This window comes from Oncorhynchus tshawytscha, linkage group LG09 (assembly GCF_018296145.1).
Source record: "Oncorhynchus tshawytscha isolate Ot180627B linkage group LG09, Otsh_v2.0, whole genome shotgun sequence".
Classification (NCBI taxonomy): domain Eukaryota; kingdom Metazoa; phylum Chordata; class Actinopteri; order Salmoniformes; family Salmonidae; genus Oncorhynchus; species Oncorhynchus tshawytscha.
Window position 1 is genome coordinate 68699153 of NC_056437.1, and position 69378 is coordinate 68768530.

At 39.9% G+C, this 69378-nt stretch overlaps 9 protein-coding genes across 9 annotated transcripts in view; 2 read left to right on the top strand and 7 right to left on the bottom strand.

Moving 5' to 3' along the window:
- Positions 1–3547: 3547 nt before the first annotated feature.
- Positions 3548–7771, top strand: gh1 (growth hormone 1). Its single transcript, XM_024432922.2, has 6 exons — positions 3548–3655; positions 4059–4198; positions 4335–4451; positions 5175–5330; positions 6490–6636; positions 7229–7771. The coding sequence occupies exons 1-6, from the start codon at positions 3646–3648 to the stop codon at positions 7289–7291; spliced, it is 633 nt and encodes a 210-aa protein (XP_024288690.1). The 5' UTR covers positions 3548–3645; the 3' UTR covers positions 7292–7771.
- A 5658-nt stretch (positions 7772–13429) lies between these two features.
- rdm1 (RAD52 motif containing 1) lies at positions 13430–19452 on the top strand. Its single transcript, XM_024432923.2, has 7 exons — positions 13430–13756; positions 14264–14443; positions 16535–16660; positions 17237–17402; positions 17815–17913; positions 18676–18755; positions 19103–19452. The coding sequence occupies exons 1-7, from the start codon at positions 13652–13654 to the stop codon at positions 19187–19189; spliced, it is 843 nt and encodes a 280-aa protein (XP_024288691.1). The 5' UTR covers positions 13430–13651; the 3' UTR covers positions 19190–19452.
- A 9341-nt stretch (positions 19453–28793) lies between these two features.
- Positions 28794–29968, bottom strand: LOC112259401 (interferon alpha-1-like). Its single transcript, XM_024434105.2, has 5 exons — positions 29791–29968; positions 29602–29691; positions 29321–29470; positions 29152–29244; positions 28794–29049 (listed from the first exon to the last, which is right to left on the bottom strand). Exons 1-5 carry the CDS (start codon positions 29914–29916, stop codon positions 28942–28944), a joined length of 567 nt encoding a protein of 188 aa, XP_024289873.1. The 5' UTR covers positions 29917–29968; the 3' UTR covers positions 28794–28941.
- A 5214-nt stretch (positions 29969–35182) lies between these two features.
- On the bottom strand, positions 35183–39240 carry LOC112259402 (interferon alpha-13-like). Its single transcript, XM_042327870.1, has 5 exons — positions 39115–39240; positions 38932–39018; positions 38651–38800; positions 38461–38553; positions 35183–35278 (listed from the first exon to the last, which is right to left on the bottom strand). The coding sequence occupies exons 1-5, from the start codon at positions 39238–39240 to the stop codon at positions 35183–35185; spliced, it is 552 nt and encodes a 183-aa protein (XP_042183804.1).
- Positions 39241–42068: 2828 nt separating this feature from the next.
- LOC112259403 (interferon a3-like) lies at positions 42069–43636 on the bottom strand. The gene is made up of 5 exons (XM_024434108.1): positions 43497–43636; positions 43160–43234; positions 42880–43029; positions 42495–42572; positions 42069–42143 (listed from the first exon to the last, which is right to left on the bottom strand). The coding sequence occupies exons 1-5, from the start codon at positions 43629–43631 to the stop codon at positions 42069–42071; spliced, it is 513 nt and encodes a 170-aa protein (XP_024289876.1). The 5' UTR covers positions 43632–43636.
- Positions 43637–48165: 4529 nt separating this feature from the next.
- On the bottom strand, positions 48166–49162 carry LOC112259404 (interferon beta-like). The gene is made up of 5 exons (XM_024434109.2): positions 49037–49162; positions 48846–48932; positions 48565–48714; positions 48376–48468; positions 48166–48273 (listed from the first exon to the last, which is right to left on the bottom strand). Exons 1-5 carry the CDS (start codon positions 49160–49162, stop codon positions 48166–48168), a joined length of 564 nt encoding a protein of 187 aa, XP_024289877.2.
- Positions 49163–55668: 6506 nt separating this feature from the next.
- LOC112259405 (interferon a3-like) lies at positions 55669–57667 on the bottom strand. The gene is made up of 5 exons (XM_024434110.2): positions 57533–57667; positions 57249–57326; positions 56983–57132; positions 56196–56288; positions 55669–55981 (listed from the first exon to the last, which is right to left on the bottom strand). The coding sequence occupies exons 1-5, from the start codon at positions 57665–57667 to the stop codon at positions 55886–55888; spliced, it is 552 nt and encodes a 183-aa protein (XP_024289878.1). The 3' UTR covers positions 55669–55885.
- A 5615-nt stretch (positions 57668–63282) lies between these two features.
- LOC112259406 (interferon a3-like) lies at positions 63283–65024 on the bottom strand. The gene is made up of 5 exons (XM_024434111.1): positions 64890–65024; positions 64606–64683; positions 64331–64480; positions 63593–63685; positions 63283–63378 (listed from the first exon to the last, which is right to left on the bottom strand). The coding sequence occupies exons 1-5, from the start codon at positions 65022–65024 to the stop codon at positions 63283–63285; spliced, it is 552 nt and encodes a 183-aa protein (XP_024289879.1).
- Positions 65025–68924: 3900 nt separating this feature from the next.
- LOC112259172 (interferon a3-like) overlaps positions 68925–69378 on the bottom strand; it is a 148176-nt gene continuing 147722 nt past the window's right edge. Inside the window, exons 8-9 of the mRNA XM_042327871.1 lie at positions 69377–69378; positions 68925–69032 (exon numbers count right to left, since the gene is read on the bottom strand). The exon at positions 69377–69378 is cut by the window's right edge and continues 76 nt beyond it. Coding sequence (XP_042183805.1) covers positions 68925–69032; positions 69377–69378 — 110 coding nt within the window. The remainder of the gene's footprint in view (positions 69033–69376) is intronic.

The window sequence follows — 69378 nt, forward strand, 5'->3', positions numbered from 1 at the left end:
TAAATCGTGTGGGCTCTTAAAGGGGCACACACTCATTTAACATGAACCTCACACACTCAGTCATGATACACGTGTTCAAAGGATTTGGCAGGTTAAGCCAAGGGAGGCCCGATGCAGCTGTAGAGTGTAATACCCCCATATATGTTGTGTTATAGACTTACATTATTAATGTGTGTATTGCTCAAAACAGTGTCACCCAATACCCATGCAGGAAATGTTCTGTAATGTAGAGGATCTTTCTTCTGTAGCGTGATAATAATGTTCAAGAATAATTTTCAGTTAATTTGTAAATTGGCTAATCCAGTTCAGTTGAAACATGCTAAAATAAAAATGGTTATGAGGCCATACATTGAGTAAGATAACATACGGAGAGTGTTGGTGAGACTCCCCATACAGAAAGAACACTTGATTTCACATGTGGAAAATAAATAACATGTTTTTGGAACACTTCACATGTGATAACATGTTCATGTTATTTTTTTTTAAACTAGGCAAGTCAGTTAAGAATAAATTCTTATTTTCAATGACAGCCTAGGAACAGTGGGTTAACTGCCTGTTCAGGGGCAGAACAACAGATTTGTACCTTGTCAGCTCAGGGGTTTGAACTTGCAACCTTCCGGTTACTAGTCCAACGCTCTAACCACTAGGCTACCCTGACGTTATCACAGGTTGCTTTACATGTTGTCACATGTTATCACATTAACTTCACATAAGATCACGTGATCACATGAAATAATGTGTTTTTGAAACACTTCACATGTGAAAGTCATGTGGATTTTCCACAAGGGTCAATAAGGGTCAAAAGGAAAGAGAGGTTTAGGAACCACTGATGCAGTATGTGACTAAACATAAACAACAACTGAACTTTTTGAGTGATTTCTGACATTTTGCTACAGACAATACGTATCCTACAATGGGGCAAGATGATAAGAGGTTGGTTGATGGAATAAAATCTTTATCGATATATGCTGTACATACTTCTGGCCCTTCTTTGGACACTGTGTTAACAACCCTCCAGGCAAGCTTCAATGCCATACAACTCTCCTTCCGTGGCCTCCAATTGCTCTTAAATTACAAGTAAAACTAAATGCATGCTCTTCAACCGATCGCTACCTGCACCTGCCCGCATGTCCAACATCACTACTCTGGATGGCTCTGACTTAGAATACGTGGACAACTACAAATACTTAGGTGTCTGGTTAGACTGTAAACTCTCCTTCCAGACCCATATCAAACATCTCCAATCCAAAGTTAAATCTAGAATTGGCTTCCTATTTCGCAACAAAGCATCCTTCACTCATGCTGCCAAACATACCCTTGTAAAACTGACCATCCTACCAATCCTCGACTTTGGCGATGTCATTTACAAAATAGCCTCCAATACCCTACTCAACAAATTGGATGCAGTCTATCACAGCGCAATCTGTTTTGTCACCAAAGCCCCATATACTACCCACCATTGCGACCTGTACGCTCTCGTTGGCTGGCCCTCTCTTCATACTCGTCGCCAAACCCACTGGCTCCATGTCATCTACAAGACCCTGCTAGGTAAAGTCTCCCCTTATCTCAGCTCGCTGGTCACCATAGCATCTCCCACCTGTAGCACACGCTCCAGCAGGTATATCTCTCTAGTCACCCCCAAAACCAATTCTTTCTTTGGCCGCCTCTCCTTCCAGTTCTCTGCTGCCAATGACTGGAACGAACTACAAAAATCTCTGAAACTGGAAACACTTATCTCCCTCACTAGCTTTAAGCACCAACTGCCAGAGCAGCTCACAGATTACTGCACCTGTACATAGCCCACCTATAATTTAGACCAAACAACTACCTCTTTCCCTACTGTATTTAATTGATTTATTTATTTTGCTCCTTTGCACCCCATTATTTTTATTTCTACTTTGCACATTCTTCCATTGCAAATCTACCATTCCAGTGTTTTACTTGCTATATTGTATTTACTTTGCCACCATGGCCTTTTTTTGCCTTTACCTCCCTTATCTCACCTCATTTGCTCACATCGCATATAGACTTGTTTATACTGTATTATTGACTCTATGTTTGTTTTACTCCATGTGTAACTCTGTGTCGTTGTATGTGTCGAACTGCTTTGCTTTATCTTGGCCAGGTCGCAATTGTAAATGAGAACTTGTTCTCAACTTGCCTACCTGGTTAAATAAAGGTGAAATATTTTTTTTTAAATAAAATAAAATACAGTATTTTTGATTTGCTGTACTCTCAAAACAAGTCATCCCTACATCCAATCTGATAGTGTGGCCGAAACTAACCGTTGTATAGTGCTCTTTTGAAAGCCAGCTACCACATATTCAACGAGGTAATGAGGTCAGTAAATGCACTTGCTGCCGCCCTTCCAAAGTGATGTGGGTTAACAGATCGATTTCTGTTTTTGCCAGGAAAGGATTAGGACAGCGCTGGGCCTGACATTCAGCACGTCTCCGTGTCCTGAACACTGAATATGGATCTAGGTTGAATATGTTCACCCAACTTAGGTTGAACATGTTCACACCGGAACAGTCTACTCCCCCGTATGCCACGCTGACATGATCTCATTACTGTCATGACTATTGACCAGATAACCTTTATAGGTGCCATGACACCTTACACCGACACCTACATGTGTATCGTAAACAATACAGTAAGGTGGTGCGGCACAAACAGAGTGTAGGCTTTGGGCTGGTAACATTGTGTAGTCAAGCACACATGCTGCTAGGCTGAAAGCATTCATGTGTTATCCTCTGAGATGTATACTTTTTTTAACAGCATATACATTTTTCCCCCAAAATCAATCAATCAATCAACGGATGAAGTAGGGCCTGCACACTTGCTCCAATAGATACCGTTATTAGGCTTTCTTGACAATGTTGAGATTACTGAAAGGATCTTCGTCAGGTATGACAAAGGCTCTCACACAAAAAGAAAAAGGATCGGGTATTTCACAGACTGGTATTGATCAAGTGACTCTTTATGTTGTGTGTGTTGATGATAACAAAGACCCTGTCTGAATTTAAACAAAAAACGATACATTCTAACATGTGCCGTCTCGAGTCCTTCTCTGTGTGTCTACTTTGAGGAATTTGACTAAGTGTTAATGCCATAGGACATTCAATTTGACATTAAACAATAACATATTGGGGTTAATAAAGAAGCAATATAATAAATGTCTTGTCATACTGCCTGTTATCTACAGTACCACAGCAGAATGGCAGAATAACCTGTGTGTGTGTGTGTGTGTGTGTGTGTGTGTGTGTGTGTGTGTGTGTGTGTGTGTATCTTATGTCCATTCATTACATCCTAGACAACAGAGGTTTGTGTTGTATGTGTTTTGACCCTAATTCGTTCAGTCATCAAGTAAGTTGTTTTTTTAGGACACCTCCCCTCTTCCCAAACTCATGGAAAAATGTATGATTGATTTGACGTAATATGGTAATTGTTCCGTCATCACATACAAAAACAGGTCCTATCAATGAAAGGTGGCAAATGGATGAAAATGTCATGTTTCCTCCCATTGATACATTAAAACATGGATTCCCCATCTATAAAAACAGTGGCCCCAAACAAACGACAACATACTCAACCGACCACCGCACTTTCAAGTTAAGTAACCATCCTTGGCAATTAAGAGTAAAAATGGGACAAGGTAAGCCTGCTTTTTCTGTCTATTTCTTTTTTCAGTGGGAAGTCAGAGTACCATTTAGTACAATTTAACTACTGCTATGAGGTTATAATCTATTGACACAGAACCACCTGCTTTAACAACCTAACTATGTGATCCATAACATTTACATTTTTGTCATTTAGCAGACACTCTTTTCCAGAGCGACTTACATGAGCAATTGGGGTTACGTGCCTTGCTCAAGGGCACATCAGATTTCTCACCTAGTCAGCTCTGGGGTTGAAACCAGTAACCTTTCAGTTACTGACCCAGCGCTCTTAACCAGCTAGGCTATTGGTGTACGATGGCTGGGAAAATCTTACTAAGGTATCTCACCATAATTCGACTTACTCGTTTTCTACATTTGTTATTTGAATCTCTCTTTTAGTGTTTCTGCTGATGCCAGTCTTACTGGTCAGTTGTTTCCTGAGTCAAGGGGCAGCGATAGAAAACCAACGGCTCTTCAACATCGCGGTCAGCCGGGTGCAACATCTCCACCTATTGGCTCAGAAAATGTTCAATGACTTTGTAAGACAGCTTTTGAATCTTCTTTGGACATATCAAATAGTGTATCAATGATTGTTCTTCTTCTTGTAGACAGTGTCCTCTTCACACAACCCTCGTGGCTAAAAGAATCTCTCTCTCCCTTTGTGATTTTGTGCAGGACGGTACCCTGTTGCCTGATGAACGCAGACAGCTGAACAAGATATTCCTGCTGGACTTCTGTAACTCTGACTCCATCGTGAGCCCAGTCGACAAGCACGAGACTCAGAAGAGTTCAGTAAGTAACCTGGCTGAGACAATTACGCATGTTATGCCCTTTAGAACCATATAAAGTGTCAAATCGTGACAGTTCCACTCTGCTATTCACCTTAAATATGAACTCCTCCATGATGCAAGATTCCAAAAATAAATAATAGGGCATCTCAATTTGAACAATCGATAGAACTTAGTCATTAGTTATTGGGCAAGCAGACCACCAATTATGTAAACTCAAATTTATAATTTTTTATTTAAATTTTATTTGAGCCTTTAATTAACTTGGCAAGTCAGTTAAGAACAAATTCTCATTTACAATGACAAGCAGAGGCAGCATCATGCATGGCTCTCGAGTGGCACAGCAGTCTAAGGCACTACATCTCAGTGCCAGAGGTGTCACTGCAGACCCTAGTTCGATTCCAGACTGTATTTCAAACGGCTGTGATTGTGAGTCCCATAGGGCGGCACACAATTCTCCCAGCGTCGTTAGGGTTTGGCCGGGGTTGCAATACCTCAGTGTCTTCAACTAAGGTAGATAAAACAACCACATATCATTGCAAGTAAAACCATCACTGTCTAATCGGTGGTTTCTCTATGTCTACATTCTCTGTTTTGTGCTTTTCTGTACAGGAAACCCACCCCAAAAGTATTTCACTCAATCATGTAAATAGGGCATCTCAAGCTGTAAATACAACTCAACTTCATTTTCCAATAATCTGTGGTTTCTCTACATCTTCACACACAGGTCCTGAAGCTGCTCCATATTTCTTTCCGTCTGATTGAATCCTGGGAGTACCCTAGCCAGACCCTGATCATCTCCAACAGCCTAATGGTCAGAAACGCCAACCAGATCTCTGAGAAGCTCAGCGACCTCAAAGTGGGCATCAACCTGCTCATCACGGTAAATAATGGAGAGAGAACAATGACCATTTGTGGTCTCACACTTTGTGCACTGTAAACTCCAAGGCATTTTTAACTCAAATACTTCTAGTAAGTTGAACTCAAGGTCAATGAAAAATCCTTATTGCTTAAAATGTTTATGTGGTACTGGCTCAAAACTAAATGAGAAGTCACATCAATGCAATTTTTTAAAGTTATAACAAATTCACTTTTACCAAGCATGCTCTACTGCAGGTAGATTTAAAAAAAAAAAAAAAAAAAAAGAAGTTTTTAATGATCTGTGTTTTTGCATGTACAGAACATTGAGTGATTGATTCATTTTATGCTACACAAAGATATATAACATACATGTTTCAACGTTTTCATAAAGATGAACAAGTTACTAGAATTTTGCAAACTCAACTTGCAGGCCTGATGTGGCCTGTATACCGTGAGTTTCAGGCCACTGTATTAGGGTAAAGCTACGCCTCAAAATAAGGTCTTATGAGATAAGTAATGTATTGTTGTAAAGAGTTGAATTCTAATGATAATATTTGCCTAGGAATTCACTTGAAGGCCACAGGACTGAAAATGAATGACAACAGCCATGTCTCTGTCACTAACACATACAGTCATGGGTGATAACTACACTTTACTCAAAAAGGCCAGGCACACTGGGAAATTATATTTGAGACGTGGCTTAGTGGGGGCATTACTAAAAAATGTCAAGCTGATACAACTCAAATCTGGACTCATCACAGGGTGAATCTATAGGTTTGAGTAATTACTGACTATAATATCACTTTAAGTAACTGCAGTCAGATTCTGTATATTAAGTGCAACGGGTTTCCTAAAAAGTGTTGAGTAATGGCAGCACATTGGGGTTTACAGTGACATGAAAGGGAAATACCTGTATGCTTTCCTAGTTAGAAAGCATAGTGTAAGGACCACGTATGCCTCTTCTCAGCAGATCTTTCAGGGCTTTACATTGTGATGTGGTAACTGACCTTATCTATCATCGTGATTATATCAGTGACACCCCATTCAATGACTGAATATCGCCCCATTCAAGGACATTTATCCATGTGTCTTTTGCTACGTGTGCTTTCAGAAAGGCCCAATAAACAAATATTGATATGCACACATCCACCCCACCATGCATCTCTCTCTGTCTCCCACAGGGGAGCCAGGATGGCCTACTGAGCCTGGATGACAATGACTCTCAGCAACTGCCCCCCTACGGGAACTACTACCAGAACCTGGGGGGTGACGGAAACGTCAGGAGGAACTACGAGTTGTTGGCTTGCTTCAAGAAGGACATGCACAAGGTGCGCAACCATGTTGCCTTCAATTTTATGTGCCTTCCTGTATTTTCTACAGTGCGTTGTTTTTTTGTATTCTCTATTGCAAAGTATTGTTAGTAAATAACTCACGGACACTAGAGAAGCTTTAACCAAGTTTAATTCTTCCCAAAGGTTCTGTACAGCTATAATCAGACAGCAAAACATTTCTCACTCCACAGTCATATATATCCTACTTAAAACACTCCTCCTTCTTCAATCCTTACAGTTTATGGCTCCACAGGAAGCTAATAAAGAGGGTAACAGGACAACAAACCTTTATTACTGCCTTCAGAGAATCTGTCCTCACCTCCTGACCTCGACCCCTCATCTAATCCACAGATGTCCATTGTTTTTTTTTCAGAGAACCATTAAGTTCTGACATAACCCAGTTTCTTTCATTTACTATCTCAATGATCAACGTTTAGCCGATTCCAACAGTATCTTTGGGTCTTTAACCCATGTATTATTACTATTATTGTTCATTGATCAAGACTGTTCTTGAGAAAGGTCTGGTGACCTAGAACACACACATTAAAATGTGTCAACTATAACCCATTCTTCTTTTTTCCCCCCCGAGGTCGAGACCTACCTGACCGTCGCCAAGTGCAGGAAGTCACTGGAGGCCAACTGCACTCTGTAGACGTGGGCTGGAGAGGCAGCCAGCAAGAGCCTATCTCCAGGGTTCGGTTTCCCAGATACAGATTAGGCCTTGCCCTGCACTGAGGTGCATTTTCAATTGAGATTCTCCATTAAACATGCTTTTCAGTCTAGAGTAATTTTATTTTGGATCTGGTAGAGCCTGACTCCAGGGGTTTTCAGGCATTTGCATTTTTTTCTCTGAAATCAATAACAACACTTTCTATATTGACTCTATCACTCTGAGCTACCATTGATTAGTACATTTATATTAAAGGTTATTAAATGTCTTATTTAGATATATGGTTCATGGCGGTGCTACTTATGCATACGTTAATATTTAGGGGTGAAATGGGAACTTGTAGAGCTCCAAGCTTTTGGATAATATATTTTAGAGTAATTTCCTTTAAGTATTTTCATTCCTTAATCTTATTGTTTGAAACTAATAGTGATTCATGTTTCAATAAAGATGTTCTTCTCTGCAGCACATGATCTCTTGGCTTCTATTTAATATCTTTCAAATCAACATTTTTTACAAGTTCCTAGCCACAACATTCCTATGGTGTCTCTCGGACAGCTGGATTCAATCCGTATCGCAGACGCTCCATTGAAATGTAAAGGCAATGTTCCTGCGTTCGCGGAGACTGCATTCACTTCAAACGCTGCATATGTCGGCTCAATCGGAAATTACCTGAAAAACGTTACACGGTTCTTCAGCGATACGGATTGAATCCAGCCCATAGTTACGTACATTTGTATTGGCAAAAACATGAATGTCCACCGTCTGTTGCGAATGTTGAATAAAACTCCATTTGAACTTTGTCTGCCAATTGTCCATAGGGTTGGTTGTTATATACCTCGGAATTTGAGAAAAGATATCCGATGGAACATATTAATAAACAGAATTTCCAAACATGGGTCTGCTGCAGGTGCCTAACACCATGCCCAGACTGGACGCGCGCGTGCGCAAATTGATTTTGTCCCCCCCACACCAAAGGCGATCACAACACGCAGGTTGAAATATCAAAACAATCTCTGAACCAATTATATTAATTTGGGGATAGGTCGAAAAGCATTAAACATTTATGGCAATTTAGTTAGCTAGCTTGCAGTTGCTAGCTAATTTGTCCCATTTAGCTAGCTTGCTGTTGCTAGCTAATTTGGGATATAAATGTTGAGTTGTTATTTTACCTGAAATTCACAAGGTCCTCTACTCTGACAATTAATCCACACATAAAACAGTCAACCGAATTGTTTCCAGTCATCTCTCCTCCTTCCAGGCCTTTTCATCTTTGGACTTTAAATGGCGATTGGCATCTAACATTCATAGTATTGCCACGACGACCGACTGACCTCAGTTCATCTTTCAATAACCCACGTGGGTATAACCAATGAGGTGATGGCACGTGGGTATCTGCTTCTATTAACCAATGAGGAGATGTGAGAGGCATGACTTGCACCGTGTTCAATGTCACAAATAGAACTGACTTCTATTATAGGGCTTGGCAACGCAGATGCTCATTGACGAGCGTGAGCAGTGTGGGTGCAATATTTGAATAACATGTATGTGTACATTTATTTTCCAATGCTCGCGCACGCGACATGAGCGGTGTGGTCAGCATGTAACATGTCAAACACCTCATGCCAAAACAAAAGTCCTGCAAGTGCGCCATATGTTGGCAAGCAAGCCATAACTTGTGCCAGACTTTTATTTTGACAGAGAGGAAGAGGGTATGCAGCTGACCTGTTTATTGATATGTTCCTTCAGATATTTTGTCTCAAATTCCACGCTATGTATAAACCAACCCCATGGACAATCGTCAGAGTAAGTTCAAATTTAATTATATATTCAACATTCGTGACACACAGTGGATGTGAAGCTCGCTTTCAGGTTTTTGGCAATGGATTTTTGCGGCGCTGATGATGTCAGAGCGACAGCATCGGTGCATCATGACTAACAAGTTCCATCCATGAAGTATAATGAACATTTTAATTTTAGATGAATGTGAGTTGAGAGACACAGGCATACCAGAATCGTAGATTTACAAAAGCACCACGCCACCCCACATCAACTCCCACCATATCTCAATCTATGGACTTACCTTCAGTACTTGTAGCTGTGTTATAACTTATCATTCATCAGTAAGGTCAATGCCATGACCAGTGGTGTACCACAGATTCGTGAGGCTCCCCTGCAAGGCACGAGCAAGTCCAATTGTAAAGCCAGGGGACGGGAAATAGAATGTGATGGTAATATTCCATTTTTAACCTCAGGAACATTTGACCTTGATTGCCAAAAGACAATTATCCTACCAACCTCTCTGAAAATGGTTCTAGTGAAGGGACTTCAATGGTGAGGTAAAACAATTTGATTATTTTACTTTTCTCAGGTCTTCGATCATGGGCGACTCCAAACCCTTTGGTGGCCTCAACCAACTTTAACCAGATGAAGGTGTGTCCCAGCACTTGCAATTTCATTGGTTACAGAACTCCAAATCACATACACATGGTTAGCAGATGTTAATGCGAGTGTAGCAAAATGCTTGTGCTTCGAGTTCCGACGATGCAGTAATAACCAACAAGTAATCTAACTAACAATTCCAAAACTACTGTCTTATACACAGTGTAAGGGGATAAAGAATATGTACATAAGGATATATGAATGAGTGATGGTACAGAGCAGCATAGGCAAGATACAGTAGATGGTATCGAGTACAGTATATACATATGAGATGAGTATGTAAACAAAGTGGCATAGTTAAAGTGGCTAGTGATACATGTATTACATAAGGATGCAGTCGATGATATAGAGTACAGTATATACGTATGCATATGAGATGAATAATGTAGGGTAAGTAACATTATATAAGGTAGCATTGTTTAAAGTGGCTAGTGATATATTTACATCATTTCCCATCAATTCCCATTATTAAAGTGGCTGGAGTTGAGTCAGTGTCAGTGTCAGTGTTGGCAGCAGCCACTCAATGTTAGTGGTGGCTGTTTAACAGTCTGATGGCCTTGAGATAGAAGCTGTTTTTCAGTCTCTCGGTCCCAGCTTTGAGGCACCTGTACTGACCTCGCCTTCTGGATGATAGCGGGGTGAACAGGCAGTGGCTCGGGTGGTTGATGTCCTTGATGATCTTTATGGCCTTCCTGTAACATTGGGTGGTGTAGGTGTCCTGGAGGGCAGGTAGTTTGCCCCCGGTGATGCGTTGTGCAGACCTCACTACCCTCTGGAGAGCCTTACGGTTGAGGGCGGAGCAGTTGCCATACCAGGCGGTGATACAGCCCGCCAGGATGCTCTCGATTGTGCATCTGTAGAAGTATGTGAGTGCTTTTGGTGACAAGCCGAATTTCTTCAGCCTCCTGAGGTTGAAGAGGCGCTGCTGCGCCTTCTTCACGATGCTGTCTGTGTGAGTGGACCAATTCAGTTTGTCTGTGATGTGTATGCCGAGGAACTTAAAACTTGCTACCCTCTCCACTACTGTTCCATCGATGTGGATAGGGGGGTGTTCCCTCTGCTGTTTCCTGAAGTCCACAGTCATCTCCTTAGTTTTGTTGACGTTGAGTGTGAGGTTATTTTCCTGACACCACACTCCGAGGGCCCTCACCCCCTCCCTGTAGGCCGTCTCGTCGTTGTTGGTAATCAAGCCTACCAGTGTTGTGTCGTCCGCAAACTTGATGATTGAGTTGGAGGCGTGCGTGGCCACGCAGTCGTGGGTGAACAGGGAGTACAGGAGAGGGCTCAGAACGCACCCTTGTGGGGCCCTAGTGTTGAGGATCAGCGGGGAGGAGATGTTGTTGCCTACCCTCACCACCTGGGGGCGGCCCGTCAGGAAGTCCAGTACCCAGTTGCACAGGGCGGGGTCTCGAGCTTGATGACGAGCTTGGAGGGTACTATGGTGTTGAATGCCGAGCTGTAGTCGATGAACAGCATTCTCACATAGGTATTCCTCTTGTCCAGATGGGTTAGGGCAGTGTGCAGTGTGGTTGAGATTGCATCGTCTGTGGACCTGTTTGGGCGGTAAGCAAATTGGAGTGGGTCTAGGGTGTCAGGTAGGGTGGAGGTGATATGGCCCTTGACTAGTCTCTCAAAGCACTTCATGATGACGGAAGTGAGTGCTACGGGGCGGTAGTCGTTTAGCTCAGTTACCTTAGCTTTCTTGGGAACAGGAACAATGGTGGCCCTCTTGAAGCATGTGGGAACAGCAGACTGGTATAGGGATTGATTGAATATGTCCGTAAACACACCGGCCAGCTGGTCTGCGCATGCTCTGAAGGCGCGGCTGGGGATGCCGTCTGGGCCTGCAGCCTTGCGAGGGTTAACACGTTTAAATGTCTTACTCACCTCGGCTGCAGTGAAGGAGAGACCGCATGTTTTCGTTGCAGGCCGTGTCAGTGGCACTGTATTGTCCTCAAAGCGGGCAAAAAAGTTATTTCGTCTGCCTGGGACCAAGACATCCTGGTCCGTGACTGGGCTGGATTTCTTCCTGTAGTCCGTGATTGACTGTAGACCCTGCCACATGCCTCTTGTGTCTGAGCCGTTGAACTGTAAGCACTGCCCCGTGCTCAAGCTCATTGGTCGTGTTACGTACAGAAAATCTACTGTAGGAGTAAAGTCAGAGCTTTCTCAAATTCTTTCATTAGTAAACTGTTGTTTATCGTTGACATTTACAGCTATCTCAACTGTTCGGTGGTCGAACTATCTTGTTGGTTTTGCCAAGTGAGGACAATATTTGATGGAATGGAGACGCTAGATAGATACAACGAGATTACAAGAAGGATGATGGTTTCTGGAGAAGAGGAAATGGGAGGTGGATGGACAAACTTGAATCTGGCCCGGTGGTGGCAGGTCATGCAATGGCGGAAGCTGACACGGTGTTTGATTCTGTTGGCGAGAGTAAAGTTGGTAAGAATGACTGAACCATGGTAATTAAGAAGAATTGAGCTAAAAGAGCTAAAGCTGGAAATGAACAGCAGTTTCTGGTTGGTGTACCATTCATGAATAAGGATGTTTATTTGAGAGACCTTTGCGATTACGAAGATGGTGAAGGACAAATTGAGGAAAGTGGAGTCAGTCAGAGTGACCAGGAGCGGTATGATGGTGATTTCATGGTCATCAAAAGAGCAGAAGGAGAAAGCTCTGTGGCTCTACAAACTGTCAATATACGAAGTGGAGAGTTGTGATTTTCAGAGTAGGGCACCGAAGAAAGGTGTCATCTCGCTGGATATCGAGGCTTTATGGTATAGGGACAATATTCCGGGAATAGTTGGGGCACGTCGCTTTACCTTTATTGTGAATGGAAAGAAGGAGGAAAACCTGTCTGTTCGATGAAGAGTCTCTCCTGACCCACGCAAAGCTGTGATATATGAGATATGCAGTGCGAGTGTAAGTACAAAAGTCCACTGCAATGTCATGCATGTAAAAAGTTTGGCCACGTGTCAAGTATTTGCAGATGGAATATAAGTGTTGAAGAGTCGGAGGATGCACAATGCTGCAATTGTGATGGGAAGCATTTTCCAGCGTTCCCCGAGTGCCCTGTTAGGGTGAATGAGGTCAAAGTAGCGATGCACAGGGCTGTCAAGCAGGTCTCCTATGTGGAGACAGTGAAATTGTTGAAGGAGAGAGTAGAGATGATGAAGCTTTGGCAATGGATGACAAGCAAGCAGCCTGTTGATGTCGATCATCAAATAAAAGATGCTGAAATACTAATGATGAAGAAGGTGGATATTTTTGCATTCATTGTGCAGGTGATTAATTGTACAGGACAAACTAATAAAACATAGAAGAAACTGGATATCATTGTGAAAGCGGCAAAAAGGTTATTGGATCTTCAGAACTTTTACGGCAGAAACATTGCAGGGAATACTGTCGGAAGATACTCCTCCCTCTCAGGCCCCAGAGCCTGTGTTTGGGGATCTGAGTAGACATTTGAAACTGACTGAAGTAGTATGTTGATGTTTGTTTTAGTAAAAACGTTTGGGAATGATATGAGTATGTTTTTTTCAGCCTTTCCTTTACTGCATTAAAGTTCCCAAGTTTTCACCCCATACAGTAAGTGGCGGCATGCATCTCTAACGTGTGTTTTGTAGACCTCCATAATAGCATAGAAGAAGAAACTCTTCTGCGTAACGAATGACGTTTTCAGCGCGGGGAAATCAGATGCTCTTGTGCGGAAGTCAACGTAAACGTCATATCAAATTTTCTGCGATAAATTGATTCATACTATCCTCCAGAAAATACTTTACTAGGAGGACAATAATACCAACCTACAACATTGAAACCATTTCGTGCAACACTGTTGGCGGAGCAGAGTAGTAGCCTACAGTAATAATGTTTCTCTAGCCAGAATTCACTACTGCAATGGAGGTCGAGGTGGACGTTATAGAGTTCAGGGTACCCATTGAAAATAACAAAACACTGTTTGTCTGGAATATTCTATCCACATTTTCAGACGCGTTTATTTACGTAAGTCTCGATGATTAATTATACAGTTGTTAGCTATGTGATTAATACACTAGTTATCTAGTATAGTTAATGACGTTTGAGAATCGCCAGAAAAAAAGTGAGTTTTTATTAAAGCAATCTAATAGTATAGGCCTTTTATAAGACACATCTAATTTGTAGAACACTAATGCAACTTTGATACGAAATATTTGATAGGAGAGCAAGGTAGAAAGTGGAAGGGGTATACCTAGTCAGTTGTACAACTGAAATGTCTTCCGTATTTAACCCAACCCCTCTGAATCAGAGAGGTGCAGGGGTGTCTTAATCGACATCGGCGCCCGGGGATCAGTCGGTTAACTGCCTTGCTTAGGGGCAGAACGACAGATTTTTACCTTGTCAGCTTGGGGATTCGATCCAGCAACCTTACGGTTACTTGCCCAGCGCTCCTATCCGCCAGCCTATGTAAAGTAGGCAAATACATGATTTTCACTGCCATGAATTGAAATAATGTACTGTATTATTTTAAAGGAATCCATCTGGAACATATTCTGCAACTTTGGACCGCTGTATCTGGTAAAGGTGTGTCCCAATGCTGCCGGGGTCGAGCCAGGGTTCTATGCCCTAGTCAAGTACTTCTCCGCAGCCCAGGCATCTAAAGCACAGAAAGCCACACATGGAAGAGGCTTTTTCCAGAGCTCTCCTTTGAAGGTAAGGGAACATTCAGAGAGAAACTTACTCAAATGTTATAGACTATAGAGCCCCACGGTGGAGGTGTCATAATATCCATAAAACCTAGCAGTCAAACAAGAAAATTGTTCCAATGGTTTTTCTACCATTAATTTTCCCATAGGGGATTTTAGAAACACTTAAAATAAGGGCTTTGTTTCTTGTAGGCTTACCCTGGTGTGACGTTTTGATAACCATGTAAATCTCTCTCGGACAAGGGGACTTATCAATATATTAGGCTCTATTTACTCTCAGATTCGAAAATGCTAATTAGCGTCAAAGAAGACATACAAAACTACAAATCCCTGCAAGCTCCTGCACATCATCTCTAGCTGACACCTATGCTAACAGGAATTGTGTCAATTTAAAACTTGATTCATTACTACATTTAGCTAACATTAGATAGTTAATTCAGAGATTCTTACCTTTGCCTTGATTCATCAGTCTCATCCAGATCATTTGTAGTTCTTTATGATAGCCACATTAGCTGCTAATTAGCGGTTCATTATTGGGGGTTAAATACAGGCAAATATATTGATAAAAGTCACCTTGTCCTAGAGAGATTTACATGATTATCAAATCGTCTCGCCAAGGTAAGCCTACATGAAACACAGCCCTTATTTTAAGTGTTTTTAAAATCCCCTATGGGAAAAAATAATAGTGGAAAAACATTTGGATCCATTCCTTGTTGACCGCTAGGTTTTATGGGTATTATGACTCATACGGTGGTACTCTATTGTATAATTTAGTGCTTGAAGTTCTCGTCTATTTACAAACAGCAATTCCAAAGAGATCAAAATTCTCTCCAAATTGATTGTTTTATAATTGTATTATTTCATAAGATCCTTGCTTATGTGACATGTATATATTTTTCATTTTTAATCACTTTTTCCCATTCAACCCTCCAGTTGTGTTCGTTTCATGTTAATTATTTATGTATTCCCGGTCCAAAATGATAGCCCCATTATAGCTGATTATAAATCCATAATAATACAAATATTATCACCTAATGTTGTGTTTGATCTTTTTTTCAGCTTAAGTTCTTGTGAACATTACACGTTTTGAACTTCTATTTGCTGTTTATGGCCTCATTGACCTGAGCTCATATAACTTGTTTTTGAGTTAAAAAAAGCATAATGTATGGATTATTTTGACTATAACAAGTTCTCAGATGAAACATGTTGTGCTATTTATCACATACTACTTTTTGTCAAAGTTTAACAAGGACTCTCTCCTCCTCACCAGTGTCATGATCAAAGATATGATCAAGAGCCTCACATACAGTATATCGTTTGGCCATTGTGCTGCCACAGACCGAATTGTGAGCAAGGCCTCAAAAAAGCTTTATATACCAGAACTGCGAGAAAAGTTATATGTATTATTGAAACAATGTTGCGATTGTTTGTGAGAATGCCAACAGGTGTAGTTCCCGTGGGGGAAAGATTCTATTGGGGGAAAGGTGTGTGTGTGTGTGCTCAAACATACATACATACATACATGTGGGGGTCTGGGAGAGGAAGTGTGTCCATCTGATGAATGGGCATGTCCCTGAACTCCAATTTTATACACTAATTGTAGTCTCACCCATTCATTTCTAATGACCGGTCATTTTTGACCAGAAACACCACAGGTGTACAAAGTTAAATGAAACACCCAAAATGTAATGAAAATCATAAAACTGTATTTGGTGTGTTCATGTGCCCTGTGTGGACAATGTCCTGGAACCTTATGACAATCAGATTAAATTAACTACATGTTTCAGAGAGAACTTGTAAATCTGTCCAATTTGACCGTAACACAGCAGGAGGGTTGAAAACAACTTCAAGGCCCCAAGAGTAGTCTTTTTCTCACAGCTACTGTGAACCTTCACAGTAACACTTGACCAATAACTAATACCAAACCTTGACCAGTAGATGGCAGTGTCTTACCACTCCATGATGACTTGTAGACCAGCCTCTTGCTGGTCGTCTGCTCTGCTTCACTTTCTCCCCTAAACACTGTTCACCATGAAGTCATAACCATTGTAATGATGGACATTTAGAACTGATTGTACATTCTCTGTCTGTTCTCCAGGTAAAGCTGAGCACAAAGCAGTACCCAAACTTCCTTCACAACTCTAAGCCACTGAGCCGTAGCAAGTGTCAGGACTTGGCCAATCACTACCTGGGTTTTAATGGATGGAGCACCCACATTGTTACAGTAAGGAGTAGCAATGCCCCCAGATGTGTCTCGTTTTATGTTCCAGTACTATGTTACAGTATGATACAACAGATACAATATTTGTTTGTTTTGGTGGGTGTAGCCATTGTGAAATTGCTAGCTAGTTAGCTTTGTGTGACCAATGACCTAAAGGATGTATAAAGACATGAAACGATTGACAACACAAGCAGATGATAGGTTGTTAGACTTTAAAGTAACACATCTTCTTCAGTCCCAACTTTTTATGTCAATCCCTTTCTGCTGTATAGAATATGGACCATGTCGTTTACAGTCATTGTATGATGAAAAGCTCATATATCCAAAACAGAACATTATCAGAAAATTTTAAAGAAATTAACATATTTTCCTATTAAAGAACATACAATTATGAAACTTCAGAAGCTATATTTTCTTGGTCCTTGAGTCAAAAGTACATTGAGGGGAGTTACTGCTTTCAATAAATGTTTTTAAAAAATAATAAAAACTTAAAAAATAATAACAATTGCCAAAAATGTAGTTACAAGGTTTTCGTCAGACAACGACAATATGTAATGAAGCCTTCCTTTCTCTGGACAGCTGAAGGACATCTCCAACTGTGACGATGCCGGCAGGTTGTCCACCACAACTGGTGACCCTCAGGAGATTACCCTGAAGTACGGCTGCATCATGGATGTCACCTTCCCACAGCATGGCCTTAGCTGCCGAGGCGTCGGAGTGGCTGAAGAGACCGTAGAGGGCACCGGTGAGATTCTGCAGAACAGCCACAGTTTCTATGAGAAAGTTGTTTCAGAATGAGAATCACCTTTTTTATTTGCGAAGTACAGGACATTGACCAGGTGAAATGGTGGTGACGGGGCCTTAAAATAAACAGAAAATATTGACAGAATATAGACAAGAATCTATGCATACTTTTGCCCAACTCTGGGCTTGTTGACTTAAAGGTGTTGATCTCTAATTGCCTTTCCAAAATGTCTGTGTTATTCTCAGAACATTCCTGATCCACATTGAGGGCAAATGATACGATTTGTGTCTTTGTAATGAAATAACTCATTCTTCTTGTGCAGCGAAAGTGAACGCTCTAGTCTGTCAACACATGCTAGAAAACGGTCTGCATTTCTTTCATTAAAACTCATCTCTACGGTTTTGGGCCATAGGTCCAGACGTTGTCCTGCCAAAAAGAGGAAAGCTCCAGAGATGGGCCAGGGACAAAGCAGTGGTTGACGCTTTCGAGAAGGTGTTGCTGCTGGTTCTGGGTGAGTAAAGCTTCATTTAAATTTGGGAGACGCGGAAACGACAGTCCAAGCTCCCGCCACCACCTGAGTGTATTCCCATACGGCTGATTGGGCACGTCATTGAGCACATCTTGTCGTTCATGATGCATATTGAGGCACCATTTTCGATACGTAGCCTAGTGGCAAAATAAAACTTTATGATTTCAATATATAGGCCCATGAAGTCTATTTATCTTTTAATGCAGTCATCTCGGTTTTCATTTCAAGCGTTATTTTTTTCTTTTACTTGTTTGTAACAATTGCAAATATTTTGCCAGCTTTGTATTTGTAGTTAACTTCATTCTGAAGTTATTGGTGGTCACAGTCACACAGATATCTAGCCTTAACATCTTGATTCTGTGTTTAGCAGAGATCTTCTGTGAATAAAGTGACACGCGCCGAAGGGCAAAAAAACATGTAACGATGCACTTTGTCTATTCTTCTACGAGTGGTCTGGATCACTCGTAGATGTGCAAAGGTTGTTATAGATCTTTACTAATAAAGGCTCTCGGAAACAGATTGGCCACTAAATATACATCGTAAGATGGTTCTAACAATGATCTTAACGCTACGAAGGCTCTGGGAAACGAGGCCCTGAACTCTTAAGTGAACTAATCATTGGAATCATTTTGAAGATATCAGCTCTGCATATTGTAATGTCTTCCAGGTGTAGAGGCATGGGCAGGGATATCCTCTGACATAAGGGAATAAAAATTGTAATCACAAAAAAGTAATCTCTTCCAGGAAATGGGAAAGTTGTAGTTGAATGCAGTGTGGAGCGAGATGATGTCCTACAAGATGAGGATCTGAAAGGACTCATAAAGGTACCACACTGTTCTCTTACAGTAATTATTCCACACATTAGATTACCATTGTATTCTTTTAATTGTTTTCTACCCACACGGGATGCTTAGTTTGTATGTATTTTGGCCAATGTAGTATTTATAAAAATTGCCAGTGCAGTTTAAATGATTGGCAACTTTACTGGACAGTCACTGGTGTTAACTTTATGTAATAATAACTTTAGTAGTATACTTTGACTTAATGTAACTGATTATATGTCATTGTGTATTCTGCATAACTCAGTGTTGTTGACCACATGCATTAATGAAATCTAAATCAAATCTGATCTCTGCAATCAATGTCCTTTTTTTTAACATTTCTTTGTCAGGTGAATGACATTCCCTGGAGCCAATTTGACCCTGATGGCCAGGAGGAAAATGAGGATATACCGTGGGACCTCAGTGTCAACATGTGACATGTACCTGGAGACAGTTTACCTGTGTTCACCTGCACTCACTGTGTTTAAGTCTGTGCCATAGAACAACTTGGCATTTCCCGTTAAACATTTTTCAGGTACATTCTTTTAAAAAGTATGTCATGTTTTGTGGAAAATACCTTTTGTAAACTATATCTTGATGTACTACGACTACATATAACGTGCTTTTGAAATTCCGTAAATGTTTAGGAACTTTTTGACAATTCAATATTTTATTAAAAGAACAAGTTGTTCCTTCCTAATTATGTTTCGGTGTTTGTGTCTCTTGGAGAGAAAACGAGTGCAGCCATATTACATTTGTTACATGCGCTGAATACAACAGGTGTAGTAGACCTTAAAGTGAAATGCTTGCCTACAAGCCCTAACCAACAATGCAGTGTAAAAATACCTAATAAACAAACAAATTTAAGAGCAGCAGTAAAATAACAATAGCGAGGCTACATACACGGGGTATTGGTACCGAATCAATGGGGTAATTGAGGTAATATGTACATGTGGGTAGAGTTGTTAAAGTGACTATGCATAGATAGTAACATAGTTGCTGCAGTGTAAAAGAGGAGGGGGGCATGCAAGTAGTCTGGGTAACCATTTGATTAGATGTTCAGGAGTCTTATAGCTTGGGGTTAGAAGCTGTTTAGAAGCCTCTTGGACCTAGACTTGGCGCTCCGTTACCGCTTGCCATGTGTAGCAGAAAGAACAGTCTATGACTAGGGTGGCTGGAGTCTTTGACAATTTTTTAGGGCCTTCCTCTGACACCACCTGGTATAGAGGTCCTGGATGGCAGGAAGCTTGGCCTCTGTGATGTACTGGGCTGTACGCACTACCCTCTGTAGTGCCTTGCAGTTGGAGGCCAAGCAGTTTCCATACCAGGCAGTGATGCAACCTGTCAGGATGCTCTCGATGGTACAGCTGTAGAACCTTTTGAGGATCTGAGGACACATGCCAAATCTTTTCAGTCTCATGAGGGGGAATTGGTTTTGTCGTGCCCTCATCACAACTGTCTTGGTGTGCTTAGACCATGTTAGTTTATTGGTTATGTGGACACCAAGGAACTTGAAGCTCTCAACCTGCTCCATTACACCCCCGTCGACGTGAATAGGGGCGTGCTTGGTCCTCCTTTTCCTGTAGTCCACAATCATCTCCTTTGTCTTGATCACGTTGAGGGGAGGTTGTTGTCATGGCACCACACGGACAGGTATCTGACGGCCTCCCTATAGGCTGTCTTGCCGTTGTCGGTGACCAGGCCTACAATTGTTGTGTCATCAGCAAACTTAATGATGGTGTTGGAGTCATGCCTGGCCATGCAGTCATGAGTGAACAAGGAGTACAGGAGGGGACTGAGCATGCACCCCTGAGGGGCCCACGTGTTGAGGATCAGTATGGCGGATGTGTTGTTACCTTCCCTTACCACCTGAGAGTGGCCCATCAGGAAGTCCAGGATCCAGTTGCAGAGGGAGGTGTTTAGTCCCAGGGTCCTTAGGTTAGTGATGAGCTTTGAGGGCACAATGGTGTTGAATGCTGAGCTGTAGTCAATGAATAGCATTCTCACATAGGTGTTCCTTTTGTCCAGGTGAGAAAGTGCAGTGTGGAGTGAAATAGAGATTGCATCATCTGTGAATCTGTTAGGGCGGTATGCCAATTATGATGTTGGTGTGAGCCATGACCAGCCTTTCAAAGTGAGTGAGTGCTACAGGTCGGTAGTCATTTAGGCAGGTTACCTTAGTGTTCTTGGGCACAGGGAATATGGTGGTTTCCTTGAAACAGGTTGGTATTACAGACTCTGACAGAGAGAGGTTGAACATGTCAGTGAAGACATTTGCCAGTTGGTCAGAGCATGCTCGGAGTGCACATCCTGGTAATCCATCTGGCCCTGCGGCCTTGTGAATGTTGACCTGTTTAAAGGTCTTACTCACATCGGCTGCGTGATCACACAGTCGTCCAGAACAGCTGATGCTCTCATGCATGTTTCAGTGTTACTTACTTTTAAGCGAGCATAGAAGTAATTTAGCTTGTCTGTTATGCTCGTGTCACTGGGCAGCTCTTGGCTGTGCTTCCCTTTTGTAGTCTGTAATAGTCCGCATGCTCTGCCACATCCGACTGACATCTGAGCCGGTGTAGTACGATTCGATCTTAGTCCTGTATTGACGCATTGCCTGTTTGATGGTTCGTCAGAGGGCATAGCGGGATTTCTTCAGGGTTAGAGTCCCCCTCCTTGAATAGCGGCATTTCTTCCCTTGAGCTCAGTGCGGGTGTTGCCTGTAATCAATGGCTTCTGGTTGGGGTATGTACGTACAGTCCCTGTGGGGACGACGTCATCGATGCACTTATTTTTGAAGCCAGTAACTGATGTGGTGTACTCCTCAATACCATCAGAAGAATCCTGGAACATATTCCAGTCTGTGCTAACAAAAGAGTCCTATTGCTTACTATCTGCTTCATCTGACCACTTTTTTTATTGACTGAATCACTGGTGCTTCCTGCTTTAATTTTTGCTTGTAAGCAGGAATCAGAAGGTTAGAATTATGGTCAGATTTGCCAAATGGAGGGCAAAGGAGAGCTTTGTACGCGTCTCTGTGTGTGGAGTAAAGGTGGTCTAGATTTTTTTCCCCCCCTCTGGTTGCACATTTAACATCCTGGCGGAAATTTGGTCAAATTGATTTAAGGTTTCCTGAGTTACAGTCCCCGGCCACTAGGAGTACCACATCTGGATGAGCGGTTTTCCCGTTTGCCAATGGCGATACACAGCTCATTGAGTGCGGTCTTAGTGCCAGCATCGCTCTGTGGGGGTATGTAGACAGCCACGAAAAATACAAATGAAAACTCTTAGTAGATAGTGGTGCTGATAGCCAGTCAGTGTGTTTATATTTTGTGGTAAAATGTATCATACATCGTCCAATTAGATGATTAAGCAATGAGGCAGTAAATGAGTCACAATCCGCCAACAGGCACTGAGAGTTGTGTGTGTGTGTGTCCAGGGCACATAGCTTCCTCAAACCGCTGCCAGTCTCACCTGCACTATTTCTGTCATGCCAAGAGATCATGTCACGTCTCAAAGGGAGTTTCTTCTCTCGCTTAGTTTTTTTTCCCTTTGTTTTCGTTTCCTAATCTAAACATCTGCAGCCATGGATACCGAACTCCCTATTCTAGTCTGCCTCTGCGCTATTAGAAGTGTATGAGTGCATGGTAGACTATTTTACTGTGAGTCACTGTGGTGGGTCACAGTCATTTTATGATATTGTATGATGATTTATTTTAAGTTGTAATGTTATTTCTTGAATTTCAACTAAGTGCAGTCAGTGCCACCTTCAATAGAAGTGCGTTTTCCCTCCAGATTATCAAGATTTAGTGATTGGCAGCCAAACACATTAAAGTATAGAACATTTCAATTTGTTGTTATTTAATGTACAGTAATGTACAGTTGATGTCTGAAGTTTACATACACCTTAGCCAAATACATTTCAACTCAGTTTTTCACAATTCCTGACATTTAATCATAGCAAAAAATTCCCTGTCTTAGGTCGGTGAAGATCACCACTTTATTTTAAGAATGTGAAATGTCCGAATAATAGTAGAGAGAATTATTTATTTCAGGTTTAATTTCTTTCATCACATTCCCAGTGGGCCAGAAGTTTACATACACTCAATTAGTATTAGGTAGCATTGCCTTTAAATTGTTTAACTTGGGTCAAACGTTTCAGGTAGCCTTCCACAAGCTTTCCACAATAAGTTGGGTGAATTTTGGCCCATTCCTCCTGACAGAGCTGGTGTAACTGAGTCAGGTTTGTAGGCCTCCTCGCTCTCACACACCTTTTCAGTTCTGCCCACACATTTTCTATAGGATTGAGGTCAGGGCTTTGTGATGGCCACTCCAATACCTTGAATTTTTTGTCCTTAAGCCATTTTGCCACAACTTTGGAAGTATGCTTGGGGTCATTGTCCATTTGGAAAACCCATTTGCAAACAAGCTTTATCTTCATGACTGATGTCTTGAGATGTTGCTTCAATATATCAACATAATTTTCCCGCCTCATGATGCCATCTATTTTGTGAAGTGCACCAGTCCCTACTGCAGCAAAGCACCCCAACAACATGATGCTGCCACCTCCGTGTTTCACGGTTGTGATGGTGTTCTTGTGCTTGCAAGCCTCACCCTTTTTCCTCCAAACATAACAATGGTCATTTTGGCCAAACAGTTCTATTTCTGTTTCATCAGACAAGAGGACATTTCTCCAAAAAGTAAGATCTTTGTCCCCATGTGCAGTTGCAAACCATAGTCTGGCTTTTTTATGGCGGTTTTGGAGCAGTGGCTTCTTCCTTGCTGAGCGGCCTTTCAGGTTCTGTCAATATAGGACTTGTTTTACTGTGGATATAGTTACTTTGGTACCCGTTTCCTCCAGCATCTTCACAAGGTCCTTTGCACTTTTCACACCGAAGTATGTTCATCTCTAGGAGACAGAACGCATCTCCTTCCTGAGCGATATGACTGCTGAGTGGTCTCATGGTGTTTATACTTGCATACTATTGTTTGTACAGATGAACGTGGTACCTTCAGGCGTTTGGAAATTGCTCCCAAGGATGAACCAGACTTGTGAACGTCAACAATTTATTTTCTGAGGTCTTGGTTGATTTCTTTTAATTTTCCTATAATGTCAAGCAAAAAGGCACTGAGTTTGAAGGTCGGCCTTGAAATACATCCACAGGTATACCTCCAATTGACTCAAATTAAGTAAATCAGAAGCTTCTAAAGCCATGACATAATTTTCTGGAATTTTCCAAGCTGTTTAAAGGCACAGTCAACTTAGTGAATGTGAACTTCTGACCCACTGGAATTGTGATACAGTGAATTAGAAGTGAAATAATCTGTCTATAAACAATTGTTGGAAAAATTACTTGTCATGCACGAAGTAGATGTCGTAACCGACTTGCCAAAACTATAGTTTAACAAGAAATGTGTGAAGTGGATGAAAAACGAGTTTTAATGACTCCAACCTCAGTGTATGTAAACTTCCGACTTCAACTGTATATTAGTCAGCATTAGACTCGTCTACTAGCTAATCCACACTCCAGTATGATGAGCAGTATGCCTTGTCCTGGAATCCGAATGAGGAGACCATCCGCCAAGTTTGGCAGCCCAATATGGGAGTTATGTGTTAAAAGTTGGAGTTTAAATCGGTTGTCCAATTAAAGTTTACAGGAATCTATATTAGTTAGCATCAGATTTCAAATTTATCCACACTCTGGTATGATGAATAATCCCAATGAAGAGAGAGAGAACCAGTCAACCATGAATGGGTTGGGAGGAGACGTACAATTATGTTCATAATTATTGAATCCCTTGATAGAGATGAGCAAAATTACTGTGTAGAAATACTGAACAATGTGTGCTCAGAAAAATTGGTAAATTCTATAATTGTATACTAATGCAATTGTTCAGAGACATCAACATTGTTTTTTGTTGAGGATGTTCAAAATTATTGGCCTCCCTGTTTTCAATACTTTAGGATAACAACAGTGAGCCTTTTTTGAACACGTTTTATGAGATTGCATGTTGGGAGGGAGCTTAGACCCTTTCTCCACACAGAATCCTTCCAGATCGTTGATATGCTTCTGCTCGTATGGACTGCCTTCTTCAAATCAAACCACAGGTTTTCAATGGGGTCAAGTCCAGAGACTGAGATGGACTTTGCAAAGTGTTGATTTTGTGGTCAATTAACAAGGGCCCCAGGAACCATTGGAAGAAAAATATCCCCATAACATCAAAGATCCACCACGTTATTTTACTGTAGGTGTAAATTTTCTGCATAAGCTTATTTTTTTCACGGCCAAATAGCTTTAATTTTCATGTAGTGTGACCAGCACCGGTTCCAATTAATGTGTCAATGCCATGTATGAAACTCCAGATGGTCAGATGACATAAAAGTAGAGTTCTTTGGTGCCCAAAAATGGAAGCACATTCTGAAAAGTACCTCATACCTACGCTACACCTCAAACCTGTGTTTTGAATTGAAGAGGGCAGTCCATAAGAGCAGACAAAGGAGATCAAGGGTCTGGGAAGATTCTGGATGGAGGAATGATCTAAGATCCCTCCCAACGTGTTCTCAAATCTCTTTCTCTGAGCAATTGTGTGAGTATAAAATAACATCATTTCCCTTTCTTTTTTTTAGCATACAATATAATGTAGCTCAGTATTTAGATTATTTACTGTTTTTTATATACAGTCTTTTTTGCTAATCTTTATCAAGGGTGACAATAGTTATGGACTGTATTGGCCAACACATTTTTGATTTGAGGATTAGAAGAGAAGTGGTTTATGGTCAGTGGCCTAAAGCCACAGGTCTGTGGTGTCTTCCAGGGTTACCTTGGTTTCTCAGGTGTGGGCTGAAGTCGTGACTCACTTCACAGCTCACACCTCCCTTTGTAGCACTAGTTCTGGTAAATACCGACTAATAACACATTCGGTGGAAGTGGCAAACTGGCGGGATTTTAAAGACCATTATTGGGCCAAGGATAATGAATAGTACTTGACCTCAGAAGACGAATAAATCCCCTATAAGTGACTGAGGTTTACAAAACCAGATGCTATTTCCTGACCTTGTGAAAGTTTTTAACCTCAATCATAACCCAAACTTTTAGCATGGGAATTAATGAGTCAAATGAGCTGCGCTAACTTAGACTTAAAAAATGAGTTTAAATGTTACTTCTGCAATAGCGTCAGACTATTTCCTTAAATGTAATAGTTAATTGTTAATAAAAACTGACATTTAATGCCATGACTTTGCTTTAGTGATTATCAATATTCTGCCAAATGTTGACATTCTGCCCTAATTCAGAGTGTCAGACCTGTCCAACTTGTCATATTCTAGGATGTAGTTCTCAGACAGATCTACCACAGCATTTATGGCCCCTTCATGAACTTCCACAGTAAGAGTAATCCCCTCTGAATCAGATGATATATTTCTGTTTTAGCCAGCGGTGCTTAAAAATCAGACCTATGATAATGTAGGTGTATATGGTGAATCATAACACTTACAATCTTGACACCTGTTCATTAACCGTGATGTTTTGATATAGGTCTGTTTCAATCTCAAGTCAGTGAATCATATACTATAAAATATGATTCACCTCCATGTTTCTATTTCAGGTGCAGGGTGTGTCATTCTGTTTACCCGTCTGGCTCCATTATACATAAATCCTCTGATTCTCACTGAGCTCAACTGGCCCTCAGTCAAATCTCACCATTTAGACATGATCAGACTACACCTGGCTGTGACCTGACATGAACCCTACAGCAATAGGCTACATGCATGTACAGTGCCTTCAGAAAGTCTTCACACCCCTTTTACTTTTTCCACATTTTGCTGTGTTCCAGCCCGAATTGATCAAATGTAGATGTTTTGTCACTGGCCTACACACAATACCCCATAATGTCAAAGTGGAATTGTGTTTTTCTATTATTATTATTTTTTACAAATTAATAAAAAATGAAAAGCTAGAATGTCTGGTACTGGTAAAATAGCGCCGACGAATAGGGCTGCCGTGCTTTTAGCTCTTAGGAAACTTTGCAGTATTCATTTTTTTATGTGTTATTTCTTACGTTATTAGCCCAGGAAATTTTGGGTGTTATTACATACCGCCGGGAAGAACTTTTGCATATCAGGGCGACGGTAACTCACCAGCATTACGACCAGGAATACGACTTTCTGATCCTTTGTTTGTACCCCCTCCCCCCATGGCAATTGAACGCTGTTTCAAAACACCACCGGAGGTGAGCACACCACCCACTGCTTTAGAATATATTACTCGCTAATGTTCAGTCTCTGGATAACAAATTTGACTAGCTCAGGCCGAGGATTTCCTTCCAGAGAGACACCGGGGATTGTAAAATTTCACAGGACTGGGATATGTTCCGGGTAGCCTCCGAGAACAATATAGACGAATGCACTGATACGGTGGCTGAGTTCATCAGGAAGTGTATAAAAGATGTTGTACCACTGTGACTAATTAAACCTATTCTAACCAGAAACCATGGCTAGATGGCAGCATTCACGCAAAACTGAAAGTGCGAACCATCGCATTTAACCATGGCAAGGTGACTGGGAATATGGCCGAATACAAACAGTGTATTTATTCCCTCCGTAAGGCATTCAAACAGGCAAAACATCAGAATAGAGACAAAGTGGAGTTGCAATTCAACGGCTCAGACACGAGATGTATGTGGCAGGGTCTACAAAGGAGAAATCAGCCACGTCGCGGACACTGACTTCTTGCTTCTGGACAAGCTAAACACCTTTGCCCGCTTTGAGGATAACAACAGTGCCACCGACACGGCCGCTACCAATGACTGAGCTCTCCTTCTCCGTGGCCGACGTGAGTAAACATGTAAGCATGTTAACCCTTGCAAGGCTGCCGTCCAGGACGACATCCCTAGCCGCGTCCACAGAGCATGCGCAGACCAGCGGGCTGGAGTGTTTACAGACATATTCAATCTCTCCCTATCCCAGTTTGTTGTCCCCACATGCTTCAAGATGCCCACCATTGTTCCTGTACTCAAGAAAGCAAAGGTAACTGAACTAAATGACTATTGCCCGGTAGCACTCCCTTGGGTCATCATGAAGTGCTTTGATGACAACAAACAAAGTATTCAACCTCTTTGTTGTGGCAAGACTAAATAAGTTCAGGAGTAAAAATATGCTTAACATAATAAGTTGCATGACTATGTATTTCATTTTTAAATAAATTTGAACAAAAATCTAAAAACAGGTTTTCACTTTGTCATTATGGGGTATTTTGTGTAGATAGGTGAGGGAAACTATGTAATCAATTTTGAAGTCAGGTTGTAACACAACAAAAGTGGAATAAGTCAAGGGGTGTGAACACTTCTTGAAGGCACTAAGGAAATCAATTAAAAGTGGAAAAGGAAACAGTAGGGAGAACTGTTTTACCTCACCGCTTGTGAATTCACTATGCGTCTATTCGGCGAATATTGTTCTGATTGCGCTATTGTGGAATGCAATTTCATGGCGTGGGTTGAAACAGAGTTCGTAAGAGCTCGAAGTACTGTGTTCAAACAGGCGAGCCCTGCTGAAACCCGTTTACTTATCCTCATTGTAGACAGTCATTTAATATAGCTTAACTACAGTCTGAGAAGTTACATCTGACTTGTTTTTAGGGCTTTCCTTTAGCGATTATTAGGCTATAGGCCAGCCGTCCACTCCCGAATAGCGCAGCGGTCTAGGGAACTGCATCTCAGTTATAGAGGCGTCAATACAGACCCTGGTTCGATTCCAGGCTGTATTACTACTGGCCATTGATTGGGAGTCCCATAGGGTGGCGCACAATTGGCCTAGTGTCGTCCGGGTTAGAGTTTGGCCGGGGTCAGCCGTCATTGTAAATAAGAATTTGTTCTTAACTGACTTGCCTAGTTAAATAAAGGTTAAATAAAAATACATGTAAACAAATGTCCTGAGCATGTTTAACCCAAATCTGAACTTTCACACACCGACATCATCACGATGCTACTGAATGAGCACACAGAGTAGCAATATTTAAAAGTATAAAACATGTGTATTTACGTGACAGCAACAGTATGCACAATTTTCAAATAAAGATATAACTTTGATAGATAAAATCATTGAATTAAATTGCAGTTTGACATTGCACATAACATAATTGTAGAACGGTAGGCTATCAAAATCAAGTAGAGTATGTAAATCAGTTCTACAAGTTCAAATTCATGTTCTTTTGGCCCACAGAAGGCTATCAGAGTTATGTTCCAGAATGAACTGTAGGCTGTACAGGAGCTCTTTTCGAACCACTTCCCAGGCGCAGTAACTGAAATTCTGTGAAAATAAAAATGCACTGTTCGGGAAATGTAGGCTAATATTCATAGAGATATTATCAAAACAGGGATTTCCATTATACTGTTTTTGCTTGTACCCTACTTTTTCTTTTAGGACAGCTGCGATGTTCCTGAAATATGTCTTCAGCACCTTTACCCTGACTAGATAATCACATGTGTTCACGCTCCCCATCATCTGACACAAGAAGAAAATAAGTGTCACAATCCAACAATTAAACAGTTAAGTAATGTGTGTTGGCATAGTAACTCACACATTTGCTCTCTTCAATCTGACGGTATACAATATTCAGAAAATTCTCCAACTTCCGTTGGTCCCACTTAGTAGGCAGGTCATCAGCTCCAAACAATGTGTCGATGTTCTTCAATGTCTCATAAATAGCCTTAGGATCACTGCTGCTCAACTGAAACGGACAACAACAATAATTTTAAAAAACATGAATGGCAGTTTAAAGTTGTCTACTTTCTAATCCTAACGGTTGCAAATACTATTTCATGCTGTGAAGAACACTTGGATATGCGCCCATGCACTTACCTGAGGCGCGCCGGAGGTTGTGAAAGCAGTGGCTGGGAATGCTATGAAGACATTATTATCCTGCATGCACTCCAGAGGAAAATGACCCCCCTGAAAGAATGAGAGAACACTGAAGTCAGGTTGAGCTATTCAGTGAATAAACATAGTTGGAGAATTCATCTCAATTCAAAAGTAATTTAAATAATGTACCATGTCTCTCAGTAGGTTGTGGGTTATTCGCACCAGCTGTCCTTGTAGCTGGCAAGGCATGGGCATGGAGCAAACTTGTGCGAGGCAGAGGAAGGCGCTCATCCAAGTGACAGTCTGAAGTGTCATTCTTGGGGTAGCTAGATGACCTGTAACAGAGTATCATTGTTAGTCTAATATAATCCTGAAAGTGATTCATTCGTTGAAACCTGAAGCAATGATCAAATTATATATTGACTCACCTGTTGCCAGTACAGTACAGATTTCATCCAGAGTCAGAATTTGTTTCCTGATCCCATATCTGCGGCTTAACTTAAATTGTGAGAATTTAAAGGATGTACAGAAAGTGAAAGGTGGTCTCACTAGGTGTAAAAAAAAAAAAATGAATGAATTTGAGAAAGTTTGACCTCATGAAAACCGCACTTGGACTACCGGATGTCCCTTTTCGTATCCTCCACTTCTCTCTCATCATGTGCCTAATGTGTCCTCAGTAGGCTAGGTCTAAACAATCTAAGTCACCTGGCCTTGTGAAGGCTCAAACATTGCTAAAACATATAGAGAGAGAGAGAATATCGACCCTTAACTATACAATCTAAAAAGAAAAGGTTCCTTGAGTATCCTTTAGTGGTACTTCAGATTGAAACTGTGGTGGAACCCCTATAAAATGGTTCTTCAAAGAAACCCTTATAATGGATCCTCAAAGAACCTTTTGAACAACCTTTTGGGGTTCATTTTTAACTACCCCCCTATTATTAGTAATAAATATAATAATATGCATAACAATAACAACAATTACACTATTTTAGTCCTCTTTGTTTATTATGATTTTAGAGGCAAAGCAGAATTTTAAAAAATCTAAATATGAGGTAAACTCCCAGCATGACCCCGAGTCCAATGGGTATATCCTCTGGCGTGTTGATGTTAATGTGTTGATGTTCTCCGTATCCATAGCCAGAATGATTTTGCAGAGCATGGTGATCGAACAGGTTTCCTGTTTTATTCATCAGAGGTATAGGGAGGGTGAAGTCTATGAATCCACAAATAGTAGATATACAGATGATTAACAGAACGTGCACACGACAGAATTCATACCTTGGTTATTGTGATGATTATGAATGGGGAAAAAAACTTTGATAATGGTTTTCATAAACATACCTTTGGGATATGAGTTGAAGAGGTAAGGGAGGAGGATGGTCAACGTGATCACCTTGTATGCCTCCTCGTTTGTATACCGGAAAACATAAACACAAAAGTGAGCAGTTCAGTCATCGGAACCCAATACAGCTAGCTTTCAACATATTCTTATAGCCTACATAGTTACTTCTTTGTTGATTGATATCCATTGAAATTGTGTCCATTTTGCACAAAAGATTTGCACGAAAATTGAAAGATAGATGGTGTCATCATTGTAATATTCATATGTGTAAACATACTGAATTGTAATTGGATGCATTTTACTGCCATATCATACTGTGCTATGATTGGTTTAGACCACCCAAACGGTTAGGTCATGGTCAGTTTCGATCCTGGTAAGCGATACGTGAACATGCCAGTTATAGCTAGCTAATAAAGAGCTATGTTAAGAAATATCCCGTAGTACTGCATTTTATTATTTTGTACAAAGTGTACAAAACAAGACAATCATAAAACAAAATCAATTTAGATCATACAAGGGACAAACTTTACCTTAAATTGAGGAGATCTTGTTTAATGTTTCAGTTAAGTGCCTGCACCTGCTGTCCTTTCAAATTCAAATCCAAATGATTCGGTTGGGCAGTTAGGTTCCTCGATGAACCCCACCTTCTAAAGGGTACTTGGAATAACTTTTTGGGGGTCATTTTCAGTGCAAAGGAACACAAGGTTATTCTAAGAACTTTGAGGTTCTGACAAAGAACCCTTGTTGAACCCTTACTTTTTAGAGTGTACAATGAATGCTGTAGATGTCTTTATCATCTGAATAATCCGTTAGCATAAAAATGTAAATATCTTGTCATTACTTATCTGATTAAACCAGTTTGCCAATATGTTGTGATAACCTTATCTTAGGTTTATCAGAAAATGTCAAATATTTAAAACGACCTAATAGGCATACTACAGCATGCGATCCTCCTGGACATGCTACGTTAAAGGGCCAGTCTGCGGTTGGTACTTACAATTTGGGACTTTTTCATGAATTATATATAGCTATTGATTCTTGAAGAATAGACATATAAAACTTTTAAATGCCTCATAGTTCAACTGTCGCACCACATCAGAACCCAAATTCTAAGCTTTATTTACTCTGTTGTTTGTAAATAATTTAGCTAATTGTAAGCAAATACTTTACATCCTCAAAATGTGGTTAAAACTATAGTCTCACTTTGATTTCATTGATGGTCCGACACTTGCATCCTGATCTTGCTATGAATTTGACAGTTGCTACTTTTCTCCAACCCCATCCCTTTGCTATTTACCAAAACAGTGGGGCTTTGTGATTGTTTGATTTGCAGGTTGCCCCTTTTGAAAAAGTATGCCTATAAACAAATGAATCCATGAAAGTATGACTCATTGAATACAGTTGAAGTTTACATACACTTAGGTTGGAATCATTAAAACTCGTTTTTCAACCACTCCACAAATTTCTTGCTAACAAACTATGGTTTTGGCAAGTCGGTTAGGACATCTACTGTGTGCCTGACACAAGTAGTTGTTCCAACAATTGTTTACAGACAGATTATTGAATTTATAAGTCACTGTATCACAATTCCAGTGGGTCAGAAGTTTACATACACTATGTTGACTGTGCCTTTAAACAGCTTGGAAAAATCCAGAAAATTATGTCATGGCTTTAGAAGCTTCTGATAGGCTAATTGACATAATTTGAGTCAATTGGAGGTGTACCTGTGGATGTATTTCAAGGCCTACCTTCAAACTCAGCGCCTCTTTGCTTGACATCATGGGAAAATCAAAAGAAATCAGCCAAGACCTCAGAAAAAAATTGTATACCTCCACAAGTCTGGTTCATCCTTGGGAGCAATTTCCAAACGCCTGACGGTACCACGCTCATCTGTACAAACAATAGCACGCAAGTATAATCACCATGGGACCACGCAGCCGTCATACCGCTCAGGAAGGAGACGCGTTCTGTCTCCTAGAGATTAACGTACTTTGGTGCGAAAAGTGCAAATCAATCCCAGAACAACAGCAAACGACCTTGTGAAGATGCTGGAGGAAACGGGTACAAAAGTATCTATATCCAAAGTAAAACGAGTCCTATACTGACAGAACCTGAAAGGCCGCTCAGCAAGGAAGAAGCCACCGCTCCAAAACCGCCATAAAAAAATCCAGATTACGGTTTGCAACTGCAAATGGGGACAAAGATCATACTTTTTGGAGAAATGTCCTCTGGTCTGATGAAACAGAAATAGAACTGTTTGGCCATAATGACCATCATTATGTTTGGAGGAAAAGGGGGAGGCTTGCAAGCCGAAGAAAACCATCCCAACCATGAAGCATGGGGTGGCAGCATCATGTTGTGGGAATGCATTACTGCAGGAGGGACTGGTGTACTTCACAAAATAGATGAGATCATGAGGCAGGAAAATTATGTGGGTATATTGAAGAAACATCTCAAGACATCAGTCAGGAAGATAAAGCTTGGTCGTAAATGGATCTTCCAAATAGACAATGACCCCAAGCCTACTTCCAAAGTTGTGGCAAAATGGATAAAGGACAACAAAGTCAAGGTATTGGAGTGGCCATCGCAAAGCCCTGACCTCAATCATATAGAAAATTTGTAGGCAGAACCGAAAAAGCGTGTGCGAGCAAGGCCTACAAACCTGACTCAGTTAAACCAGCTCCACCAGCTGTCAAGAGGAATGGTCAAAAATTGACCCAACTTATTGTGGGATGCGATTGACCCAATTGAAAGGCAATGCTACCAAATACTAATTGTGTGTATGTAAAATTCTGACCGACTTGGAATGTGTTGAAAGAAATAAAAGCTGAAATAAATCATTCTCTCTACTATTATTCTGACATTTCACATTCTTAAAATAAAGTGGTGATCCTAACTGACCTAAAACAGGGAATTTTTACTCTGATTAAATGTCAGGAATTGTGAAAAACTGAGTTAAAATGTATTTGGATAAGGTGTATGTACACTTCTGACTTCAACTGTATATGCATATGAAAACAAGATGAGAATAGATTCATGTATTTTTTATTCAATGTTATGAATAAATAAAATATTATCAGTCAACCAGTATCTCTCTCTCTCTCTCTCTCTCTCTCTCTCTCTCTGTGAGATTATGATTGACATTTTTGTCATTTAGCAGACGCTCTTAGCCAGAGTGACTTACAGTGGTGAGTGCGTACAGTTTTACTATGTTTTTTACTGGTCCCCCATGGAAGTTGAACCCACAGCATTGGCATTGGAAGCAACCACGCTCTACCAAGCTGAGCCACACAAAGCATCTTCTGCGTCCAATTCATGCCTGTACAGTTGAATTAAACTGTTGGTAATAACTGATGATTAAATAGAAATGAACCATCATGTTATGACATCTGTGTCTGAATAATCCTGCTAACATTAACATTTGAATAGTTCGTCGTTGGGAGAGGCAAGCAGGGCTATATGAATGAACCAATTTGCCGATGTGTTGTGATAACTTAATCGTAGGTTTATTAGAAAATTACCTAAATCATAATTCCTAATACTATAACGTTTCATCATCCCCGACATACTACGCTGAAGGGGACATTTCTGCGATTACCACATCCATTTTAAAACAATTGATACACAAGCTACCCATTGATTCCTGAAGAATATATATACATTTTACAATCCTCGTGAGCTTAGTTCAACTACTGTCTTACCTCATCAGAACCCAAAATAAAAAAAAAATGTTGACATTGTTTGAAACCATGTAAATGTAGAAAAACACAGGATATAGCTTCCAACTGTACTTAAAACTAGACTACAACTTTTAATCTCATAGGTGGACCTTCCTTTCATCCATAGCTCTGTGACAGTGGTTACTTTTCTCCAACCCCATTTCTCAGCTATTATGAAAAAATAGTGGTTCAGTGACCGCTTTCGTGTTGTTTGAACTGCAGATTACTCCTTTACAAAAGTCAGTCTATAAACAAATGAATGCAAGAAAGAATGGCAGGATGAATGCGTGAATGACTGAATATATAAATTAATTAATTAAAAATATATGATAATAATTATTTACATTTATTATAAAGGAATAAATACATAGCCTTCACATATAAATATCAGTCAACCAATGTTTATAAACAAATAATTCACTTGGTAAATACATCAGCTGTCAATCTATTAGCCAGTCTCAGAAACATGTCACATGTCTCCAATGATGATTATGTGGTTCTCCAAAAGACCGCTTCTTCCTCACGGCTTGACTCTGCTGTCGAGATATTTCTTGGACTGCACCAGGTTTTCGGGAACCTCCACTCGCGTGATCTCCCATACGCACGCGCTGTGTTCCTGGATAGCAAACAATGTAGAAATAATTATTTATTTTTTCTTCCAGTCACCTCAACCACAGCAGGTGTTGTGCCAACGCATCCTACGACACCACAACGGCGCTTGGAAGTTCCCAGTTTCATATGTGATTTGTGGCAGCGAAATGCATCCCATTTGTGGTGATGTAGAACTTTTGCTCAGTCTAATTTAGCCTCTATTCGAGAGCATTTCATATTGGACCGACCCAGTGGCGACCGGTTTTCAGGGCAGGTGGGGCAGAACTCCATCTGTTTTGAGCCCCACCTGTTTAACTACAACAACAAAACGTTTTTAAAAATGTAACGTTGTTTTATTGTTGCCTGTTTTGCATGTTATTTTGGCATTAATACGTGTCACATATAAGTTTGTAAACAATATAAAAAATAAGTAATTATTGAGTTAATAAAGCTGCATACAAACATGGACTCTTTTTTGCTTTCTTGAGTAAGGCAGTTCCAAAATGCAGGTGTTTCAGCCTAGCTCAGTGCTTTCTGTGTTGGTGGGGCAGTCAGTGAAAAATACAGAGCTGTAAATAATAATTTGTTATAAATTGACTTGCCTAGTTAAATAAAGGTGAATTATATTTTTATTTTATAAAAAGATGAGAGAGGCCTGTAATTTTCATGATAGGTACACTTCAACTATGACAGACAAAATGAGAAAACAAATCCAGAAAATCACATTGTAGGATTTTTAATGAATTTATTTGCAAATTGTGGTGGAAAATAAGTATTTGGTCACCTACAAACAAGCAAGATCTCTGGCTCTCGAAGACCTGTAACTTCTTCTTTAAGAGGCTCCTCTGTCCTCCACTCATTACCTGTATTAATGGCACCTGTTTGAACTTGTTATCAGTATAAAAGACACCTGTCCACAACCTCAAACAGTCACACTCCAAACTCCACTATGGCCAAGACCAAAGAGCTGTCAAAGGACACCAGAAACAAAATTGTAGACCTGCACCAGGCTGGGAAGACTGAATCTGCAATAGGTAAGCAGCTTGGTTTGAAGAAATCAACTGTGGGAGCAATTATTAGGAAATGGAAGACATACAAGACCACTGATAATCTCCCTCGATCTGGGGCAACCCCACACAAGATCTCACCCCGTGGGGTCGAAATGATCACAAGAACGGTGAGCAAAAATCCCAGAACCACACGGGGGGACCTAGTGAAAGACCTGCAGAGAGCTGGGACCAAAGTAACAAAGCCTACCATCAGTAACACACTACGCCGCCAGGGACTCAAATCCTGCAGTGCCAGACGTGTCCCCCTGCTTAAGCCAGTACATGTCCAGGCCCGTCTGAAGTTTGCTAGAGAGCATTTGGATGATCCAGAAGAAGATTGGGAGAATGTCATATGGTCTGATGAAACCAAAATATAACTTTTTGGTAAAAACTCAAATCGTCGTGTTTGGAGGACAAAGAATGCTGAGTTGCATCCAAAGAACACCATACCTACTGTGAAGCATGGGGGTGGAAACATCATGCTTTGGGGCTGTTTTTCTGCAAAGGGACCAGGACGACTGATCCGTGTAAAGGAAAGAATGAATGGGGCCATGTATCGTGAGATTTTGAGTGAAAACCTCCTTCCATCAGCAAGGGCATTGAAGATGAAACGTGGCTGGGTCTTTCAGCATGACAATGATCCCAAATACACCGCCCGGGCAACTAAGGAGTGGCTTCGTAAGAAGCATTTCAAGGTCCTGGAGTGGCCTAGCCAGTCTCCAGATCTCAACCCCATAGAAAATCTTTGGAGGGAGTTGAAAGTCTGTGTTGCCCAGCAACAGCCCCAAATCATCACTGCTCTAGATCTGCATGGAGGAATGGGCCAAAATACCAGCAACAGTGTGTGAAAACCTTGTGAAGACTTACAGAAAACGTTTGACCTCTGTCATTGCCAACAAAGGGTATTTAACAAAGTATTGAGATAAACTTTTGTAATTGACCAAATACTTATTTTCCACCATAATTTGCAAATTAATTAATTAAAAATCCTACAATGTGATTTTTTTTTTTAATTCTCTTTTTGTCTGTTGATGTTGAAGTGTACCTATGATGAAAATTACAGGCCTCTCTCATCTTTTTAGGTCGAGAACTTGCACAATTGGTGGCTGACTAAATACTTTTTTGCCCCACTGTATATATAAAAGACAATAGCTGTAGGATCAACAGAGGCATCCGGGGCAGTAAGAGGGACAGAAATTCGGTTACTTACATTTTGTCATTCAACGCCCCTGGGATAATGTACATTTGGTGAACAATTATGACAACTAAGCGAAACGGTGGGGATTAAATGAGCTGGGCTAGCTTTAGTGAATTCACAGTGCATCTGTTCAGTCTATTGGGCTAGTATTGTTCCGATTACGTTATTTACTGTGGAAAGCAATTTCATAGAGGGAGTTGGAACCACAGAATTGGGAATTATAAAATGTCATAGGATCTCCATGGTCGGAACGGAAATCGCATAGGAGCTCAGAGTAAAACGCTCAAAAACAGGCCCGCATTGTCCTGTGTTAAAACACACCTCACTGAAAAAAATGATTTGGAATATAACTACATTTTGAGAAGATACATTTGACTTGTTTTTAGGGCTTTCCTTAATGGATTCGTAGGCTATAGGACTAATAGTTCTAACATCCATATGACCTGAGCATGTTTAATACAAATATGAATGTTCACATATCGACAGACTGGGCTACAGAATGAGCACTCCGATTAATAATATTTAAAAGTATACAAATGTTTATTAACTTAACATTTGATGATTTTCAAATAGATACATCAATAAATTCATAAATAGGCATACATAAATAAATAACCTTGATAAATAAATAAATACATGTATAATATTGCTGTTTGACGTTGCACATTACATGATTGTAGAATAGTAGGCTTTTAAAATCAAGCACAATTGTAAAACAAAACTGTAAAAAAGTTCTCCAAGTTCATGTTCATGTTCTGTTGGCCCACAGAAGGCTATCAGAGTTGTGTTCCAGAATGAACTGTAGGCTGTACAGGAGCTCTTGTCGAACCACTTCCCAGGCGCAGTAACTGAAATTCTGTGAAAATACAAATAAACTGTTAGGGCAATGTAGGGTAATATTGTCCAATGTAGAGATATAATCAAAACAATGTGTCTATTTGTGTTTAACCTATAGTCTACCTTTTCTTTTAGGACTGCTGCAATGTTCGAAAAGTACGTCTTCAGTCCTTCTGTCCTGATGAGATAATCACTGGTATCCACACTGCCCATCATCTGCCAGAAAGAAAAAGGCAGGCAATGAATAATAATAAAAAATGTCACAATACCACAATTAAACTGTTAAGCGATGTGTGTTGGCATAGTAACTCACACATTTGCTCTCTTCAATCTGGCGGTATACAATATTCTGAAAATTCTCTAACTTCCGTTGGTCCCACTTAGTAGGCAGGTCATCAGCTCCAAACAATGTGTCGATGTTCTTTAATGTCTCATAAATAGCCATAGCACCACTGCTGCTCAACTGAAACGGACAACAACAATAATTGTAAATAACATAAATTGTAGTATAAAGGGTTCTACTTTCTAATCCTAACAGTTGCAAATACTCTTTCCTGCTGTAAAGAACACTTGGATGTACTCGCTTGCCCTTACCTGTGGCGCGCCGGAGGTTGAAAATGCGGTGGCTGGGAATGCCACGAAGACATTCTCCTGCAGGCACTCCAGAGGAAAATTGCCCCCCTGAAAGAAATAGAAAATACAGCATTCACGTTGAGGAATTCAGTTAAACATCGTTGGAGAATACATCTCAAAACAAAAGTAATTTAAAAAATGTACCATGTCTCTCAGTAGGTTGTGGGTTATTCGCACCAGCTGTCCTTGTAGCTGGCAAGGCATGGGCATGGAGCAAACTTGCGCGAGACAGAGGAAGGCGCTCATCCAAGTGACAGTCTGAAGTGTCATTCTTATTGTAGTTAGATGATCTGCAGCAGAAGATCATTGTTATTTGAAAAGAATCGTGAAAATAATGAATGAATTGAATCCTGAATCAATTATAAAATGATAGCATATTGTTGACTCACCTGTTGCCAGTAAATTGCAAATTTCCTCCAGTGATAATGTGGTTTGTGTTCTGATCCCATTTCTGCGGATGAATTTAAATAGCGAGGGTTGAAAGGATGTACAAAAAGTGAAAGGGTGTCTCGCTAAATTAGGAGTTAAAATGAATGAATTTGGGAAAGTTTTGCCTAGTGAACCGCAAGACCGGATCTCTCTTTTCGTTTGCTCCACTTCCCTCTCATCATGTTTCGAGTGGTCCTACATAGGAGGCACTTGGTCCATGTAGGTTTCGAAAATGTAACTCATAACTGGCCTTGTGAACGCTCAAATGTTTCTAAGTCAGGGAGAAGGCGAGAGAGAGAGTGTGACAGAGAGAGAATATCGACCCCTTAACTTTACAATGAATGCTGTTGACCTCTTTATTTGCTTGTTTGTTTGTTTGTCTCTCTTTCTCTCTCTCTGTGTGTCTGTCTGCGTGCCTGCGTGCGCGTGTCTGTGCGAGAGAGGGAGTGAGAGATGATGATTTAATATGATCTCGTTCTGTTTGGATCTTCTGTCTTTAATCCCATTCATGTCTATACATTTGAATTAAACTGTTTTCCATGTTTTCCTTTGGACAGATGGACAATGGACAGACTTTATAAATAAACATCCCATAATGTCAAGTGGGAGCTAAAAGTTCCTGGTCCCCCTGATTATCCTCTACTCCTCACCCAGACACCCCCCCTCACCATGCGCAATGCCACGCGTCGGCTGGAGTGGTGTCAAGCTTGCTGCAATTGGAGCAGTGAAAACACGTTTTCTGTAGTGATGAATCGTGCTTCACCATCTGGCAGTCCGACGGACAAATCTGAGTTTGGCGGATGCCAAAAGAACACTACCTGCCCGAATGGATAGTGCCAACTGTAAAGTTTGGTGGAGGAGGAATAGTGGTCTGGGGCTGCTTTTCATGTTTCGGGGTAGGCCCCTTAGCTCCAATGAAGGGAAATGTTAACATTACAGCATACAATGACATTCTAGACAATTCTGTGCTTCCAACTTTGTGGCGACAGTTTGGGGAAGGCCCTTTCCTGTTTCAGCCTGACAATGCCCTGACAAAGCAAGGTCCATACAGAAATGGTTTGTTGAGATTGGTGTGGAAGAACTTGACTGGCTTGCACCGAGCCCTGACATCAACCCCATTGAACACCTTCGGGATGAAGGCCGACTGCGATCCAGGCCTAATCGCCCAACATCAGTGCCCGACCTCACCAATGCTCTTGTGGCTGAATAGAAGCAACTCCCGCATCAATGTTCCAAGTAACATCTAATGGAAAGCATTCCCATAGAGTGGAGGCTACTATAGCAGCAAAGGGGGGAATGAGATGTTCGATGAGCAGGTGTCCACATACGTCTGGTCATGTGGTGTATAAAGTAGAATTATCATGTGACTGACGATCAGCAACGAGTTTAATCTGCATCCCCTCATATGGTTAGATAAAACCACTCTCATTGGTTTTAGACAAGAACGAAATTTTGACAATTTATACAAAATACATTTCATTCACAAGTCGTGGAATTACCACTAAGGACCCCAAAGTCAAGCTTAAATGAATGTATATGTATTCACGCCAGCGGAGAGATTACAGACAAACAGCGCTTCATGTGGAAGTTAGTCAGAGGCTCTGACGAGGTATTTCCCCCTCGGCATATTGATACTATCGCGACGGGTTACACAAAGATAACCAAGTGTCTCCTTTCTCAGCAAAGCATTCGCTCTCAGAGACCGGATGCGGAGGAGGACAACACCTGGCAACCACAGTCTGGGTGTTCAGCCAATATTTTCACTCCCGCTGAGCCGACCTTGTGAGAGCAATCCTCAGACACCCTGTCTGTCTACAACAGGCGCATTTCTAAGTATTAAACAGGTCAAATATGTAGAATAAGCAGTGGTGTAAGTACTTAAGTAAAAATACATTAAAGAACTACTTAAGACATTTCTGCGGTATCTGTACTTTACTTTACTATTTATATTTTTGACTACATTTACTTTTACTTCATTACATTTAAGAAAATATTGTACGTTTTACTCCATACATTTTCCTTGACACCCAAAAGTACTCGTAACATTTTGAATGCTAATTAGGACAGGAAAATTGTCCAATTCATGCACGTATCAACAGTACATCCCTGGTCATTCCTAACGTCTCTGGTTTTCAATTAAGAAAATAAGAAAATGGTGACGTCTGGATTGCTTAATATAAGGAATTGGAAATAGTTTATACTTTTACGTTGATACTTTAGTATATTTTTTGCAATAACATTTACTTTTGATACTTAAGTATAACCAAATATTTTTACTCAAGTAGAATTTTACTGGGTGACTTTTACTTTTACTTGAGTCACTTTCTATTAAGGTTTCTTTACTTTTACGCATAATTACAAAAGAGTACTTGTTCCACCACTGAGAATAAGTGTGAGACTCTGAAAAAGCAGAAAGAGACGCAGTAAAATTCAAACAGACACATTTTCAATGTTATTTTTTTTCACAGGTTTTTAAGTAGACAGTTAATACAGTTTAGTTCAACACAGGTACAAAAGGGAAATGTATAATAATTACAAACTATGATTTATTTATTATGATTTTAAATATAATAAATAGACTAACAGGGTCCCACGTGATTGTTTGCATTCTTTATAAACTGGTAAGTGTGTAGCTTCTGAGATGAGTCGGATGATCAGTGCATCTTTGCCTAAAAAATATCCAATCTTTGCAGATTATGTTTCGTCTCTTTCCTGATGAGCTCCCACGCCTGCGCACTGTAGTTCTGAAATACAAAGGAACATGTAAATATCAGAGGTGTGGACTTTCTGGTCATATAATGATCATATTGTCTTGAACAACAAAGAGCTGGTGCCATATGTAATAATAATAATAATAATAATAATAATGTATGAAGCTTCTCAGAGTAGGAGTGCTGATTAAGGATCAGTTTTGTATTTTAGATCACTATGAATAAGGACAGAGGAGACCTGATACTAGATCAGCACTTCACTTCGACGCTTGATACATATGTCCCCAGAACCGAAAAAGTGCACCAAAACTGCTCCTGCTTAGCCTAGTTTATATTAATTTGATCAGATGTATTAAACACGTTGCCATCCGAAAACAAACACACCATTTGTCTCAGAACCTTCCTATTCAACTTCTTGAAGTAGCGTTTCAGTCTCCTCTCAGGTTTCTTGGCAGGTGATACCTGTTGGACAAAATTAAAACATTAGCCCCCGACTGAACATAATAGCCCACAGATTCTCACTTGTACAGTTAATAGTCTACACCTAAAACAGGGCCCTCCAACCCTGTTCCTGAAGAGATACGGTCCTTTAGGTTTTCACTACAATCCTCATCTAGCACAGCCGATTAATTAGCTGGTTGATAAACTGAATCAGGTTGGTTACAACTGGGGTTGGAGCGAAAACCTACACGAGGGTAGCTCTCCATGAACAGGGTTGGAGAGCCCTGACCGAAACAGGGACCATACTTTAAATAGAACTGTTACTTACACAGGATTTAAGGTTCTCAAATTGGCCTTCGAGAATGTTGAGGAAATTGTCCAGCTTTTTCTTGTCCCAGATGACAGCCTTTATATTCCCATCAAACAGTTTTGTGATTTGATAGATGGTCTCATTCCGGAATCTGACTTTGCCCTCAAACTGCACATGCAGTTATAAAAACAAGACGAGAAACAGTATAGGGTTAAATTATGCCATCAATATAACGTTGGGTCAAGACCGCTATACTAAAGCATATCAGAACATGAAAAGTCAAAATTCTAGTTTTTACCTCGGCAAGCTCAATGCGTCTGTAAAGTGATTCGGGGAAAAAGACAGGGGCCTCCTGCTTTGTTATATCTCCTCCCTGGAAAACCACCAATACAGTATTTTAAGTCACGTGTCTAAAAGTATAGCTTATACTGCAAGGACAGTATAGGCCTAATGTATATATCCTCTCGTGATCGCTCTGTCATTATAGCCTAGCGCCCTTTTACTATGGCTATTCACATATAGATTACAGTCTTCTAACACAAAGGCTAAAACACATTACTATTTTGCTTGGTTGGTTGTTTTGCTGTCCTTAATACATGCATTCATTATCCTTTTACAGTGTGCTGATAACTCACCATCTGGTCCAGCAGGGAAAGGTATTCTGCGCTCAAGTGACCGTAGCGGTGTCGGATACAGTCACAGCAATGACACACGCTCTGCATACTGCAAATAATAAGAAAAATACACGTCCAGCTCTCCTTTGTATACATTGTAAATAGTCGTTTGCTTCGTTCTTAGTTTTCGTGTTGAGTTCGAACATTTTGGCTCTGTTAAGGAGTTTTATGTGGAGTTAGGAAAGGGAAAGCTGTATGGAGAATTTCCCCGATTAACCTATCGGAGGCGGGGACTTTAACTTTCCAGACTCTAGCACATGCCGGCAAAGGAATTCCATGCCTGGTCCTTCTTCTGGACGACCAAATCCCAGCGTTGAATGGTACTTTAACCACGATAATGTAGGTTATTATATTGAGATATAGGCTATTCGCGAGAATAAGCTAGGCATCTAACAGCAACAACAAAAAAAACGTTACAAAAAAGTCTGATAACAAAATCGTCGAAGTCGAAATAAATCCTAAACTTAAGACATTTACCCACATAATAAATACATTTAGTGGGTTTCGTTCTAAGTTAGTCCGAAATATTTTTTCACGGGGTTCTTGCAAGCAGGCACAGCGCCAGGATTTTTTTTCTCTCCAGAGGCTTAAGGGGGGCTTGCCCAATACCTGGGGCTGCTAAGAAAATAGTCGATTTTCATGACTTCAGAGTTATAAGGAAGTTCTCGTTTTTTCAATAAAAGCAGATATGACACACATCACATTGATATAAATGTAGTTTTTAATTGAATTTAGCCAAAGAATATTCAACAAAATAGCTATAAACCCAAGTGACCACAAGGCAATGACAAAAACGACTTTCACGTGCAAAGGTGACAGACTTCAGCACCGGACAGCGCCCATGCACTGAAGTCTTTCAGCAATAACGACACAATACATCCAAAATGCGACAACAACAAGCAGTGCATTTATTTCATATGCATAATCAGACAACTGTACATTGGTAATAATGTTTCGGATGAAATGGCTATCACAACGTCAGAAATGCAATTAATAATATCCAAAGTGCTGCCACAACGAGAAGTGCAATGCATTTAGCCTGTGCCTGTTAACTGTGTCACACACTTGTAAAACGAACTGGCTATCATCACAATCTTAGTGATTACATTTCTATTGAAAAAATACTTGTAGGCCAACTGGCCGACAATATGCATCCGTCTTCTTGTTCCATCCTGGTCCAGACCACCCGACAGGCGCGCTCTGTCAATACATAAAAGGCCTTTCAGTTGAACATTCATAATAATAGATGAGGCTACGACAGGCGCACAATATACAAAATGACCCAACTTAATACCACATAATAATATCCTATGGCATATTTATATTAAATGAATCAGTTACTCATCAAGTGTTGTTTTATAGAAGGACATGCGTCTGTTGTTGTGGTTCGTTGCAAATTAGTTCTTTCTGCGTGTATGGACAGGCAGTCAAGGTTGCTGAGTCGAGTGTTTGCCATTCTGTTTCTCGGGTAGGTTTTTACACGCAGCATGCGTCCACGAAGTAGTCTTTGTAACGTTTAAGCATGGACAGGAACTTTCCAACTGCTCTTATATATATACTCTCCGTTCTCTCGGACTATTTTCGAATGTCCATCACTTAGAGCATTGCATATTGTTGAGCCATACTCTTTCTGAATAGTCCACTCATTCCACGCTATCATTGCATATCTATGCTTAACACTAGCATTGAGTGTTTTGAACGAACTTGTCGCTTTCTTCCAGTTCTAGTAGCCATCGTGGGTATATGCCGCCTTCTCTCCACCATGGTTTCCTGGACGTTGAAAGTGGCGTCACGCAAAGCAGAAAGCTAGGTCCTTTGAAATAGAATATTCCAGCCATTTGTAATCCTCATACCATCTACGATTGAAGTAGCGATCCTGCTGTTCAACATTTGTGGCTGGATAACACCGAAGACAGCGCCTTGGTTCTTTAACATGTAACTAACTGGTTTAAATCAGAGGGAGCACAGCTAGCAGCGACGACCTGCTCTGGTGCTCCCTCACGTCGTGGCTCACGAGTTTCTCTCTCCGACTCATCTTTCTTATCTCCCTATTCTTCTTTGGCCCCCTCGGAGACACGGCCTGGGTCTGGATTTTCAATGTCTATCAACACTCTTCTCTTGATCAGAAAACGTTCCATTGCAACGGGGCGAGATGGGCGACTAGCTAGCTGGAAGCTAGCTCACATAACGTAGCCTAACGTGCGCGAGCACACACACCAAGTTGAATGAATGTCCTTTGGGTGGTGGACCATTCTTGTTTTTTATTTTATTTTTTACATGTATTTAACTAGGCAAGTCAGTTAACTGCTGGGAAAGCATAGGCCTTATGTCTATTTCGGATATTGATAGACAATCTAAATTGTTGCTGTTATGGAGCCACTGATACGGCTAGGCTTCATTGCTGGTCTCAGATCCCTTTATCACTTTCACTTAGCCAAGACTTTCTCCGTGCTGTCTTACCCAATGCTCTTTCACCTGGGAAGCGTAACATGAGCCTGGTACAACATTGTAGCAGCCGCCACAATTCACATTTTTTTTCCCCAAAATGAATAATTAGACCAAATAGATAAATTATTTGTAAGATGTCATAGTGATTCAATAGTTAATCATTACATCACTTTTAAGTTAAAACACCATTTGTTTTGCTCAGAGTCTGTCAGTAACTCTATTAGAGACAGATGTTCTACTCTTTTGGCTGCTTCAGATGACGTTAGCATAAAATGACAATGGAATCTCGAAACTATGCTAGTATTCTTTTGTCCTTTATTAAATATATGTATTATTATATTCTTATCTATACATATTATTTATTAGTAGCAGTAATAATTCATAAATGGCACCATACAAAGTTATTCTTGGACCCAATTTTGGTTCAGTGAGGAAGAACACCTTGGGTTCTATATTTAGTTCAGTGAAAGAGTGTAGGCATATTAATGGAATCATTCTGTAAAAAAAAAAATTGAAATAAAAAGTGGCAATGCAAACAAATTACCTTGGTAAACACAGGAGACAAATGCTTATTGTTGTTTTTACTTTTCCATTTCATATCCATTGTTTTGACATTTTACTCAGTGAAAAGCATAACCAAGCATTCATTGTTGACACATGCATTTGATAAATGTTATTCACAATTACAGTGTAAAGACCTTGAAATCCAGAAAACCAGGTCCACCACTGTGTCCCTCCTCCTGAAGTTTCAAGTTGTGTTCTATAGGTAATGAACAAACCAATATTGATCCTACAGTGACAGCTTAAAGTGAATGAATTTCATCAAAGTATTAGTGTTGGTTAGTTATGATTTTACTGGTGAGATTATTGAAAGAATGATGTGAATTAAAGACAGGCAATTGAAAAAAACGGATATTTCCTCCCAACAGCTAAAGGTCCTGAAGCTTCTGCACATGTGCAGGACCCCCCAACTCCACACAGTCTCCTCTCCATTCATAGAGAACAGGCTAGCCTACTGTGGCGAACGGTGCTCATTTAATGAAGTTAGATCAAAGCTGAATCTATTTCTGCAAGATCACATAATGGTAGTTTTCTACATAACAGAACCAAATATAATAGCGTAGTATAACGTTACAGTAAGACAACAACAACAACAACAACAACAACAACAACAACAACAACAACAACAAAACTAATTTCTCATGAAATTTGAGGACGATTGGGCTGCTAGGCAAAATATATGCTTTGATTGAAACTAAACAGGTAGGCTATGCTACGGTTTGTTTACACCATCTGCTCGACAATTCACTCATTGCACATCATTTAAAACAACACTATAGGCGACTACGAAACTCAAGAAAATGTAAATGCATATCCTCATCAAACTGATTGAGATCAAATGGTAGGTATGCAGATTCTGCATGACGTTTCACTGGAAACATTTGAAGAGTTGTTATTCACAAGTGACTGTGAGAAATGTGAAGGGAGGTTCTCTATGAGTAGAGCAGGGACTGTGCGCAAAGTAGAGAATCCTGCACCTGCGCAGAAGCCCCGGGACCCCCAGCCACCTGGAAGCAGTGTCCAAAAAAATACGTATCTGCAGCCAAGGCCGATGAAAAAGATATTAGCCAACTGAAACTTCAGGTTTTCTACATAGGTAATAACAACATTCCAAATTCGTTTACTTTGATCTATTAAATGATGGCATAATTCTACTATTGTATTACTTTGCATCACTGTCAGTGACATATATTTATTTTGAAGGCTAACCGTAAAGTCTACTGTTGTGGCTTAATCCTTATTGTGTCTAGTTTCACGTAGATGGGTCAGACCACCATTAATTAAATAAGAACTGTCATATAAATTAGGGTTATTTTAGACGATGACAACAAGCTATATAGTTAGCTACCTAACTATAGATAGTGAAACAGATTGAGCACTCAGATTAACAATATTTAAAAGTATAGAAGTGTTTATTAACTTAACATTTGATGAAGAGCAACATATTTTCAAATAGATAAATCAATAAATTCATGAATAGGCATGCATAAAAAAATAACCTTGTTAAATAAATAAATAAATACATGAATAATATTGCTGTTTGACGTTGCACATTACATGATTGTTGAATAGTAGGCTATTAAAATCAAACACAACTGTAAAAAGATCTGCAAGTTCAAATTCATGTTCTGTTGGCCCACAGAAGGCTATCAGAGTTGTGTTCCAGAATGAACTGTAGGCTGTACAGGAGCTCTTTTCGAACCACTTCCCAGGCGCAGTAACTGAAATTCTGTGAAAATACAAATAAACTGTTAGGGCAATGTAGGGTAATATTGTCCAATGTAGAGATATGATCAAAAAAGTGTCTATTTGTGTTTAACCTATAGTCTACCTTTTCTTTTAGGACTGCTGCAATGTTCCCAAAGTACGTCTTCAGTCCTTCTGTCCTGATGAGATAATCACTGGTATCCACACTGCCCATCATCTGCCAGAAAGAAAAAGGCAGGCGATGAATAATAATAAAAATGCCACAATACCACAAGTAAACAGTTAAGCGATCTGTGTTGGCATAGTAACTCACACATTTGCTCTCTTCAATCTGGCGGTATACAATATTCTGAAAATTCTCCAACTTCTGTTGGTCCCACTTAGTAGGCAGGTCGTCAGCTCCAAACAATGTGTCGATGTTCTTCAATGTCTCATAAATAGCCATAGCACCACTGCTGCTCAACTGAAACGGACAACAACAATAATTTCAAATAACATAAATGGCAGTTCAAAGTTTTCTACTTTGTTATCCTAACGGTTGCAAATACTCTTTCATGCTGTAAAGAACACTTGGATGTACACGCTTGCCCTTACCTGTGGCGCATCGGAGGTTGCAAATGCGGTGGCTGGGAATGGCACGAAGACATTCTCCTGCAGGCACTCCAGAGGAAAATTACCCCCCTGAAAGTTAGAGAAAACACCGCAATCACGTTGTGCTATTCAGTTAAACATAGTTAGATAGTTGGATAATACTTCTCAAGACAAAAGTAATTTAATAAATGTACCATGTCTCTCAGTAGGTTGTGGGTTATTCGCACCAGCTGTCCTTGTAGCTGGCAAGACATGGGCATGGAGCAAACTTGCGCGAGACAGAGGAAGGCGCTCATCCAAGTGACAGTCTGAAGTGTCATTCTTATTGTAGTTAGATGATCTGTAGCAGATGATCATTGTTAGTAGAATATAATCCTGAAAATAATTCACTATTTGTATCCTGAATCAATTATCAAATGATAGCATATTGTTGACTCACCTGTTGCCAGTAAATTTCAATTTTCCTCCAGTGAGAATGTGGTTTGTGTTCTGATCCCATATCTCCGGGTGAATTTAAATAGTGAGGATTGAAAGGATGTACAAAAAGTGAAAGGGTGTTTCGCTAAATTATGAGTTAAAATGAATGAATTTGGGAAAGTTTTGCCTAGTGAACCGCAAGACCGGATTTCTCTTTTCGTGTGCTCCACTTCCCTCTCAGCATGTTTCGAGTGTTCCTTCATGGGAGGCTGGTTGAAAGAAAGTAACTCATAGCTGGTCTTGTGAGAGCTCAAACGTTTCTAAGAAAGACAGGTAGAACAACGACCCCTTAACTTCACAATGAATGCAATAGACCTCTTCATGTCTTTATTTTACTAGGAAAGTCAGTTAAGAACATATTGAACAAATAAACTAAAGTAAAAAATTATAAAAAGTAATACAATAAAATAACGAGGCGATGTACTGGACCGTACGTACTACCCTCTGTAGCGACTTACGGCCAGATGCAGAGCAGTTGCCACACCAGGAAGTGAAGCAAGCGGTCAGGATGATCTCTGCTGTAGAACGTTTTGAGGATCTGGGGAACCATGCCAAATATTTTCATTCTCCCGATGGGGATAATGACCACTCTATGGAAAGGAGAGAAGGACTTGTCTGATGTCGGTACCATCAATGTGCCAACTTCTGTTCGTAGGTCAAAACCGTTTGGACTACAAACTAATGTGGCCCCACCGTGGAAAGATTCTCGTTATGCTCTAAACTCCCCATTAATGCCACAGGACTCATCTGAAGGTAACCAGTGCTAGTAAAAAAAATGGAAGTATGGAGGGAGTTTTGTGCCTAACCCCAAAAAATATTTCCTGAGTGTTGTTTTTTTAAACAAGAAAGCTAAAACTGGTTTTGAGAAATGTTTGAAAATTAATTACAAATTTAAAACTGAAATAACACATTTACATAAGTATTAAGACCCTTCAGTACGTTGTTGAAACACCTTTGGCACCGATTACAGCCTCGAGTCTTCATGGGTATGACGCTACAGGCTTGGCACACCTGTATTTGGGGAGTTTCTCCCATTTTTCTCTGCAGATCCTCTCAAGATCTGTCAAGTTGGATGGGTAGCGTCACTGCACAGCTATTTTCAGGTCTCTCCAGAGATGTTCAATCTGTTCAAGTCCAGGCTCTGGCTGACTCCTGCCTTGTCTTGGCTGTGTGGTTAGGGTCATTGTCCTGCTGGAAGGTGAACCTTCGCCCCAGTCCGAGGTCCTGGGCTCTCTGGAGCAGGTTTTCATCAAGGACCTCTCTGTACTTTGCTCTGTTCATCATTCCCTCGATCCTGACTAGTCTCCTAGTCCCTGCTGCTGAAAAACAACCCCACCATGTGATGCTGCCACCACCATGCTTCACCGTAGGGATGGTGCCAGGTTTCCTCCAGAAGTGATGCTTGGCATTCAGGCCAAGAGTTCAAACTTGGTTTCATCAGATCAGATCATATTGTTTCTCATGTTCTTACTCCAATAGGTGCCTTTTGGCAAACTCCAAGTGGATTGTCATGTGCCTTTTACTGGGGAGTGGCGTCTGTCTGGCCACTCTACCATAAAGGCCTGATTGGTGGAGTGCTGCAGAGATGGTTGTCCTTCTGGGAGGTTCTTCCATCTCCAAAGAGGAACTCTGGAGCTCTGTCAGAGTGTCAGAGTGACATTTAAGTTCTTGGTTACCTTCATAAACAAGGGCTTTCTCTCCCGATTGCTCAGTTTGGCCGGGCGGCCAGCTCTAGGGAATGTCTTGGAATTTCTGTTTTAATTTTTAATACATTTGCAAAAATGCCTAAAAAGTTGTTTTCACTTTGTCATTGTGGGGTGTTATTTGTAGGTCAATGATGATTGATTTTTAGAATAAGGTGTAATGTAACAAAGGTGTAATGTAACAATATATGGAAAAAATCAAGGGGTCTGAATACTTTCCGAATGCACTGTATCAAACAACCTGACAATGATCCACATCATATGGGTAGAACGAGGCCTTTCCCTGTCATGAAATACAAAGCAGTGTCCCTCTTGGTTCTCATTGGCGAAGACTGAACTCAAGTTAGGGGTCATGTCAGACTCTCCTATACCACTTTGCCCAACATGTTATACCCCAGAGGTTGTAAATACACCCTTTTTAAGTTGATATAACTTGCATTATTACTATAGGGCTGTGAAAGCCATAGCCTAAAGGCTTCAGACTGAGCATTTGTCATTTGGGTATTTCATTCATTTCAGTCTCTCTATTCTGCCCTGGAATTGCATTCCCATGCAAAACTAGACAGATAGTTATCAACTAAGACTTCAATAAAACTCCAAAGGCGTGACTTTTCTGGATGTAATATGTTGAAACGTTTAAATACAACGCACATGCCAAGGTACCATGTATCTGGCATGATGCCAAATCAGACAGCCAATTACCATATGAGTTGCAACTAGTCAACTCGTTCATTACTCTAATAATGTGCAAACACCTCTGTACAATAACAAAGCATATTACACTAGAAACAGTAAGAAAACTACAGTATTGTATTTTTACAATTCGTTTAATGACGCACGAGCAAACTAATACAGCTGACGGCATACATGAAAGGCAAGGCAATTTGTGTGAGTGAATGCAACCAACTAACATTGCAAGCAATTCTATCAATAATAATATTATCATCACTAGCAATATGCTTGAATCTAATTTACAAATAAATATTTTCCGGTGCTGAAGCTAACACGAAATAACTGTACTGAAAGAACAGCACCGTAGCATTGCTTTTTGCTGCTTCTCTGCGTGCAGAACAACTACTGTATTCTACTTCCTGTTTCCGTACAGTGTAAGTACCAGAAAGCTCCAATAGGGGGCGACAAACACCCATGGAACACAATGAAAATCAGTTTTAACCACCGTAATAAAATAATCTGTTATCTTCTAACAGGATGGCAGCACACACCCCGCCTGGTATAAAGAAATTGTGCCATTATGAAATAAAACATGTATCAAGAAACAACTCATGTCCTTTTTTAAAATGTATATTTTGTCTCTAGGAGGCTTCAGAAAGAAGAACAACAATCTCTGAGATTGGTCTCAGAAACACGTTAGCAGCCTCTTGCTTGACCATTTTTAGTTCTACTTTCCTAACCTTTTTGTCAGTCATTTCTGTGTGCCTGACTGTCTTTCAATTAGCATCTCCCACTTTTACATTTGTCTTTTCTGCGTCTCTGCAGCGTTGTCAGGTACTCCTGTCTCCATCTTTTCCAAAAGGTGTCAGCGATACACTGGACTTGTTCCACTGTTTTCCATTAAGGTCGTTCATGCTGAAGTATCCAGAAGGGGCTCAGGAAGTGCTGGTCTCTTGTGTCAGTTACATTGAGGGTGTGAGAATGGCAGGCATGTCAGGGTCGGTTAACATTGATGTGAGGGGTCTCGCATTGATTATTTCCATAAGAGTGCTCACGACCTCATGTGTGAGATGAGTGGAGCCCGTCTGAAACAGCATAGCATTTGACTCCAATGAGTCTCTCCCAAGAACATCCCATTTGAGATGAGTGTGGGGGATTAAATATTTAAGTACATCCCTTGTCTGAGAGGTATTTAGTCAGTTCTGAGTCATTTGTTTCGATTCCCAGTTCCTTGCAGGCACCTATGAAGTTTGAACCTCAATCAGAGCATAGCACTTTTGCTGGACCACGGGATAGAGAAAAAACACCTTAGCGCACTGATGAATCTGGATGTGGACATGGATTCGATGAGCTCAATATGGACAGCTCTAGTAGACATACATGGAAAAAGTACCGCCCAGCGCTTGGAGTCTGCACTACCACCTCTTTTATTTTTTAAATTTCACCTTTATTTAACCAGGTAGGCCAGTTGAGAACAAGTTCTCCTTTCCAAATGCAACCTGGTATGACCTCTAGTGCTACGAGTTATGACATTCCATGGTCCAAACACATCAAGTCCAACGCTGGTGAATGGTGGTTCAGATGTGAGTCTGTCTGCAAGTCAGCCTTGTTTTGGTCAAGTATCCTCCATCTAACTTTACAGCAGGTGACACACTTGTGGATGATACCAGAGACCAGACGTTTGCTCCCAATAATCCAGAAGCCTGCTGCTCGAATAGCTCCATCTGAAAAATGACGGCCCTGGTGAGCCACTTGCTTGTGATAATGTCTTACCAGCAGAGTGGCAACATGATGTGATGATGAGAGGATGTTTTCTGTCTTGTGACATGTAAGCAGAGAATAAGCAGCCTCCCACCCTCAGCAACCCATCCTCATCATTCACTGGGTTCAGCTTTTTGAGTGTACATTATTTTAGGAACTCTTTTCCTTTTTCAAGGCATTTTGAAGGATTCATGTTGCACACAGTGAATGATTGCTGTTTTGGCTTGTGACAACTCACTTGTACTGCATGGTTTATTGCAGTCATGCCAGCCTCTGCAGTTGGTGTCGTCCGCACCTTCATAGAAGGATCTGGCAACATGAATGAGTCGTGCTGTGGCTCGATTGAGAGCTTTCCAGCTTGAGAACCTCTCAAAGCGATGAGAGCCGAGTTGAGCTTCAGAAATATTAGTGGCAAAGGCAGTGACGTCTGCTTGAATCTTTGCACCTTCTTCACGATGCTGTCTGTGTGAGTGGACCAATTCAGTTTGTCTGTGATGTGTATGCCGAGGAACTTAAAACTTGCTACCCTCTCCACTACTGTTCCATCGATGTGGATGGGGGGGTGTTCCCTCTGCTGTTTCCTGAAGTCCACAATCATCTCCTTAGTTTTGTTGACCACTGAGCAGAACGTTGTTAAGTGACACTCCTTGACGCTTAGCACTGGAGTCAAACACCAGTCTAATTTGTTCTGACTCTTATGGATAGTGAACACCAAATATGGGCAGATACCAGTGTTCTTTGTCTCCCTCTAGTGGTGGAGAAGGTTTGACTTGGTCGTTATCAGCATCTTTTGCATGAAGAATAAAATTACGTTTCATGTCCGGCTTTTTGTCAAAAGTCGTGCGAAGTGATGTGAGACGGTGGCCTATCGTCTGGCATCATGTCACAGTCTATCAGAGTAGGGAGAGTGAGCTGCATGTGTCCGTCTATAGACTCCACCATGAAGTTGACGGCTCTCCTGCCTGAAGTCTCTGTTACCCCAGAACACGTCTTCATGGAATTTGGAGCAGAGTTGTCATTGATGTTGAAGAGATTCAAAAACGCTCTCTTGGCCAGAGATTTGTTGCTCTGTTTTATCAAGCACTACATAAATATTGACGACTCTCTCTATTGTCCCAGCTGGATAAGATTTGACTAGGCATATTATTGACTAAAATACATTTTGATTTGTTTAACACTTGTTTGGTTACTACATGATTCCATATGTGTTATTTCAAAGTTGTGATGTCTTCACTATTTTTTCACAATGTAGAATATAGTAAAAATAAAGAAAACCCCTTAAAGAATATATAAAGAAAGAGAATTGTAGCCCTAGGAAGAATAAATAAAGACAATTGTGTAATGTACTGTAGTCTCCACGAACTATGAAATGCGTTATGTAGACAATAGTAAAGGCCTATTGTTGGCTACATGAGAAAAGGGTCTTTCTGACTCCAAATACACCAGTATCCTAAAGAATTAAGAGAAAACAAGCATAGGAAAGGGTTTTGGCATTAATAAAAATAAAAAAACAATGTAAGGCTTCTATTATAATATAATTATTTTGGTGACAACCTGGTTGATGAACAATATTTGGTGTTATCACGTTTGGTTTTTTATATAAGTATATATGGGACAACAAAAAGGCAGTTGCTCATCAAGCATTGCTCAAATAACTTTGAAAAGATTGTTACAAAGTTTGACACCCGAAAAAGTTTGTTCCAATGAATGAAGTTGCACAATAATGTGTCTTTTCCTACGTATTAACTAGCACAAAAATGCGTATTTTTCACACAAATTAAGCCACAGAAAAACCCACAAAAATACGCTAAATTATTTTCGTACATATTTGCATGAAATGAGTGTGAGATTGTGTTGCAACACAACAAACCAATGTACAAACGTGTTTTACACCATTGGTTAAAAAAAATGCGATTATTAAAATCCACTTTACATCTTCAAAATGTAGGTAAAACTAGAATTGTGATTTCATGGATCATCCTTCCTTGCATCTATAGTTCTGTGACAGTGGTTATATTTTTCAACCCCACCTCTCAGCTATTTACAAAAAGAGTGTTTGAGTGTGTGCTTTGGTTTAGTTTGAACTGCAGAGTTCCCCTTTAGAAAGTCGGTCTATAAAAAAATGAATGCATAAAAGAAATGAATGGATGAATGCAGGCATGCGTGAATAAATTATTTAAGTGAATGAAAACAATATGAGAATAGTTGTACGTACTTTTTTATTTAATTGTATTATAAATAAAACACGAATAAATAAATACATTGTGTATACATAAATATCCATCTACCAATATATATTAAATAAATAAATCAGTCATTCAGTCAATCGAGCAGTCGGCCAGTCTGTCAGTCAGTGTAAATATCAGCCATCAATCTGTTAGCCAGCCTGAGGAATATGTCACGTCTCCAATGATGATTATGTGGTTCTCCTCACGGCTTGACTCTGCTGTCAATGAATTTCTTGAACTGCACCAAGTTTTCGCGAATCTCCTTTCGCACAATCTCCCATGCGCATGCGCTGTGTTCCTGGAGAGCGGACAAGATAAACATTTTATGTCAGTCAACTCAACCACTGCAGGTGTTGTTGATCCAGCGCATCCATCGACATAAAAACGGCACTTAGCAATTCCAAGTTTCAAATGTGAGTTGTGGAATTGAAATGAGTGCTATTTGTGGTGATCTACAACTTTTGCTCAGATTAATTTTGCCTCTATTCGAGGACATTTGAAATTGGACCCACCTTCTCTTTCAAGACCGTGTTCAGCTTGTTGAAATATGTTTTCAGAGTAACCGACCCTCCATCTCCAGAGGATTCCCAAACACCACCCACGACCTGGAAACAATATAAAATGCTGGTGAGGGCATGCATTTTGTCTTATGAGACGGTTATGAAAAGATTAGAAAATATTTGGTGTGTTTGAAGTGTTTAAATTATTTAAATACCAATGCCCACGATTGTCTGCCCCAAAATACACTGAGTGTACACCATATTAGTAACACATTCCTAACATTGAGTTTCACCACGTTTTACCCTCAAAACAGCCTAAATACGTCAGGGCATGTGTTCCACGGCGAGACTGGCCCATGTTGACTCCAATACTTCCCACAGTTGTGTCATGTTGGCTTGATGTCCTTTGGGGTGGTGGACCATTCTTCATACACAAAGGAAACTGCTGACCTTGAGAAAGCCAGCAGCGTTGCAGTTGTTGATACATTCGAACTGGTGCGCCTGGCACCAACATCCATTCTCCCGTGAAAGACACTTACATCTTTTGTCTTGCCCATTTCACCCTCTGAATTGCAAACATACACAATCCATGTCTCAATGGTCTCAAGGCTTAAAAATCCTGCTTTAACCTGTCTCCGCCCCTTCCTATACACCAATAGGAGTGGATCTAACAAGTGAGGGATCATTGCTTTCACCTGGATTCAGCTGGAAAGTCTCTGTCATGGAAAGAGCCGGTATTTCTAATGTTTTGTACAATCAGCGTATAACCTACAGCCTACACAAGAGGGATCATACTTACACATAACTCTAAGTTTTGAACTTGACGATATATGACGTTTTGGAACATGTTAAGTTTTGTTCTGTTCCACGTGACTGGCGTCAGACTGTTGTTATATAATTGGTCCACATATCGCATAGCCTCTAATGCAACCACAGAGACGTCCTCACCCTGGATAAAATAAAACAGGGTTTTAGGTTTTAGGCAATGGTTAAACTACCAATTTACCATACTGTACTTTAGTGATACCTAACTTTAGGCTATCAATATACTGAAGTGTATCCTACCTCTGTGTTCTTGTAAAGATCCTCTGGAAACATTTGTTCGACGTTTTCTTCTGCACACATAAGGGGAAAGAGTCCACCCTGAAATAGAATTCATATCAATATCAAGAAGTAAACTATATTGTGCTAATAACCTTAAATTAAACATTGTGGTACAGAAAGTGAAAGTATTGCTTAAAAATACAATGAGCTATAATTAAAAAAATAGAAATGTGAATATCATTGCGAATATTGCTCATCAATTTGTGCACATCAAATAGCGGACTGGTGCAGTTTAAATTCCTCACCATATCTGATAGCAGGTTTATGCTCACATCGTTCAGCTTCCCCAACCTAAACTGCGTCCACCTGCAAGGTTTTGATGCTGCTGTGCCTTGGCAGAACAGAGTCAGGCAAATGCTCAACCATTTCAATACAGCCATGTTTCTTTTACAAGAATTTGAATAGAACAGCTATTAAAAATGATTAACGACGGATTATCTTAATCTTGATTGATATGATACCTAGACTGTTGAAGTTGCCCATTTTATATAACCCAAGTATCGCTACGTAAAGGTATCAAAATCCCTTTGTGGTGAAGAAGTGTTTCATGGTTCAGACTTTCGCTTCCCTTTATAAGCCCCAATTTTAGGGGGTAAACTAATCAAGAAAATGTTTGCCTATCAAGTTAACATTTTTCATATGTAGAGAATTGCACTGTAGCAATGCATTGCATGCTAACATATTCAGTAGGTGTTCAAATGTAGGCCATTTTGAATATTAAAAACCGTGGCTGATTTGTTATTTCTATAATACAATGGTACAGGGCTCTCTCCTATGAAATGAGGGCCATGTTCAATATAAAAATGCTGTACTTTTGGACATTGCACACCACATTTTTCAGATTCTGTGTAGAAAGGTATTTTGATTGGAGTAGCATGGAGATGAATTTTTGCTCACACACGTTTAATCTGTTGTCGACACTCTTTTCATCCGGTAGTTCAATATGACGCATTATTGTTCATTTTTAATATTGAAAATCTTTGAAAAAAGACACGTTTTATTAATAAAGTGACTGGTAGTGTTGCATGAAGACTAAAGCCGCCGCCTCGAAAATCGAGAGTAGAGTGCGGTGGTATTGCGGTGGTGTTGCCAGCATGCTGGGGAATTACTTTTCCTTTTCTCTTATTTTTCTCTTATGCGCTTCATTCTTATTAAATTGATTCGGTAAATTCCAAGGGTTCTTTTTAAGGTTTGTTCCTTTGTGTTTAAAAAAAGAGTATATGCCCTAAATTAGCCTGGACGATGGTGTATGAATTTGACCTAATGTGAATGACGATGATGCTAATGATGGTTGTAGCTATATTTTTCTATACTTTTATTTAACCATGAAAGTCCCCTTCAGATATAGAATCATAGGATGACGATGATGACTACAACGTTAATCGGAGATGTAGGTTTCTGATGATGCAGTTTTCATGTTAAGTCTTTATATCAGGTTACTTTGTAACAATGAACTATCTGATAATGGCATTGACTGTTCTAGATTTTTGGCCAATCAACTAATTAATGATTGTTTTCAAACTTGAGATGAATTTCACTGTACTTATGCAGTCAGTTAATTAAAAATGTTGTTAAATGTGTCAACAGCTTTATTTCGGCAGTCGACAGTCTGCTCATTTGTAGCGCATAGACTCCACTATGCTGTTGTTTTGAACTGCATATTGCCTAAACAAATGAATGCATGAAAGACTGAATGGATGAATGCATGGATGACTGAATATGTAAATGAGTACAAACATTATGATAATAGATGCATGTTTTTTTCATTTAATTTAAATATAAATAAATTACAGAATAAATAAATACATAGCCTTCACATGTACAGAAATCAGTCAGTCAGTAAATATATCATCCATCAATCTATTAGCCAGCCTCAGGTACATGTCACATGTCTCTGATGATGATTATATGGTTTGTCCAACAGACCGCTTCTTCCTCACTCAGCTATTTTTTTTAACTACCCCAGTTTGTAGCAAACCTAAGCCCCACGATCTCACATGCGCATGCGCAGTGTTCCTTGAGCGCATACAATACAATCATTCTTAAGGCAACTTAACCACAGCAGGTGCAGCGCTAATGCATCCGTCGACTTAAACGGCGTTTGGAAGTTCCATGTTTCACATGTGAGTTGTGGCAGCAAAAATCATCCGATTTGTGGTGATCTAGAACTTTTCCTGTGATTAATTTAGCCTCTTTTCGAGGACATTTGATATTGTACCCACCTTCTGTTTCAAGACGGTGTTCAGCTTGTCGACATATGTTTTCATGACGCGTTACCAGAAGTAACCGACCCTCCATCTCCAGAGGATGCCCCAACACCACACCCGACCCGGAGACAATATAAAATGGTGGTCAGTGAATTAGTTCCGTATTAGGTAAAGTTCTGCAAATATTATACAAAACTAATTTGAATTGAATCACAAATTAAATACATGTGCCAATTAATGTCTGCCCCCCAAATATAGCTTAGGCTACACCACGAGGGATCATACTAACTAATTTCTAATTTCTTATTAACTTAACTAGGTCATCTGTTTTTTAACAGGTTCAGTGTTTCCTTGTTCCACGTGACAGGAGTCAGGTCTTTAAATAATTGGACCATATATCCCAAAGCCTCTAATGTAACCGGGTTTTAGGCATTAGGGTGTCTCACAAATTCCATGGTAAAACTTCCAATTTGTAATTTTGAAATGGTAAAAAAGCATATACTGTAGTTTAGGCTATCAAAATCTTGCTATATGATACTGAAGTGTATCCTACCTATGTGTTCTTGTAAACATGCTGTGGAAACATGCGCTCGACTTTTCCTTTAGACACAGAGCTGGAACGTCTCCACTCTGAAATAAAGTCATATCAATGTCAAAAAGTGAACTGTATTGGAATAGTAACCTTACATTAAACGTTGTGGTACATATAGGGAAAGCATTGGTTACTTAAAATGTGTTATAATGAAATAAAATAAATGTAGGCCTAATAATGAGATGTATTGAGCATCAAATTGTGTTCACCAAAGAGCGGACTGGTGCAACATTTAGCGGATTGGTGCATAAACTGTCTCCACTTGCAACGGTCGGAGTCAGCTGTGCCTCGGCAGAACAGAGTCAAGCAGATACTCAACTATTTCATAACAACCATGTTTCTATTGATATCATTTAAGAGTAACAGATTTTCGAAATTATTAACAACCGATTATCTTAATCTTGATTCGATATGATACCTACATTGCTAATGTTGTCCATTTTATATAATTTAACCGAATTATCGATGAACTTAAAGGTATAAAACATTCCTTTGTGGTGAAGAAGGCTGCATGGTTCAGGTTTTAGCTTCCCTTTAAAAGACCATTTTTCAGTGGGTGATTCTTAATTATGCTATTGTGAAATTAATAAGAATGTTTTTTTGTCCAGCAAGTTAACAGTTTTCATACATGTCTTTGCGGAGAATTGCATTGGAGCAATGCATTTCATGAGTTCAGAAAGGAGTTTTTCAGCAGACAATATTGAATATGAAAAACGGATAAAACAGTAGCCTATTTCTACAATGGTGCAGGGCTCTATATTAGCAAATGGGGGCCATGGTCAATATTGTGGACATTGCTCACCACATTTTTCAGATTCTGTGTAGGGTTAACCAGACAGTTGTTTCAATAGGCGTAGCACAGCGATCACATTTTGCTCACACGTTAAGTCTGTTGTGACTTTCTTTTAATCGGGTAGATCAATCTGAAGAATGACTGTTCAGTGTTAAAATCGCACATCTTTGAGATAAAAACACATTTTATTAACTGGTAGTTAACTGGTAGTGACTGGTAGTGTTGATTGAAGGCTGAAGCCGACCCGCCTCTATAATGGAGAGTAGAGGGCGGTGGTATTGTCTTCACTTATCCTTTTCTCTCATGCGGTTCATTCTTATTACATTGATTCGGTAAATTCCGACTTTTTACAGTTTGTTAATTTCTGGTTAATAAAAAAGTTTGTGCCCTAGATCAGCCTTTCTAAGGCGCTTACCAAGACGACGGAAATTATGACAATGATGTTTGAGTTTGGCCTAATGTGAATGAATAGGAAAGTCACTTTGATATATAGACACGTAGAATGATGCTGGTGATGATGCTGATGGTGATATGATGATGACGACATGAAATACCTGTTGTAAATTTAATTGATCTGACATGATTTGGAAAGGAACACACCTGTCTATATAATGTTCCACAGTTGACAGTGCATGTCAGTGCAAAAACCAAGTCATGAGGTCGAAGCAATTGTCCGTAGACCCCCGAGACAGGATTGTGTCGCGGCACAGATCTGGGGAAGGGTATCTGTAGACCTGTAAATAGCTGTGCAGCGACGCTCCCAACCTGACAGAGCTTGAGAGGATCTACAGAGAAGAATGAGAGAAACTCCCCAAATACAGGTGTGCCCAGCTTGTAGCGTCACACCCAAGAGGACTCGAGGCTGTAATCGCTGCCAAAGGAGCTTCAACAAAGTACTGAGTGCAGGGTCTGAATACGTATGGAAATGTGATATAATATAATTAGCAAAAACGTGAGATTAATGTAACTGTATTTGTGCAGTCAATTAATTACAAATGGGTTAGATTGGTCGACAGGTTTATTTCGGTAGCCTACAGTCGTGTTATTAAATGTATATTTCATTATATTTTGGTTTATAGAATAGAGAATAATCTGTAAATTCTTCCATTTCCACACGATTTCATTTCGACCAACCTCCCAGATACTGTTGTCCTGAAACACAGTAAATTGAATTGAGTAAATGTAACAACGAAAAAGTGATTCAAATACAACCATTCAATATAGGCTTCTGTGTTCTTTTAAGCCTTTGCTATTAGAAGTAGATTCATTTTGCTAAAGTAGGGTTTTGCAGAACGATGAAGTGTCTCCATGAAAACGTATAGAATGGTATAATTCTCGTCTGCAACTGTTTGAAACGATTCAATGTAGTAAGTGGTATTGTCATATCAAAGAAGACATTTTAAGTTGCTAGCAAAAAATCATACTCATGCATTCAGAAACATTCGTTGTCTGTCTGAATATTACATTTCTTAGGTAATCCTGGTGCCTTTTGTTCCATGACAGAGTTTGACTAGAATGAGCAACAGGCTGTTGTTAGACCATTCTCACTTGATATTAAATTACATATGCTGTCAAAACCATCTCTCTCTTTTGGGAAATATAAATGTATGTAAATGAATGTGCTACATAATTCTTTGGCTACTTTAAAAATTACAGCCTTTACCGACCTGTTGATAATGAGTGTCTTCAAATAACAAATGAATGTGTTGAATGTTGATGTACAAATTCTCTTGCAAGCACTGCACCCGCAACGACCGCTCTAGGTATTAAAATAAAAATGGTATCGTCAGGCAAGATGTCAATTGTGTCCAGATTTAGACATTTTACAACCACTGTATATCTTCAAACATGTAGATAAAACTAGAATTGTGTTTTCATGGATTATCCTTCCTTGCATCTATAGTTCTGTGACAGTGGTTATTTGTTTCAACCCCATCTCTCAGCTATTTACAAAAATAATGTTTGAGTGTGTGCTTTGGTTTTGTCCGAACTGCAGAGTTCCCCTTGAGAAAGTCTTTCTGTACAAAAATGAATGCATGAAAGAATGAATGCATGAAAGAATGAATGTATGAAAGAATGAATGCATGAATGCATGAATGCATGAATTTATTATTATATAAGATAATGAAAAAAACAATATGAGAATAGTTGTATATATTTTTTTATTTAATTGTATTATAAATAAAACACGAATAAATAAATACATTGTGTACACATAAATATCAGTCTACCAATATATATAAATAAATAAATAAATCAGTCAATCGGGCAGTCGGTCAGTCTGTCAGTATATATATATATATATATATATATATGATATATATATATATATATATCAGCCATCAATCTGTTAGCCAGCCTGAGGAATATGTCACGTCTCCAGTGATGATTATGTGGTTCTCCTCACGGCTTGACTCTGCTGTCAATGAATTTCTTCAACTGCACCAAGTTTTCGCGAATCTCCTTTCGCACAATCTCCCATGCGCATGCGCTGTGTTCCTGGAGAGCGCACAAGATATACATTTAGTTTCAGTCAACTCAACCACTGCAGGTGTTGTTGATCCAGCGCATCCATCGACATAAAAACGGCACTTGGCAATTCCAAGTTTCAAATGTGAGTTGTGGCATTGAAATGCGTCCTATTTGTGGTTATCAAAAACTTTTGCTGGGATTCATTTAGCCTCTATTCGAGGACATTTGATATTGGACCCACCTTCTCTTTCAAGACTGTGTTCAGCTTGTTGAAATATGTTTTCAGAGTAACCGACCCTCCATCTCCAGAGGATTCCCAAACACCGCCTACGACCTGGAGACAATATAAAATGCTGGTCAGGGCATGCATTTTGTCTTATGAGACGGTTATGAAAAGATTAGAAAATATTTGGTGTGTTTGAAGTGCTTAAATTATTTAAATACCAATGCCCACGATTGTCTGCCCCAAAATACACTGAGTGTACACCATATTAGTAACACGTTCATAACATTGAGTTTCACCCCGTTTTACCCTCAAAACAGTCTAAATTCGTCAGGGGCATGTGTTCCACGGCGATACTGGCCCATGTTGACTCCAATACTTCACACAGTTGTGTCATGTTGGCTTGATGTCCATTGGGTGGTGGACCATTGTTCATACACAAGGGAAACGGTTGAGCATGAGAAAGCCAGCGGTGTTGCAGTTCTTGACACATTCAAACTGGTGCGCCTGGCACCTACATCCATACTCCTACATCCAGACATATTTGTTCTTGCACATTCACCCTCTGAATGGCACACGTACAAAATCCATGTCTCAATTGTCTCAAGGCTTAAAAATCCTTCTTTAACCTGTCTCCGCCCCTTCCTCCACACCAATAGGAGTGGGTCTAACAAGTGAGGGATCATTGCAGGTCTTGTTAATGTTTTGTACAATCTGCGTCTAACCTACAGACTACACAAGAGGGATCATACTTACACATAACTCTAAGTTTTGAACTTGACGATATATGACGTTTTGGAACATGTTAAGTTTTATTTTGTTCCACGTGACAGACGTCAGACTGTTGTTATATAATTGTTCCACATATCGCATAGCCTCCAATGCAACCACAGAGACGTCCTCACCCTGGATAAAATAAAACAGGGTTTTAGGCATTGGGTGTCTAAATAAATGGTTAAACTTCCAATTTACCATACTGTACTTTAGTTATACAGTACTTTAGATTATCAATATACTGAAGTGTATCCTACCTCTGTGTTCTTGTAAAGATCCTCTGGAAACATTTGTTCGACGTTGTCTTCTGCACACATAAGGGGAAAGAGTCCACCCTGAAATAGAATTCATATCAATATCAAGAAGTAAACTATATTGTGCTAGTAGCCTTAAATTAAACATTGTGGTACAGAAAGTGAAAGTATTGCTTAAAAATACAATGAGCTATAATTAAAAAAATAGAAATGTGAATATCATTGCGAATATTGCTCATCAATTTGTGCACATCAAATAGCGGACTGGTGCAGTTTAAATTCCTCACCATATCTGAGAGCAGGTTTATGCTCACATCGTTCAGCTTCCCCAACCTAAACTGCGTCCACCTGCAAGGTTTTGATGCTGCTGTGCCTTGGCAGAACAGAGTCAGGCAAATGCTCAACGATTTCAATACAGCCATGTTTCTTTTACAAGAACTTGAATAGAACAGCTATTAAAAATGTTTAACGACCGATTATCTTAATCTTGATTGATATGATACCTAGACTGTTGAAGTTGCCCATTTTATATAACCCAAGTATCGCTACGTAAAGGTATCAAAATCCCTTTGTGGTGAAGAAGGATTTCATGGTTCAGACTTTCGCTTCCCTTTATAAGCCCCAATTTTAGGGGGTAATTCTTAATTATGCTATTGTAAAACTAATCAGAAAATGTTTGCCTATCAAGTTAACAGTTTTCATATGTAGAGAATTGCACTGTAGCAATGCATTTCATGCTAACATATTCAGCAGGTGTCAAAATGTAGGCCATTTTGAATATTAAAAACAAAGAAAACCATGGTTATTTTTTATTTCTATAATACAATGGTACAGGGCTCTCTCATATGAAATGAGGGCCATGTTTCGTAAATATGCTGTAGTTTTGGACATTGCACACCACATTTTTCAGATTCAGTGTAGAAACGTTTTTTTAATGTATAGGAGTAGCACTGAGATTTTTGTTCACACACGTTTAATCTGTTGTCGACACTCTTTTAATCCGGTAGTGCAGTCTGAATCATTACTGTTCAGTGTTAATATTGCAAATGTTTGAAATAACACAACTTTTATTAATAGAGTGACTGGTAATGTTGAATGAAGACTAAAGCCACCGCCTCTAAAATCGAGAGTAGAGTGCGGTGGTCTTGCGGTGGTGTTGGCAGCATGCTGGGGAATTCCTTTTCCTTTTCTCTTATGCGCTTCATTCTTATTAAATTGATTCGGTAAATTCCAAGAGGTCCTTTTAAAGTTGGTTCATTTTTGTTTAAAAAAAAAGTTATATGCCCTAAATTTGCCTTGACGATGATGTGTGAATTTGACCTAATGTGAATGACGACGATGCTAATGATAGTTATGGCTGTATTTTTCTACACTTTTTTTTTAACCATGAAAGTCCCATTCAGATGTAGACTCATAGGATGATGATGATGTTAATTGGAGGTGTAGGTGTCTGATTATGCAGTTTTTATGTTAAGCCTTTATATTAGGTTACCGTGTAACAATTAACTATCTGATCATGGCATTGCTTGTTCAAGATTGTTGGCCAATCAACAAATTAATGATTATTTTCAAACTTGAGATGAATTTCGATGCATTTGTGCAGTCAGTTAATTACAAATGTTGCTAAATGGGTCAACAGGTTTATTTCGGCAGCCTACAGTCGTGGTAAGAAATTACATTGCTAATTTGTAGTGCATAGACTCGAGTAGAATCTGTAAGTTCTTCAATATGCTTGCTGTTTGTTTTTTTGCTGGGTTTATGTGTAGCACTTTGTGACGTGCTGCTGTCTAAAGAGCTTTATAAATACATTTGATTGATTAATTTATTGAATATCCACAGGATTTCATTTCGAACAACCTCCCAGGTACTGTTTTCCCGAAACGATAAAACCCCACAATAAATTGAAATGAGTAAATGTAGCAACGATAAAGGGATTCAAATAAAACCATTCAACACAGGCTTCTGTGCTATTTTAACCTTTTGCTATTGAAGTTGCTTCATTTTGCCAAAGTAGCGTTTTGTAGGAAGACGTAGTGTCTCCATGAGAATCTATAATATCCTGGAATTCCAAGTTTTATGAAAGGACTGTGGGCTGCCACGTAGGCCTATGTAATACATCTTTTTTTCTAAAGTCATAAACGAATTGACCTCATTTATTCATTGAGAGATACTGTATTAGGATGCTACTTAAAATGTATATTTCTTTTTGATATATCACTCAGCTCAATCAATTGTTATTTATATGTTTTGCCTACCATCTCGTTCTAAAGTATTATCTTTTGAATGTATTGTGTTTTTTTTCTAAATATTTCCTTTCCATGTGTTTTTTCTTATTTTCACACCAATTATAGTAAGACATACAGTAAGGTGTTTAATACAATGGAAAGTCTTTATAAATAAACATCCCACAATGGCAAGTGGGAGCTAAAAGTTCCTGGTCCCCCAAAATGATCCTCTACTCCTCACCCAGATCTCCCCTTCTGCCCACTGCCCCAGTGTGATTGACACATGAAAACCAACAAGAAAAACAGTAACCCCCCACAAAGTACAAAAACACATTAAAAAGAAACAAAACTAATAGAATATACACTATATATTCAAAAGTATGTGGACACGCCATCAATTTAGTGAATTTGGCTATTTCAGCCACACCAGTTGCGGACAGGTGTATAAAATCAAGCACACAGCCATGCAATCTCTGTAGACAAACACTGGCAATATAATGGCCTTACTGAAGAGCTCAGTGACTGTCAACGTGGCACCGTCATAGGATGCAACCTTTGCAACAAGTAAGTTTGTCAAATTTCTGCACCTGCTAGGTCGGCAACGGTCAACTGTAAGTGCTGTTATTGTGAAGTGGACACATCTAAGAGCAACAACTGCTCAGCCGCGAAGTGATAGGCCTTACAAGCTCACAGAACAGGACCGCCGAGTGATGAAGGGCGTAGTATGTAAAAATTGTCCGTCCTCGGTTGCAACACTCACTACCAAGTTCCAAACTGCCTCTGGAGGCAACGTCCACTCAATAACTGTTTGTCGGAAGCTTCATGAAATGGGTTTCCATGGCCCAGCAGCCACACACAAGCCTAATATCACCATGCGCAATGCCAAGCAATGGCTTGAGTGGTGTAAAGCTTGCTACCATTGGACTCTGGAGAAGACAAAGAGCGTTCTATGGAGTGATGAATCATGCTTCACCATCTGGCAGTCTGACAGATGAATCTGGGTTTAGCGGATGCTAGGAGAATGCTACCTGTCCGAATGCATAGTACCAACTGAAAAGTTTGGTGGAGGAGGAATAATGGTCGCGGGCTATTTTTCATGGTTTGGGCTAGTAAGCTTCCAATGAAGGGAAATCTTAACACTACAGCATACAATGACATGCTAGACGATTCTGTGCTTCCAACTGTAATGGCACATTTTAATTGTATGTGTCCACCCACCTGAGTATGTGACTAACCTTGTAAAACTGTGCGAAACTGTTCCATTATCATGTCCTATTCTTGGGAGTATCATCCTGTGTTGCAAACCAGCTTGCACCTGTGTCCTTGCATAGATAAAGTCCCACTCAAGAACAGGAAACTATAAAAAAATATGTGCTCATCACTCATTGCTTCGGAATTCAGACTGCCTACACTGTGCAGTGTAAATCTGTTATTCCCTCTGAGCTCAGAGAAATAAAAAATCTTAGCTTGACTTGGGCTCCAGCAAATTGTTATTTTATCATATCCACCACACAACTTTGGCAACAGTTTGGGAAAGACCCTTTCCTGTTTCAGCATGACAAGAAATCTCAACCCTATTGAAAACATTTGAGACGATTTGGAATGCCGACTGCGAGCCAGGCCTAAATGTCCAACATCTGTGCCCAGCCTCACTAATGTTTGTGGCTGAATGGAAACAAGTCCCCACAGCAATGTTCCAAGTTTCATCTAGTGGAAAACCTTCCCATAAGAGTGGAGGCTGTTATAGCAGCACATAAGATGTTCGTTTAGCAGGTGTCCACATCCTTTTGGTCATCTGGTGTATAAACTTAATGTAGAATTATCACGTGACTGACAATCAGCAACAAGTTTAATCTGCATCCCCTCAGATGGTTAGATAAATCCACTCTCATTGGTTTTAGACAAGAATGAAATTTGGAGATTTCATACAAAATACATTTTTATTCACATTTTCAATATTCATTTTTCCACGGGTTTTACAAGTAGACAGGCAATACAGTTCTATTCAACACATGTACAAAAAGGAAATGCAAAACATAAATATTAATTTATAAAAATAAAAAACAACCATTTATGGATCTAAATATAGTAAAGAGACTAACAGGGTCCCACATGATTGTATATAAACTGGTAAGGGCATACCAATCGTTGCAGATGACGTTTCGTCTCTTTCCTAATGAGCTCCCAAGACTGTGGACTGTAGTTCTGAAAAACAAAAGAAAATGTCAATATTAGTGGTTTGGACTTTCTGGCCATTATAATGATCATATTGTCTTGAACAACAAAGAAAGGCCTGGTGCAGTATATAATAATAATAATAATAATAATAATAATAATAAATTAAGATTTTTTTGATCAGTTGTGCATTTTAGGTCACTATAAATGAGGACAGAGGAGGCTTGATGCTAGATCAGCACTTCTCTGAGATGCTTGACACATACTGTATGGCCCCAGAGCACAAAAGTGTTTCAAAACTGCTCCTGTTTAGCCAAGTTTATATTAATTTAATTCCATGTATTAAACACATTGCCATTTGAAACCAAACTCACTA

What these genes read in the sequence shown, in the direction of transcription:
- LOC112259404 (XM_024434109.2), bottom strand. Translation starts at nt 49,162, where the DNA reads ATGACACTTCAGACTGTCACTTGGATGAGCGCCTTCCTCTGTCTCGCG. An exon ending in CAACCTCCGATGCGCCACAG is followed by an intron (nt 48,715 to 48,845) that starts GTAAGGGCAAGC and finishes TGTCCGTTTCAG; the next exon opens with TTGAGCAGCAGTGGTGCTAT. An exon ending in CAGCAGTCCTAAAAGAAAAG is followed by an intron (nt 48,274 to 48,375) that starts GTAGACTATAGG and finishes GTATTTTCACAG; the next exon opens with AATTTCAGTTACTGCGCCTG.
- LOC112259402 (XM_042327870.1), bottom strand. Translation starts at nt 39,240, where the DNA reads ATGACACTTCAGACTGTCACTTGGATGAGCGCCTTCCTCTGTCTCGCG. An exon ending in ACAACCTACTGAGAGACATG is followed by an intron (nt 39,019 to 39,114) that starts GTACATTTTTTA and finishes TATTTCTTTCAG; the next exon opens with GGGGGCAATTTTCCTCTGGA. An exon ending in CAACCTCCGGCGCGCCACAG is followed by an intron (nt 38,801 to 38,931) that starts GTAAGGGCAAGC and finishes TGTCCGTTTCAG; the next exon opens with TTGAGCAGCAGTGGTGCTAT.
- rdm1 (XM_024432923.2), top strand. Translation starts at nt 13,652, where the DNA reads ATGGAGGTCGAGGTGGACGTTATAGAGTTCAGGGTACCCATTGAAAAT. An exon ending in AGAGACCGTAGAGGGCACCG is followed by an intron (nt 17,403 to 17,814) that starts GTGAGATTCTGC and finishes TTTGGGCCATAG; the next exon opens with GTCCAGACGTTGTCCTGCCA. An exon ending in ATCTGAAAGGACTCATAAAG is followed by an intron (nt 18,756 to 19,102) that starts GTACCACACTGT and finishes TTTCTTTGTCAG; the next exon opens with GTGAATGACATTCCCTGGAG.
- LOC112259406 (XM_024434111.1), bottom strand. Translation starts at nt 65,024, where the DNA reads ATGGCTGTATTGAAATCGTTGAGCATTTGCCTGACTCTGTTCTGCCAA. An exon ending in TAAACCTGCTCTCAGATATG is followed by an intron (nt 64,684 to 64,889) that starts GTGAGGAATTTA and finishes ATTCTATTTCAG; the next exon opens with GGTGGACTCTTTCCCCTTAT. An exon ending in ATCTTTACAAGAACACAGAG is followed by an intron (nt 64,481 to 64,605) that starts GTAGGATACACT and finishes TATTTTATCCAG; the next exon opens with GGTGAGGACGTCTCTGTGGT.
- LOC112259405 (XM_024434110.2), bottom strand. Translation starts at nt 57,667, where the DNA reads ATGGCTGTATTGAAATGGTTGAGCATTTGCCTGACTCTGTTCTGCCAA. An exon ending in ATCTTTACAAGAACACAGAG is followed by an intron (nt 57,133 to 57,248) that starts GTAGGATACACT and finishes TATTTTATCCAG; the next exon opens with GGTGAGGACGTCTCTGTGGT. An exon ending in ACACGGTCTTGAAAGAGAAG is followed by an intron (nt 55,982 to 56,195) that starts GTGGGTCCAATT and finishes TCCGCTCTCCAG; the next exon opens with GAACACAGCGCATGCGCATG.
- gh1 (XM_024432922.2), top strand. An exon ending in AGAAAATGTTCAATGACTTT is followed by an intron (nt 4,199 to 4,334) that starts GTAAGACAGCTT and finishes GATTTTGTGCAG; the next exon opens with GACGGTACCCTGTTGCCTGA. An exon ending in TCAAGAAGGACATGCACAAG is followed by an intron (nt 6,637 to 7,228) that starts GTGCGCAACCAT and finishes TTCCCCCCCGAG; the next exon opens with GTCGAGACCTACCTGACCGT.
- LOC112259403 (XM_024434108.1), bottom strand. Translation starts at nt 43,631, where the DNA reads ATGTATACAAAGGAGAGCTGGACGTGTATTTTTCTTATTATTTGCAGT. An exon ending in TTTCCCTGCTGGACCAGATG is followed by an intron (nt 43,235 to 43,496) that starts GTGAGTTATCAG and finishes GTGGTTTTCCAG; the next exon opens with GGAGGAGATATAACAAAGCA. An exon ending in TTGAGAACCTTAAATCCTGT is followed by an intron (nt 42,573 to 42,879) that starts GTAAGTAACAGT and finishes TTTGTCCAACAG; the next exon opens with GTATCACCTGCCAAGAAACC.
- LOC112259401 (XM_024434105.2), bottom strand. Translation starts at nt 29,916, where the DNA reads ATGACACTTCAGACTGTCACTTGGATGAGCGCCTTCCTCTGCCTCGCA. An exon ending in AGATTGAAGAGAGCAAATGT is followed by an intron (nt 29,245 to 29,320) that starts GTGAGTTACTAT and finishes TTCTTGTGTCAG; the next exon opens with ATGATGGGGAGCGTGAACAC. An exon ending in CAGCTGTCCTAAAAGAAAAA is followed by an intron (nt 29,050 to 29,151) that starts GTAGGGTACAAG and finishes TTATTTTCACAG; the next exon opens with AATTTCAGTTACTGCGCCTG.